This window comes from Ambystoma mexicanum, chromosome 4q, assembly GCF_040938575.1.
Source record: "Ambystoma mexicanum isolate Mex_15411 chromosome 4q, UKY_AmexF1_1, whole genome shotgun sequence".
Taxonomy (NCBI): domain Eukaryota; kingdom Metazoa; phylum Chordata; class Amphibia; order Caudata; family Ambystomatidae; genus Ambystoma; species Ambystoma mexicanum.
In genome coordinates, this window is record NC_090928.1 from 230,414,024 (window position 1) to 230,486,112 (window position 72,089).

A 72,089-nucleotide genomic window follows, 5' to 3' on the forward strand; every position below is an offset into this window, starting at 1 on the left:
CGGATCAATGTTCCCTCCAAGCGGTGCGCCTGCCCAGCTCCTTTCTGGTCACCGCTCAGAACAGTTTTAGCAGTGCACACAGACCATTCCAACCTTCTGAAGAATAAATAAGGTCCAAGCCATACGGTTACCTGCCATTTGCTTTCTCTCTTAATAAGGCAGAATTATACTAACTAGTCCTTATATTCTGGATTAGCCTTAAAATCCTAAACAAAGAATACCCCCCCAAGAAGTTAAAAATGAATATGAATAAGTGGGTCCATGATCTAACTAAGAAATGCCTGCACACATCAACCAAATAACCTTCCTTCCCAACCCATGACTCTTATACTTGACTCTACCACACTTATACTGTACAACTGTGTTCTTCTGCCCCAGACTACATTTTCTGTTACTCATGGTGCCTCAACAAAAGTGTCAACCGCACTATGTAACCCAACTCTCAGCTGAAATAGCAGATACTAACTGGGAGCAGGCAGGTTCACTGGATTTGTGCGCTCATCCCATGCTTCTCATTCTTTGTACATATGTCACGAAAGTGCTTTGAAGCGGTACCCCTGCAAGTGAATGTAAAATTCAGATATTCATTTGCCCTCAAAGGATTTTCAGTAGGGAAATGCCATCATCACCTGCTTTAGCAGTGCTAATATTACCCTATAAATGGAGAGCGACAGTGTAATATAATGTACTTGCCATGCAATGGACAATGGGTATGGACTATGCCTGGCATCACTCATACATAGTATAGGGCAACACATTTTCAAACAGCTAGAATGGTTTTTAAACAAACTGCCTGTTTTCCAGGTTTTCCAGGTTTATATGGGCATAGACCTTAACTAATCATATTGTAATACTCTGCTATACACAAACGTGTTCATTGAGCACTTGTATAATCCTACCCAACAATATTAGGATGGGGTATGTAGCAAACAATCTTGTATGCACAATGAGGCTGTTGTGCCGGTTGCCTAGCAATGCCTAGCTTTTTGCCCGGAAACCCCCACCAGCAGGCGGAAGCCGGCCCTCAATCCGAGAAGGCCCTCACTGAAAAGGCCTGTTTCTTCGCCTGTTTAGCGCATGGAAGCGCGGCGTGGCCACCCCCTTTGTCCGACCCAACTGGCCCAACCAGGTCCATCAAAATGAGGCTTCTGCTAACGACACTGTCCACATCCCGATACCCCGAACAATTGCATCACCACTTTGCAGCATGCTGTGTGAACTATGTTCCCTGCAACTCCATGCGTACCGTGAGAGTTTATTGTAAGTACACACTCCCACTCGCATTACTTCGCTCTCCGACCGTAATAATCCCACTTGTTACTGCAGTGCCTATTATCAATGCCCCTGTCCATGCAAGCCAATTGCATCTGTACTAAGTATATAGTCTGCTATTGATAATTACTCCCCTTTCTGCTGTATATATACATTTCAGTCACCACTGGGATTGTCAAACTTAGGTGCCCTTTGCTGTGCATGTATGCATTTTAGTCACTACTGGGATTGTCAAACCTAGGTGCCGCTTTGCTGTGCATGTATGCATTTTAGTCACTACTGGGATTGTCAAAACTAGGTGCCCCTTTGCTGTGCATGTATGCATTTTAGTCACTACTGGGATTGTCAAACCTAGGTGCCCCTTTGCTGTTGCATGTATGCATTTTAGTCACTACTGGGATTGTCAAACCTATGTGTCCCTTTGCTGTTGCATGTATGCATTTTAGTCACTACTGCATGTATGCATTTTAGTCACTACTGGGATTGTCAAACGTAGGTGCCCTTTGCTGTGCATGTATGCATTTTAGTCACTATTGCATGTATGCATTTTAATCACTACTGGAATTGTCAAACTTAGGTGCCCCTTTGCTGTTGCATCTATGCATTTTAGTCACTACTGGGACTGTCAAACCTAGGTTCCCCTTTGCTGTTGCATGTATGCATTTTAGTCACTACTGGGATTGTCAAACCTAGGTGCCCCTTTGCTGTTGCATCTATGCATTTTAGTCACTACTGGGACTGTCAAACCTAGGTTCCCCTTTGCTGTTGCATGTATGCATTTTAGTCACTACGGGGATTGTCAAACTTAGGTGCCCCCTTGTTATTATATCCCAACAAGCGCACTACCAAGACTTACCTTAGATACACACTCTGTTCCCTACTTTGGGCTATTCTAACCATCACACAACAATGACCCACACTAACTCTACACCCTGCAACTTGCAGGGGAGAAACACGTGACTTAGAGCTAGGCTGCCACAACTTTATGACCTCAAAACAAAAGAACTAGACCATCAGGCTTCACACCCATTCTAACTGCCACCTACCCTAACCCAATTGCCATAGCTGCTGAAAGGCGTCCAAAAACACAGATCGACTCTCTTCATACCCAGAAGAGATCCAAGCACCCCAAACTAAGACCTATCCAAGAAAAAATCACAACTCCCACCCTATCAGGGGCCCTTATCAATGCAAGGTCCCTCATAGCACATAACACAGAAATTGCTGACATACTCGCTATGGATAACCTAGATCTTATGGCTGTCTATGAGACTTGGCTCCACAATGCTGCAGGTCCCGCACTTATGATTGCCATACCTGACAACTACAATATATTCAGAGTCGATCGGCCCAACTCCAGAGGAGGTGGCCTGGCCATCATTGCTAAAACCAAGTTAGATGTAAGACTTACCCCACCTCCAGCAATGACATCTTCCGAACTACTCTCAGCTAAACTACCCATCTCTAATAATAGTACACTAACTATTCTTCTTGTGTACAGACCACCAGGCCCACTAGGTAACTTTGAGGAAGACCTTTCCAGCCTCCTCACCAACAACATCAAAGATTCCACCCAGCTCCTATTACTAGGTGACTTCAACCTGGGATTTAATGATGATGAGAACAAACAGGCCCATTCTATCCAATCAATTTTAGTCGATCATGGCCTTACCCAAAAAGTCTTAGCTCCTACACATATAAGAGGACGCACATTATTCTGGATAGCCAACCGAAACTGTGCCACTACCATCTCTAATATTACACCACAAACCTGGACCGACCACTACCTTATTTGTTTCTCATCCATCATAGAGCCTCTAAAATTAGATACTCGTGAAATAGTACCATCCCTGCCAACCAGAAGCAAAAAAGAAATTGGTGCTGAAAAACTACTCCCACTCCTCCTACCAGCTCTCACTGCTAGCACTATTAACTCTGACCCAAATACGCTAGTTGAGACATTCAACAACACTATGTCCAAAGTCTTGGACACAATAGCCCCCATCAAACTACGTAAAAGTAAACAAGAATTTCACCTCAACTCATGGTTCACCCCCCATCTCAAAGGACTACGAATCCAAAAACGTAAACTCCAAGCTATTTGGAGGCACACACCTTCAGCTGAGAATAAAACTCTACTTGCCAACCTTGCGAAGAAGTATAAGAAAGAAATAATCCAAACCAAAAAAGACACATTCAATGAGAGAATTAGTAAAGCTAACTCTAACTCCAAAGAACTCTTCTCCATCCTCTGGGAAATGGAAAACCTGATTGCTCCCACAGATAATGTCCCCAAGGAGAAACAATGGTGCATTAGCATCCAAAATGCCTTAGCAAATAAAACAATAACTCTACAATCCAAAATTGCAAAGAAGAAAGCATCCTTGAGTTCCACAGGAACACATACCACCCCTCTGACAGATACACCAAGAACAGATACACTAAGTAGCTGCAAACCATTCAGGTTTACCAACATATCCATACTGGAAACTGAAAAGGTTATATCATCTCTGAAACCATCGAACTGCCAAGGCGACAGCTGCCCGGCACAAGTTATTAAGGACGCAGCTAGAGACTTAGCACCCTTCATCTCTAAGTTAATCAACACCTTCTTTAGATCTAGTACTGTACCCACCAACCTCAAAGAATCCTGGGTACTGCCTCTCCTCAAAAAACAGACCTTTGACCCAGCTATCCCAACTTATTATAGTCCTATTACCACGGTCCCATTCCTCCTTAAAATTATTGACAGAGTAGCCTACCTCCAGATCCAAAACTATCTGGAGACAAACCAACTACTAGGATCATGCCAATCTGGATTCAGACCACAACACGGTACTGAAACGGCCTTAATTGACCTCAAGACACAAATCGACGAGTTGAAGGATAAAGGTAAAACCGCTATGCTCCTCCTCCTTGACTTATCGGCGGCCTTCGACCTGGTGGACCATGCAGTGTTATGCAAGCATCTAGCATCTGCCGCCTATTTCTCAAGTGAAGCTATAGCCTGGGTACAATCCTTCCTAGCCAACCATACGATCAGAGTGTTCTCCCCCTTAGCCTCAGCGGACCCAATACAAATCACCTGTGGTGTCCCACAAGGTTCATGTGTCTCCCCCACAATGTACAACATCTTCACTAAGCCACTCTTCGACAAACTTGACAGACTGGGGGTAACCTATATTAACTATGCGGATGACACGCAGATCCTCATACCACTATCTGGCAACTTTGTCAAAGACACAGCTCTAGTAAACAGGATTTACCTCCTCATTCAGGCATGGATGGCCTCTCACAGCCTCTGCCTGAATGACGACAAAACAGAGATACTGATCTTGGGTTCCGACTCTAACCTCAAAAAACTTAGCCCCAGTTATACTGCCTTAAATATAGATGGCAACATAATTAAGGTGGTAACCGAGGTAAAAACACTACTTTTCTACCTTGATTCCTCACTATCTCTCAAAAAACAAGTCAATTCTTTGGCTTCCTCCACAGCCTACACCTGCAAATTAATCAGGGCCTGTAGGCCCTACCTTTCCAAAACTAACTGTATCTCACTAGCCAACGCTTTAGTAATGTCTAAGTTGGACTACTGCAACGCCCTATATGCAGGTGCCAACAAAACTGTCATAAACAAAATGCAAATACTGCAGAATAATGCTCTTAGAGCAGCCTTGGACATACCCCGCAGAGTGCATATATCCAATATCAGGAAAGACCATCACTGGTTAAAAATTAGTGACAGAATTCTCCTCAAGACGCTATCTCTCACCCATAAAGGACTGAGCAATAGTGCGCCCCCATATATCTCAGCTAGACTAACCAGAAAATCCTCTAGTCAGCACACCAGAGCTTCTAACCATCTCTTATTAGAAATTCCCAGATTCAGACTAACAAAAGCGGGTGGAACAAATTTCCCCGTTAGAGCTGCCCGTGCCTGGAATGCACTCCCTACTGCATTGACCCTACTCTAGATTCAGATGTAACATGAAAAGCTGGCTCTGGACCAATGACGCCCATTAAACTGTTCCCCTGCATTAGGTCCAGGATCATTGCACGTAACTACCATGATATTCCTGAAACCTGTACTATAGACTACCTCTCCCCCTCCTGTGTGATGCGATGTACCCACATTTCGTATATTTGTACTATAAATACTGTAATAACATGTAATGCATCCACTGTATGTAACCAAGCTTACGTATTCTTGTTACCGCTGCGCCCGGCTACCCCAGGGTTTGGAGCACATTATCAAATAATAAACTAAGCTAAACTAAACTAAAATAATTGTGTACATGCAGATTCATGTCATTATTTAAAATTGGCCAACATATCACAGTGAGGCTTTACATATAAGTTTTGCTTGCAAAGTATTGTGGGTATGCAAATATCCCAGTGAGTGTTTAACACAATCGCTCACTTTTTTATAGAGCCCTGTGAAATAGGATGGGAGGCTAGAACAGGACCCAGAGAAGGGCACAGAAAAACACTCCTTAAGGAGGAAGAACAAATAGGCAAATTTAAAAACCAAGTACACCACAGCGAAGGAAATTTGTTTGTTTGCTAAAGATATGAAACTCTAGTAATAGTCTTAGAAACTGCACCTTCTGCTTCTTTCTATGCTCATCTGCTGAGGGCTTTTCAATATAATCACATATTTTGAGTTTATTCCCTTAAGCATCCCCATACTTCTTGTTTAACTGATCATGGGGAATTGCAGCAGAGGGATCTGCAGTTAAAGAAGAAGGCACTCAATCCTGGTATCTTAGCTTCAGAGCTTTATACAACCAGGAGGAATGACTCCCTTCCCCTTGTCTCTTTCCACTGGTTGCATAGTTCAACACCACACAGGGCAATAACTCCCTTACCCTGGTGAGCAAAGAGTCTTGTGTCCTTTTGAGTTGGCCAAGCAAATGCCTCCCTTCTCCTTGCATGGTATCTCAATTGGCCTTGGAGAATGACTCCCTTCCACAGGCTTCTTGGCAATGGCTTCAGGTTAGGGCCACCAGGGGGAATGACTCCCTTCCCCAGGTCTACATATCAGGTAGCTTCAAACACACAGTTCTGAAATTTTAGAAGGTCCATGAGCCCGGCTTCTCCTCATCTTTGATTGCGCTCATTAGGTATCCCTCTCTACCAAGTACATCAACAAGGAAAATAACTTGTGTTACTTTCTGATTTCAGGTCCTAGACCCAGGCTTCTCGGTCTCTTCAGTTTGGCCCACTTGCTTCACTCTCCTTCCAAGGATACCCATGGGGAAGATACCTGGCTTCTTGATTTGGGTTCCAGGCCCCGGTTTCTCTCACCCTTTGGTTCGCCCCATTTGGCTTACTCTTTCACCAAGTACTGCCACAAGGAAGATGCCTCGCTTCTTGCTTTGGGTCCCAGACCCTTCTCTAGTGGTCAGAGGTTTTCGTTAGGCCACTGGGCTGAGGAAGTGTTCCTAGGATCCAAGACCCTCTTGCCGCCTGCTTTGCGTCCCTGCCGGGCCTCCTGAACTTCCCCATGCCTGTCACTTGGATCTGGTAGCACTCCGGTTCTTCCTGGGATCGGCGGGCGTCTCGATGGCAGCACCAGCATTACTTCTCTCTTGGTCTGTCGGCTGCTTGGGTCTGCACTCGGCTTCTATGCTTTATGGTCTTAACACTGTCACCAGTATGCAGTGATTATGTGGAATCACAAAATAAATAATCTAATTACAACAAATCCAAAATAACTAATTCCACGAATTTGGGAAAAAACTAAAAATGGGGTTGGAAGTGGGAACAGTGGTTTTGGGGGGGGGAGTATTAGCAACAAAAAAAAGGGGAGCTTGAGGAAGGACCCCCAAAAATCAGCCAAAAAGGAATTTGTTATTTTGGAATTAGTTACTGGACTTCCACAGCTGCTTGCCTGCGTCCGCCGTTCCATCTCGTTCTTTTCTGGATGCGATTAGAAACTCCCGAGTTTGTCGCAGGCTGAACAAAAGTAGCCCTTCTTCTGTTTCACTTTTATGGCACAGGCTCCACCCTGATGCAAAATCAACAGCTGTAGCTGTAGTTGTCATGTCAGTCCTTATTCCTCCTACGGGGCAACCTCATCCCAGTACTTGGGTAAGGCAAACCCTCAGGGTTCTCAAAGATCTTTGCCCCAGTACATTTGGGTATGTCAATCTTACAGATGTTACAGAAGTACATGGGCCTACTCTCAATCTAAGACGTTGAGATGGAAGTGGGGATTAAGGAGTGAAGGAGTGAAGGGGTGTATAGAGCATGGGCGGAGGGTGGGTATGACGCATTCTCCCGAGATGTTCTCCTTTGTCTCCAGAGGGGAGTTCCCATGAGAACCTGCTGCTGAGTACCACCCCCAGGGGAACTATCAGGTAGTGGCCTCACCGGAGATGTGCCTTCTCCCTAGGGAAGGGGCTCCCCTTTGGGAGAAGGCACATCTCCGGATTCCTCACACTAATGGTCTTGCATCGTTGTAATAGTCATTACCCAGCTGGATGAGTATCTACTTTCTCTGGATCTATGTGATTATGCTGGAAACAAAAAATCCGAGGACGAAAAGGTTGAATTTTCTTTTTTTAAATGCATTTCACTGCATATATATGCAGGGGGAGATCCCCGCAACCTCCCCTGTCTGTTCCCTCCAACATTTATTATTACCCTTACCTGTCCAACCCCCCCCACCCCCCGCCCCACATCTATATGCACCAAAATGTGGCCCTCGAAAATTGCCATTTTCGTCCTGGGAATTTGTGCATCCTTTATTTTGGTATGAAACCCTTTCTCCTACTCCTCCGGTTTGTGTGGTGTTGGCGCATACCTGTGAGGTGACACATGAGCGGGTGTAATAGCTTCTTAGAAGAAAGACCACCTGAGTTAAGAAATTCTGCACTTATGGGAGTATTGTGAAAGCCATCCGCTGACAGCAGCTTCCACTTAATATCCACCCCTTCACCGCATACAATGTACATTGTACATGAATGATAATCACATCAAGCTTTTATAAAGTGCTTCATGCTGGATTACTTCTGCTCCTAAGCACTGTAAAAATAGATGTTTTTGTTTAACAATACGCTCGATCACCACAAGCATAAGGCATGCATATCAGAAATGACATAGAACGCAGAGTGAGTGATTGGTGTGACACCAGTATTTCAAACAAGAAATACAATAGGTGTAGGCACTTACACAGGGGTAACTTTTCAAATAATAAACTGGGTGCAGATCATGTGCACAGCTGATGTAAAATGAGCACTGACCAGGTTACTAAACAGGTGTTCTAAGTCAAATCGGAGTAAGTCATGCAGGTAGAAAACAGTGAATCTCTTCTGGCAGTGTACACACTGTGACAACGCCCCCTGCTCTGCCCTTCAGGTGTGTGCGAGAGCGACTCAGCAGGCAGGGCCCCACCCACTCTACATGATATGTGGCATGGGGGGGGATGCAGGGGAGGACCCCCTGCCCCCTCTCCCACACAAGACTGGGTGCAGGGGACCATCACAGGGTTTATGCTACCCCTTGTAAGAATCAGTCTCAGCAGAGTAAATCAACATCTGCGCTTCCGGTGACCCAAGACCTGCAGTATCCGGCCCATTGTGTTATTCCTGTAGAGCTTATCAAAGCTGAATCCAGCAATGGCATGTGGGTCGGCAGACCTCTGAGGAGGTGCACTCCTGCTGGCTCCAACCGCAGAGCATGTTTGTACGCAGACATGCGCAATTTTGCCACATTCAAGATAGCACCCTGGCCTGTAAGAGGCTTAGTCCCTGTCCTGAAGATAGCATGACAGCCAGAGTAGACACACCAGCCTGGGGGAAGCCTGGGCAAACCAACCGATCCCTGAATGGGGAAGCACTCAACCTCAGATTCCTACCACTAGCCTGGCTCAGGGGCCGGGAAGCCACCACAAGTTGTTGGTGTGGGAGGAACTGGTGATTCAGGAGGAATTGGGGTTGCAAGAGAAGTTGCGTTTTGCAGGAGGAGATGGTGGTGCAGGAGGAATCGGAGGGGCAGAAGTGTTTTATTTCCATTTATCCGTTTTTCTAAATCTCTTATACATAATACATTAGAATGACATAAAAGTAGTCACTTGATGTGAAAGTCGATAAATGATGCCACTTAATTCATAACAAACATCAAAATCATCAAAAGATGGATTCATCTGATCCTGGAGATACTTGCTCAGTTCTAACTGGACTGTAATCTCATTCCACAGACGCACTCTCCCAATGGTCACACACAGATAATAGGTCGCAGGAATCCCTAAGTGGTTAAGGTACTTTCTACATTTGGGTGCCTGAATATACAGCGAATCCTTTAATCGTTTGAAACCCCTTTCCAGGACCCGAACCTCATGAGTTTGTAGCAATTCAAGCATATACACATGTATGTTCTTCTACACTTTGGGTTCAGAAACCTTGTGATATATTTGGGGAGTTTGGGGGGACCCTTTAATGGACACACTTTTGCGTTTTGCACTGCTTGAGCATATTGTAAATAATCATTGCCACAAACTAGCTGTTTTATTATTGGTTTTGAAGTTAGTATCCAATACCTGGTTTACATTCACGAGAAATGTTTCTAATTATTTTATACAGCTCAAAACCTCTGAGCCAGTTAGTCAATTATTGATAGCCTCTTCGTTTCTCCAGGCTAATAAAGTATTTGGTCTTGAGTACCACATTTTGGGGAACAAAGCTACGGCACGTGTGGTTGCCTGGGGAGTCACAGAATATAACCCTAGCGCCATTCATATTCATTCCATTGAAGTACATTGAGGAAGCTCTGAGGTGGACATCCAGCGCACCCCCGTATTCTTCTTTTTTTAACCAGCCACGATTAGCAAATGGTTGATTTAACTTCAGTTTGAAAAACATATTATTTAGGGTTTTTATTAATGTTAAGTCCCAGTGCTGTTTGGAATACGTAGCTAGGGTGTTTATGGCTCTTCATAGGCCCATTGGTGTCTGATTGATGATGACCTAGCCACCAGCAAATCCAAGTAATTGAATACAGGCAGAACCTGGTTTAGGAGGAAAGGGACGGGTGCATGATATTACGGCAAAGTTGCTCACCATATATAAATTAAATAGAATTGCCACCAGAACAGAGACTTGCTTTAGGGATATCATCAGTGACGTCTCCACCTTTCGGATCGGCATACGGCTGAAAGGCACCAGGGCTCCACAGAGTAGCACAATGGCCTAGTCCTCGGGACCATGTGGTGGTAGTTCTTTTTGAGTTCTTCGGAAAAGGCATCTTGAAATTACTGATACTGTGCAACTGAGCAGGTAAAATATAGACTACTAGACCCACTAGAGATTGCAGCAATGCTCCTGCTTGTCTTCTAGAAGCTGTGATGAAGCCGCTGAGTCCCCATGAGGGCAATTGGTGACACAATATATCAAGCCCCGGAATAAGGATCCCAGAGCCCAGTTGGTATATGGGTTGTGTTGTCTCAGCCAAGGCAAACTCAAAATGAAGGGAAAATGCACAGTCTTGATTAATTCAGAATTCAGCATCTCTTGCTGATTGGTTATTTCAACCCTTAGTACCTCTAATTCTTCCATATTCCTGCGAGACAAGTGGTTGCCCGTTAACAGCCCCAACAGGGAGGACTGTAACCTTTTCTCGACATGGAATGCCTTTAGACAAGATCCAGGAATAATCCTTGATGTTCCCTGCCACTCCACAATGCATTAGGGCAGGGATATTTGCAAGTGTATTCTCCCCATGGCGTAAAGTCAGGCAGAGGATGGCCATCTGGATAATGTTCTGGCAGGAGTTTAGTGCTGATGAAGGAGAAGGACTATTATGTCTTGAAGCCTCCCGGCCCAGCGTCCCTCTTACAACAGTGTGCTGGAGTCTCCCGAACATTGAGGAGGAGCCAACGGACACTCCCTGACTAGGTGATTGCTGGCGGCACAGTACATTTAAAGACCCTGAGTGCGTCTTCTGGATGTTTTTCTGGTGTCGAGGGCCCGCGGGCTGTGCCTATTTGCATTAGTTTCGATTACTCTGTTAACCTGGGTGTGAGACGAGCAAGAGGGTGTGCATCACGACTCGTTGACTTGGGCCTTTTTTCGGTCCTGCAATCGAAATTCAAATTGTAAGAGCATTGCTATCAGATCAGCAAGGTTAGTCGGGCGAGACATACAATACACTGAATCTCTTAGCTCCTCATTATGCCCTCAAAGAAATAAAGTAATCAGGGCTTCATGCAGCAATGCTGCTTCTGCTGAAAGTTATTTACATTGAGTAACATAAGTTAAAACATCAGTTTCTCCTAGTTTGAGATCCAATAAAGATTCTTGAGGTGAATTCTGGGCACCCAAACATGGCAGCAGACTCCTTGTAAAAGCTGGATAATCATTGAGGACTTGGTTGCCAAAGGGGTAGCCCATGCAAGGGCACTCCCTGCTAAAGTGAATATCATGTATCACACTTGTGTAATGATCCGTGGTAAAATAGGACGCCTTCAAGGTGAACTGCACAGTAGTGTTTTGTAGTTCCTGTCACATTTCCCAGAAGTTAAGAGACCCGGAGGAGATTCAAGCGGTTGAGCGGTCCGAGTAGTCATCGTCTGTCTGAGCATGGCATTCTTAGTTTTAAGGTTTTGGGCCTAGTTAAGGGCTGTACAGCAACTACCAACTGCTGCATCTGCTGCATCCTTGATAGTGTAGGCGCCGCAAACTGTCATGCACCTGTCTTTTGAGGAAAGGGTGGAGCATGAAAGCCTCTCCATGAACGCGGGCACTCCTAATCCTGTATGTGTGGGACAGGAAGCCCCTAGAGTGTCCACCTAAGGGAAACCCTCTTGAGAATACAATCCTTAGAATGAGGCTTTTAGTTGTACAGAATGGCCGAGGTTGCTGAATTCCAGAACAGTAAGAGCAGATTCAGACGCCGGTACTGGTGGGTTAAGAATCCAGAGTAACATAAGGGGGAAACAAGAAGGAGCAAGCAGGAACAAGGAAAGGGGGAATGGAGAATGCAGAAAGAGGGAGCTAGCAAGAATGAGGAGAATTCACAAAACACAGGAGCGCCGCCACAGGAAGATTGATCCGAGCATTGGAGGGCGAGACGGTTTCTGCAGCCTCTCTTCGTATATGAACATCGTGGCAGAGTCTCCAGACGCTGTTCCGGATTGCGCCATGCATGGTGGGACATCATGGCAATCACTGTCATCTTCAGTGTGGCTGCATAGCAAAATGCAGCCACCATCTTGGTTGGGGACAAGAGAAAGAATCCCAATCATGCGAGGTAGACCAAGATGGCGATGACATAGGGACAACAGTCTTAAGGAGGATCTGACAACTGCAGAAAAGAGAAATTGTTGGTGTCTAAGATAAGGAAGGGAAGGGAAGGCAGGACAGTAAGAGCAAAAAGAATGGGGACCATGAGTATAAGGAAGAGTGGACTGCGAGATCCTCAGAAAAAAAGCAACTACTTATTGATTGCAAGCTACGAGTCATAGTTCCAAAACTCAGTCCAAGTGTAAGAAAGACTGAGAGAGAAGACTCGATTCCTTTGTTGCATGCTGGGAAGTGAAGACCAATACTGAGCCCAAGTCTGACAAAGACCCCGAGAGAGATTCTGAATAATGCATTGCATGCATGGAAACAGAGTTCACTTACCATCATATGTCTAACAAAAACACAGTGAGAGAACCCGGGTCATTTGTTGCATGCTGGGAAACCAAGTCCAACAAATCGCAAGCCTGACAAGGCCTCTGAGAGACCATCTACGTCATCTGTTGACTGCTGCCAAACAAAGAGCAATACCCATCCTCAGTAAAGGAAAGACTCCAACAGGGAATTTTAGTCACATGTTGTATGCTGAAAGATAAAGTCCAAGAAACGCAGATTGAGAATAGTTGAAGCATTGTGTTGCACTACAGAAGACGTGGCGAAAACATCAACGAAGCGAAGGGGAGACAGATGATGGGGAAAGTCATCATTTGGGACCCCAAACAACCACTCGGAGACATCCGACACTCTTGTATATTCTGTAACTCAGCAACTGAGTGGCATCATTTGTATGGCCAGGAAATTACCATAGAGGGTAAACACAATTGGGATCACATTGTCTTGCACTTTTCAGATCCACATCATTTTGCGTCGTCACACAATCCAACAATACAGGCGTTTTCATAATATTATGCTTTCCTGCACGGCTCATATCCTAGTAAATGTGGGAATAAAATGAAGCTGTCATTTTCTCAAATGGGGAAAACATAACAGGCTTTCTTTGCTCCTATGTTGCCTCCCCTTTTTACTTTCAAGCTGTGAAGTTCCGTGGACGAGCCAGTAGATATTCCTGAATAAAGTGACACTTTGCACCTCAATACATACTTTATGTCACAGCTGCCATCTGCTGCAGCTAAAAGACATCTGATTGCACCTATCTAGACAGGAACTTTAGTTGGGAGATATGCACTGGTTTCAAGAGCAAATATGGAAGGACCAGCTTCATTAATGGATTACAAAGATTTATATAGTGCACCTATAACTCAAGTTGTCTCTGGGCACTGGTCATCCAAATCCCTAAGGATGGAGGAGCCGAGGGGGGACTTTGATTTAAGATCCACTGGTATGTCGTTCCATATTTTGCCAGCTTGAAGGCAACAGTAGCTTCCAACATTTGTGGTCAACCATATCTGATGAAGTTGAAGCAACAGTTGGTTAACGCTTCATAAGGCGAGTGAAGATTGGTACTTGACGCGCTCAGAAATGAGATGTTTTGGAGCAAGATTATGCAAACATCTGCAGACCCAACAGGCTAGCTTGAAGGTAATTCCAACTAGGAGGTAAGGTAAGGTTCTATATGTTTGCCTACTCTTCTTTGCTACAATTGATTCAAAGAGCCACTTCTACTATACCTTTCATGGTAGTACCTTTTGTATGTCAATGGCAATCAAAAGAGGACTTTATCTTTGGGCGAATCCAAACATCATTTTTTTGTTATAGTTATTAGTTGTTGGTTGTCTGCATAGGGTTTATACTGGTATCTTGATTGCTAGAGATAGAGAGTATAGAGTATAGGTGCCTTACTTATGGAATCTTTTATGGTAGTAGGCTGCGGGTGACCTTGTACGAAGGCGTCGTGTAGGTTATCTTTAAAGCCATATTGGAAAACTAGGATGTGAGATTCTTCAGACTAATTCACCTCAGTAATTAGCCTTTGAACATAGAGTAGAGTCAAGAGTTCAACTCCTTTAGGGTATGCAGTAATTTTACTGAATGGAAAAGAACGAATTTTTAACTAAAAATGTTTAACCTAAAAAATATTGCATTGTTTTAAATATATATGGGAGTGGGGTAAGGGGTTAAAACGGTTTGGGAAGGGGTTGGTGTGAGATTATAAACAAAGGGAAACAGGGTGGGGTTGGGGAGGACTGCCCCAAATAATTAATTTTTTAAAAAATCTGTATTTTCTTCATTAAAAATGTTTAGTTTAAAAGGTTTTTGCTATTTTTTCATTAGGTAAAATCACATGTAAGCCTTCTTTAGGTTGCGTAGGATAGTGTAGTTGAAAATATTCCTGAATGAGGCCCTGAATGCTGCATAGCGCCGTGCAACGCGATCATCCGTGCTCAGCAATGGGTTAGCGCAAGCCATTGCACCCCCTCCAAGATGAGATATGATAATGATTTCATTAAAATTGCACTGAAAGTCACTGTACTTTGTGAATACCCATAGAACTGTTCTGGCAGATGCACACAGTAACTCACCTCTTGCGGCACGCTGGGCTTTACCAGGAGATATGCGAGTGGCCAGACCATCCACGCGATTTTAAAATAGTGTTGCATTTTCTTTGTGTTAAATTCTGCTAATTGGGCAGTCAGCTACTGTAAAACTACACACAATGCCGTGGCTCAGATGCACTGAAGATCCTTTGCAAACTGGGGGGCTTGCACCCTCCGCCCCGCCACGCAATCATTTGCAGATTGCAGGAGCCAGAACCCAGATGATGAGTGTCCTTGGAGTGTCACACAAAACACTTTAAGGACAAGGATTTGCAGCAGCCTGACCCCGGGATCTAGATCGAGGTGTACTCAGGGAAGATGCAAACTTCAAGGACATTATGCTGTCAATGATATGGGGAAAGAAGGAATTACATATAGGTTGAAGTGAAGTGTGATGATCTGGGAAAGGGAGAGGGTTTGGTCTAGATTTTTAAGTTTACACTCACACCTTCCTGCAATAAACACTTCTTAGTTCAATAGCATACAGCTACCAGCACAACACCAGTCTCTTCTGGTGGCTATTGGAAGGGTCTGATTGACAAGTTGGAGGGTTAAAGCGGGTTTGGATAAGCCCCAGAGGCCAGAGAATGAATTGAGGGATAAGAGGAACAGTCCAGATGTAGGAGCGGATGGAGAGAGGTGCATAAGAAGAGGCTTACAGGGCTAAGAAGCAACTACTTTGCCTCTGGCACTATTCAAAACACCAGATTAACACATCAAAGAAATAATCCCATTCATACCGCCATTACGAGTTCCAGCATAGTGCTTGACCTCCACATGCAAACGCTGATGCAGGGTTTCCATGCAGGCTTCTAGGGCCACATTAGAACTCCCTCACACAGTGATCTGTTTGGCATGGACACAGGGGAACGCACAAAGAGTATTATCCGCATCTGCGCCAATCAGAAGGCAGGTGCCTGGCTGGCTCTGGTGGCCAATGGATCAGTCTAGCTATGCGGTTTCAGAATGCCAGATTGTGATGACGTAAGAAAAGTGGCCAAGTATGTCCTATGGGGCATTGCCACAAAGGATAGGAAGAGGGCAAGAATGGAGTATTTCCAAGAGCCAATAAAAACGAAAGGGCGAAACTCTCAAAAGATGAAACCACAGTCCCTGTATAATTTAGCCTTCAAGGACACAAGAGAGGTAGTAGCAAAGCCCCAAGTAGACATATCAACAACTGCTTCAAACAGGGAAAACACCTGGGAACTATGGAAGAAGGGCAGCCATGTTGAAACGTGTTTGAGTGTTGAGCGTGAAGATACGTTGCGTGCATAGCTTTGTACGATTGCGTGTGCAAACTGGGGCCCAGCACGTGTTAGTAGTGCCCGCAACGAGGGCAGGAACTGACTTTCTTTGACTGGCTTGCAGTTTGATCTCCCCATTTGTTGAATTTATGTTAATTTTTGATTTAGGATTTTTGTGTTTATGTAACCCACACTAGCTTTCTTTTGTTTGAGTTAGTTGATATACACAGTATGTTGTGGATGTGATGTTTGTGTGATGTTTGTGTATATGGTGTGTTTTGGTTTGATGTATGTGATCAAGCTCTAGCTTTTAACAATCCAATTGTTGATGTTGCTTGCACTGATGATGTAATTTCTGTTTTCATGAGTAGTACATTACATTTCGTACAGATCTTTTGATTAAATGGTTAGAATTTTCCATTTATTTATTGTTCCAGATTTGATATTTCAGTTTCTACGTTTTTGCTCCCAAAATCTGGAAGACAGGGGCCCTCATTACGACCCTGGCGTTAACTAATGGCGCTACTAGCGCCATGGTTAACGCCGGTAATTTACCGGATCCGCCATGGTGACATGGGGAATTACCGCCCCATTCCAAGGTTGCCAGGGCAGTAATTCCCCATTTACCATTGGCCCTTCCCCATTCCCATTTTTGCCCCATAGGGCTCAATGGGAATGGGGAAGGCGGTAATTACGGTACCGCAAAATGCGGTACCGTAATCACCTTCAAGGTCCCTTTGCGGGTCCTTACCTTAACGGCTGGTACAGACCAGCCGTTAAGGTCGGGACCCGCAAAGGGACCTCGTAATCAGGTGTTAAGGGATTACCGGTACCAGTAATCCCTTAACGCCAGGGTCGTAATGAGGGCCAGGGACTCTTGCCTTTCTGTTGACCTGATCTCCCAACTTAGCCTGCTCAGCAGTCACTGACAGGAATGTTAAGTTGGCACCAGTATTTGACATGATATGATTGGTTATTTATGACGCTCTTAATAGCCAGGGTTTCCAAGGCGAGCACGTTGCTCCTGAGCTATCCTCCCCTCAGCAGAGCTAGGATGCCTGTGATTGGACAGCATTGCTGCAGCTCTTGGTGCTGCTGCTATCCTATATATGAAAGCCACTTGCTAGCAATTGCAGCCGAGGCGACACGGTTTGAAAAGCCTGGAGGTTGAATTCACGAGAAGGGGTTATGTGCACTGCTACCGTGAACACATGGCACCTCTCCCTGGTCCTACACATGATATATGGTGCTGCAGGAGCACTGACCTTTCAGAGTGATCTTGTATGGTGAACACCTGGAAATGTGGCCTGAGGTTTAGCTGTACATTTTCCTCGCCCCTCCATAAAGCTTGCTTCTTCTGATGTGTTGAGCTGGCCACCCCGGATCCTGAAGAGGTTCTGGAAGGCTCAAATTTTCCAAGCAAGAACTCCATTGTGTTCGAAAATAGCACACAGATGTATGAGGGATCTCGGAGAGGCACTCTGAACAGAGACGCCATTGGCAAACACAGTGCAAGGTTCTTTTCAGGGTTGTCCAACTTCAGGCTTCGAGGGCCGCAATCCTCCCCATAAATATTCATGAAGAAAAAGGCAAAATATTTTGAAATGTGTCAGAAATCAATAGATAGAGCTATTTAACTCATTAGTAAAGAGGTGTGCGCCATTTACGTGATACACCTGTGAAGGGAGACACCGTGAAGTGGAATTTGAATTAAAAAAAATGTTGTGGAAGAAACCACCGGGCCTATCTTGAAGCCATACGGTGGAGGGGTGGAGGGAGGGGGGGCACACTAATGCACACACCCATCCGTATCGGAAATTTTCACACACATAATCAAGGAGGGATACATAGGAAACCCGCAAAATGCAAACCGTATTTACTAAGCAGGCAAAGAAAAGATGAGGACCGCAATGTCGAAAGTTATTCGGAAACCCGCAAAATGCAAACCGTATTTACTAAGCAGGCAACAAAAGATGAGGACCCCAATGTCGAAAGTTATTCCTGTTCTAAAGCACACAGGCGAACGTCTTTCCATGCTAAGATGATTAGAATACCTGAGACCCAAGGAGCAGAAAGATGACCAGTACTTCATTATTTAATTGAATCCAGGTGGCGGTGTATAAGCGAACAGGAGGGTACTACAAACAAAAGATAGCCGATTTGGCAGTTTAAAATAACCGATGTACTTGAGGCTAAAGCTGGGATCACAGGAGAAATCTCCTTTTGCAGTTTGATCTCCACCCAACATAGTTGGGTGCCAGTCCCCAACAATTCACGACAGTTAAGAGCCATTGGGTCCTTTTGGATGCTGACCTCTCACTAAAACCAAAGATCAGCTCAGCCGTTAAAAGAAAAAAGGTTTCTTCATGCAAAAATCTCTGCGATTAATCTTTAAATCGCTGGGGAAGGATTCCAATCACCATCTAACCAGTCATATCCATTTTAGACAGTGCCAATAGGATACATCTTGGACCACCTAAGTATCTGTTACATAGATTGCAGAGGGTGCAAAATGCTCCAGCATGCCTTAGAACTAGGATTTAACGTTGCACACACTGGCGTTGCTAGGGGGGATAGAAGCTCAGGGGCTACAACCAAACGGCTAGCTAGCCCAGGGTCCCAACAGTTCCGACATTCCTGTAGCCCCAGATCTTTTCCAGACGTAGCAACACCCCTGGCACCAACCCTATATGAAATCCATTGGCGTCCTGTTAGTCATTGAATCGATTCAAATCTGTATGCACAATACACAGAATATGGTATTATATCAGCTCATTCTTTCTCAAGAAGGTATTTGAAGATTATGCCCCCATTCACCCTCTCACAGCAGCAAATTCTCCATCTTTCTCCATCCCTAGGAAAGGCCCCAAACGCAAAGGGGTTTGCAGCTTCTCAGTCTCAGCAAATACCCTCTGAAACTCCTTGTCAAACAATATGAAGAATCTATGGGGTCACCTTGAATTCAGGAAAGTCTTGAAAACCTTTTATTCACCTAATAATATGCATTCAACGGTCTCCGCTTGCTGTCTTTAATCGCGCGCACCCTAACACAGGAAGCCACTGCCATTCATAGAACATGAAACATAAAAAAAGGGAAATCTCTATAAATAAAGCGTCAAGATGGAGAAGCAAACACATCTGGTATCAAGGGCTATGCTAAGTGGACCTAACATCCTTAGTCCATCTGCAGGCCACTCACAATCTCATGGTTTTGAGATCAGCTCACTCATAAAGAAAGGAAAAACCCCAAAACTCTCAGATTAATATTTCACCTCCGAAATGGCTCAGGCGGGATTCAAATCACCATCTCACTAGTCCTATCAATCCTGCACTATGCAAATGGGGCATAGCTTGGAATACCTATTAAACAGATTCCAGAGGGTGCAAAATCATGCCGCACGCCTGATAACTAAGATTCGACGTTACAAATATATGACACCAACCCTATGTGAACATCCTTGGCTTCCGATTGGCCATTTATGTATAATACACATATGAAGGTATTCTATCAGCCCAACATTTCTTAAGAAGACAATTCAAATATGTACCCCATGTCAGGTTCATGGAGGGTACAAGAGGTGGCTGGGCATGGAGACAAGGCAAATTCCCCATAATCTTCTGGTGCTCCCATATTAGAGGATTATTCTGCTCTGTTTTTCCCACCTGTTGGGAACCCCCAACCTCCACAAGAGAATCAGAGGCTGGAATCAATAGGCGGCCTGCTGAAGCCAGAGGCCATCTTTCTCTTCACAGTTCTCAGATGGCTGAAAGGAGGATACAAATATATTAGAATCAATGTTGTCAGAAGAGGTCCCTTCCCCACACCCAGTCTTCCTTCTTACCCTCCGCTGTCTCCCAGGTGCTGGTGAGGTAGAATTAGTCATGCATTAGGAACTGTGGATACTTCCTGGCCAGACCTTGCAAGCCAAAAGAACCTTAACTGTGGTAACGTCAAGGTCAAAGCTCCTCTCCTTCTCCCCGCCCCCATCGCTTACCTCTAATCCTGGCACTATGCACTGGGTGAAGCCTGGGCAACGGCCGGGTATGGTGAGTCAGGTACACGGCCCCTGTGAAAATGGTAGAGGCCCATGATGGAGCGGGGGGTTGGGGGACACGGGGTAAGGGAGAGATTAGATGCAAGAGAGACCCACTGGCCACAGAGCAGGAGGGGAAGGGATGGAGAGGAATGGAGAGCGTTCCAACTGTCAGGTGCTCATCATTTCATTCTGGGCACTCACCGGAAAGGATCTGGATGTTCTTTAATGCAAGCGTAGTTGCAGGCGTGCCTATGCTGCTACACCCTGGAGGCACCTTTTCTGGCGCTCTCACTGCTACTGTGGAGCACCACTAACCTGACCAAATACGGATATAGGACAACTTGGGAGCATGTTGTCACTCCATGGAGCACCCAGCACAGCTCCAAGCACTCCTGCACTGCTTGTTCAAACCAATCATGATACATTCACAGGGCACCACTAAGTTCTGTTGCAAACTTCACAGTTGCTCCCCGAGCATTGGACTATCATTGGTAGTTGCCTCAAGGAGCCTTACCCCTTCTTATGCGAGTCTCAGGTTTCTCCTGCCCCTGTGTGCATGGGGGCAAGATAGTGTGATGTCAGAGTGTGTGACCTCCTGGGTGGAATGTGGTGAGAGGATTGTTCCGTGTTGTTAGGATTCAACACAGGACTATTATTCCTATGCGAGGCATATCGCAGGTAAACAGAAGGCCTGGAAACAATGACACATGGACACGAAGTACTGGAGGAAGACCTTCTCCTTTCTTTATTCACATACACAGTAATCAATCTAGCCCCCTCACCTTTCCCCAATGTCATTTCCCTTTCCCCCTGACCCAAAGTGGGTCCGTCCTTCATACAAGGATGAACATAGGTATACACTAGCTGTTATTGTTTAGACACTACAACTTCCCCCTTCTTATACAGTCAAGATGGGCGTTGCCTGAAAAGGCATCAACCGGTGACCATAAATCCTCAAATATCCTGGTGCTTCCCCACACCCGTAACCAGCACTAAATGTGGGAGCAACATACCCTGAACAACAGGCACTCAGCGGATCGGTGAATGTGGAGCAGCACTCTAAGTGTGTAAATCCGTTGGGGCCTGGAGCAAAGTGGTGCGGATGACTCAGTCGCTGGAGGAGCGGTGGCTGACCAGCAGGCATGATTGTATGAAGGCGGGCCCACCTGCTCCTGGCTGATGCCCCCCCGACCTGGCGCAGGGCCTGCCTTGCGGGTGTGAAGATCTGGGCTGCCGCTCCTGGCGGCCATCACTGGCTGACGAATCCTTGCTGAGCTGGGCCTCGCTGGGCCTCGCTGGGCCCCAGGACACTGCCCATTGCTGGGACAAGGCAGCCCGAGAGCGGCGGGGGAGAGCGGTGGCTCCCCGCCGCTTTGAAGATCGCAGTATCACTTGTAACAGGAGATAAGCCCTGGAGGAGGACGGGACCTGCAGGCACTTGGAGGAGACGGGGGTAAGTGGTGACCCCCTCCCCCACCTCATGCACTTGACATCTTGGGCCACTGCAGAGATGCCAGCTCTGTGGCGGCTTCACCATCATGTTGGGGGTGGTACCCCAGGCCATACATGGAGTGGTCAGATTCCCCAAACATTCCTCTTGTTCCCCCTGCACGGCCTGGAGACTGATCAGAGGAATTTCAAGTAACCGACTCAGAGCTAAGTGCACCCGGGTGTGACGTTGCCCTTGGGGAAGGCGAGACCAGTGCTGCTGCACCTATTAACATACTGAGGGTGCAGGAAGACCGGTGGATGGCAGTTCTTAGCTGTGGCACGATCATGCCCTTGACTGAGACGGAAACACAGATGGGCAATGGACGTGTCAGAGGCTAGACTTTGAAGGTGAATTCGGTTCCATGCAGAGTCTGTGACGGGGCGCTCGAGGTGATAGGGAGCGAGTCTGTGGGCACCTGATCCGGCGCGGCCCGTTCTCCCATTGCTCTGGTCCTACACTGTTGGGAAATACTTGAAAAGGGACGAGAGCTTGGAGTGGGAGGAGTTGCTGTCTCCATAATCTGCAACCTGCCGTGCCCGGTATGGGAAACCCTAAAAAACAGACGAGGATGGACCAATACGCTAAACCACACCAGTTGCCACCCCCCCCAATATGGACAACTTCGGAACCAATATAGATGCCCTTACATGTAAGGTCGACATATCTACAGTCCAGATAGATAAACTATGAGGGAGGTGGAGATGATGCAGCAGACTGTTAAGAGAGTCATGGCCAAGAATGATGACCTCGAGGGAAGATCCCGCAGAAATAAATTACGAATACTTGGGGTCCCGGAGTCCACTCCAATCGATAACATGGAGAAGTTTGTAGAGAAAATGCTTCCTGAAGTCCTAGGGTCCTCGCCAGTATCCAACATGTTCCTAGAAAGGGCACATGAACGGCTCAGGACCCTTCTTATATTGGTGCTGGGTGTGGGGCAGTTCATACTCAATGTGAGTCGCCGGACACATGGAGTCAATGTGGCTGCCAGCGGCTCTCCCTTTTTTTGTGCAGTAACTGCGTACGGGGGTGATTAGTTACGTTTTTTAGCTAGTTGGTGGGGATGGATTCTTGGCCATTATGTTGGAGTTTCTGGTGTTGCTGGGTGCTGGGTGGTGGGGTGTATGGGCACAGTATTGCTGTTATGTTTTGATTGGTACATAATGTCTAGCTCAGTGGGGCGTCCTGGCTCCGGCTTAACTTTCTCATTGGGTTCTGTATATGCGGGAAGTGTGTGGAGAGTGGGCCTGGCATATTCACAGTAAAAGGGAGGGTGAACTACTAACAGTAATGACTTGGAACATTCGTGGACTGACGAAAGGGAAGATGTTTTGAATGGTTGTAAATCAGGCAAAACATCATAAGGTTAATGTGTTATGTTTGCAAGAAACCCATCTGGCCAGGGGTGGCATGCTCCCCTGAGCGGCCAGGTGGGGGGGTCCACAGATACAACTCGTCATACTCATCGTAATCTAGAGGGGTAGCAACATACATAAACAAATCCCTGAATTTTCAGTTGTACAAGCAGATCACGGCTGGCAAGGGGCATTTCATCCTCTTGGCCCATCTGTGGGCTGTAGTGGGATGGGGGACATAGCAGAATATCATGATTTAGTAGACGCATGGCGTTATCTTAACCCGACCTCGAGGGAACACCTATTCTTCTCAGGGGCCCATAATACTGGTCCAGAATAGATGTCATGATTATGTCGGCCCTTGCTAACTTGGTACAGTCTGCCAAGATACTGCCCATACATTGGCCGACCATTCCCCAGTGGTGCTGGTGATGTCTCCTCCCAAACAATCATGCCACCGGCTCCGGTGGCGCTTTCGCGCCAGAACCCTAGAGGATGCAGTGTTTAGGGATGAAATTGCACAAGATATGCAAGAGTTTTTCCTAATGAATGAGGTGTCTGTCCCTGACCTCAAGGTGAAACGGGAAGCGTTCTAGGTTTTCATTGGAGGGTGTTGTATCTCTAAGGCAGGGGGAGTGCTAAAATCACTGCGCATAGCCCGATTAAGGCTGTAGCGGCAGATTAAGAAATTGGAGCTGCAACAAGTTGTTGGTAGGGACCTGGATGTGGCAGAGACTCTATGAAAGAAGAGAAAGGAAAGACTGAAATGGTTTGTAGAGAAGAAAAATATCTAGGCGACCCGATTGTGTCAGCCTCCTATGGCGAAGGGGATAGGCCCAACCGAACTCTGGCCTGGGCACTAAAGAAGGAGAGGAGACACACTGCTATCCTGGAAATCAAGGACCCAGAGGGATCCCGAGTTAGACACTCTAAGGAAAGAAATACTGTATTTCATGACTATTATGATAGGCTGTACTCCTCCCAGGTCAAGGCGACATTGGATGAGATTGGACAGTTTCTGGACCGCGTGGCCCTCGGCTAGCTCGATCCAGTGCAGGCAGACCTATTAAACATGCCTTCAATTGAAGAAGAGATTGTTCAAGTGATTATGTCCCTCCCGAACGGGAAATCTCTCGGGATGGGTGGCATGGCTGTTGAAATGTACATGGAGTATGCGCAGCTCTTGGCTCTTCGTCTGTGTCACATGTATGAACACTCCATTTCGGCAGGTGCTCTACCGGAATCTACAAAGACAGAACTGGTCACACTGCGCTTAAAACCTGACATAGACCACCACCAATGTGCCTCTTACAGGCCACTGTCCCTGATAAATACGGACAACAAAATCATGGCTAAACCTCTTGCCGAAAGGCTTCTCCCACATATGCCGGCCCTAATCCTCCCAGATCAGGTAGGGTTTATCCCTGGAAGGTCCACTCAAAACAATCTAAGACGTCTATTCATCCTGATGCACAATGTAGATGATGAAGTCCCCATAGCAGTAGCAGTGCTGGATGCCAAAAAAATGGCCATTCCTGTTTGAGGTCCTTCGGTACTCTGGGCTGGGGTTGATGTATCTTCAGTGGGTCCGACTGCTATATGCCGACCCCCGAGCCAGAGTGTTAACAAACCAGATGGTGTCAGACTACATCAAATCTACGAGTGGCACCTATCCGGGATGTCCCATGTCCCCGATACTATTCGTCCTGGCCATTGAATCTCTGGCCTGTAGTATAAGAGAGTACCTTGCCCACAGAGGGGTAAAAATGTATTCACATGTCTCGACTATTTCATTGTACGCGGATCATATGTTGTTGTACGTTAAAAACCCCAAACATAATCTGAGGCTGTTAGTACAAGAAATATCTTGTTTTGGGGGATACTCAGGATTAAGGATAAACTGGACAAAATCAGAGGTGTTGCCCCTAACGCCTGCGGTAAGTGCAGGAGATATCGGGGAGGGCTTCAGATGGTGCCCTAAGGGTATACGATACTTGTGGCTGAGGGTGTCAACCTCCCCTGCTCTAATATAGAAGGATAATTACATGGTTACATTAGACCAGACACAATGCAAAGTAGAGGCGTGCATCTGCCTCCCATTGTCACATCTCAGTTTTGGAAACGTGTTAAAAGCCTACTAGTGAGGTTGGTATGGGTGGGTAAGCGGGCTACGGTCTCCCTTGAGACTTCACCTGGGAGAGCTGGGATACCCCGATGTCTACTTTATAGCGCAACAAGTGCAATAAGCTGCCTGGTGGTGGCACCCTTCATCCGAACTCCCTCACATTAAACTGGAGAAGGCTATGGCATGGCCAGACAACATAAAAGGAGTGCTATGGGGAGGTGGCGAACGAGGAATATGGGGGAGGTGCAACTAGTGAATGTTACGTGCTGGGCCTGGGAGCAGGCGCTGTCCGGACAGGAGGGCCGGGGGAAGTTTGACACTGAATTTGTGATTTATGCCATCCACAGGATCGAGATCACACATTAGAAGGTATTTAGGATACATTTCGAGAAGTTGAGTGTCTTCACTCTTGGGGATATGGTACAGGATGGTAGATTTGTTTGCTGGGACACACTGAAGGGAAAGGGTGCTTGGAATGCAGTTACGATACTACTGTATTATAGGCTGAGAGAAACCCTTCGCAGAATGTGGCAGCGCTTTCCTGAGGCAACAGAACAATCCCCATTAATTCAATTTGTGGTTAATCCACCTGGATTTACCAAGATGGTATCTTCTCTGTACAAACTCGTGAAGACATTACGGGTTGGGGGGACGCAATTCATTAAGCGCTAAATGGGAGGTATCCTTGGGGAGAGAACTCTCCGCTGTGCAGTAGAGACAGATATGTATGAAGTCCTGGAAAGTTTCCCTGAAAAATAGATATCGATTAATGCATTTTAAGTTTTTATATCAGGTATATTATACTCCAGCACAGCTGAATAGGTACTACCCGGAGCGGCCAGTGAAATGTTTAAGATGTCAAGTGGAGCCAGCTAACTGCATGCATGTCATATGGGAGTTTGTTTATATGCAACCTTTCTGAGAACAAATCAGGGAGATAATGGGTAAGATGGTCAACGATACCCTCTCACGCCCCTGATGCCTCGCTGCTAGCATGGTTCGATGTATCCTCCAGATCGGACAGGAAATTGCTGGGAATTGCTTCTACGGTTGCAAGATCTCTGGTGGCTAGGGCTTGGAGGAAACCAAGGGACCTCACAGTGCATGAGTGGCTCTCCTGTCTAAATTCCTGTGAAAGACGTGAGACTGTGTACGCCGCCATGTTACCTTGCAGAAGTAAGCCATTTGACTGCTGAGCTCCCTTGCGATCATACATGTGCAGTGAAGCCACGCACCCTGACACGGAAGGGAATTAACTGATCTCTGTCCGATGAGGATGACTATTCACATATGACGGCTAGCATAGCTGGGGGAGGTGGGAAGGTGTAACCTCGAGTGGGATGATTACTCTGTTCAAGCAGTGGGCCGCCAGGATCAAAGTCGGGACACTAAGAGAAGGGTTACCATATCATATGATGAACATTACGACCTCGGTTACAAGTGCTCTTTTTTGGATGTACCATGCTTGTTTGGGGTTTGGGTGGGGCTGGGGAGGTGTTGGTTGGGGTGGTGTTTTACTGTATGCAGCTGGTCATAGTCCAGCCTCTTCCAAAGATATTATTTCTTCTACGACATCTTGGCTTTCAGATGCATCTCTATCTTCTAAATAGGAGATTTCAGATTCATCATCTTGTAATTCCATAAATTCAGGTAAGGTCGGCCTCAAAGGTGTTTCAAGGCTCTTCTTGAAATGTCAGGAGTTTCTCATAACTTTCTTTGTTTCGTTTTGCAGCTGTCACCAGTGAGCCCTTTACCTTTGTGATGATAAGAGGATCTGAGTGGAACAGGGTTGCTGCTTTGTGTGTGGTTGGTTGTCTCACCATAACACTGTCTCCTATTTTTCGAGAGGGCTCTTTTGCTCTTCTTCGCTTGTCTGTATATGTTTTCATTTTGAGTTTGGCTTATGTATCACGTTCCCTTATTATGAAGTTTTCAGGATGCCTGATTTCAAGTGGCGAGAGCAGTGGTAACCACATCCTGAAGACTCTTACCAACAAGACTTTTGTGGGACATTTCCCTGTGTTGCCGTCAGGTGTGTTGCGATAGTCTCTCAATAGTTGATAGGACAACAGAGATTTTCTGGAGGGTTGCCTTGAAATGCATGACTGTTCCATTGGCCTGGGTCCACAAAGGAATGACATGCCGATGTTTGAATCTTAGATATTCTACAAATGTTTTGTAGTCTTAACTCATAAATGGTGCTGTATTGTCAGCCTTGACTATCGGCTGTATGCCATATGCCGTGAACATCTTGTCATGGGCGGTGTGGAGGAAATATAATAAGGCATGCTCCTTTATGTACCCCCCGTTATAAAGTCACTGTGCACCATTACATTCTGTTGCCACTCGCCATGTTTAAACCACTATCTCGAGCCTGCATAAAGCAAGTTGGTACACTGCACTGCGCACATCACCTTTAGGAAAGCGCTTCTCTCACCAATAAGGAATGATTGCCTTCACTGTTCACTCTTTGGCATAGTTAAGCGTGCTCTCTGCTCTAGCGGATGTCATCATATTACAAGGATTCCTGACTGCCTCAAAACAGGTGTGAAGCTTTAGGAAGCATATGTTGCCCGGACTGGGTCTTTACAAGCACATAATAAGGACACAGAGCCGGAGCGGAGTTATAGACAACCTTCTTTATTAAACAAGTAACCGGAACTGGCGTATCTACGCTGATACTCCTCCCACCAGCCCTACATCATAGAGCACGCCCCCAACAGGGGGGTCGTGCTTTAAAGGGACAAGAGGCGGTACCACCACCCCTGGACAAAATATCGACACATCTGGGTCAGCACTCTTTTCGACCCATCGTAGTGGCTTCCTCGTCACTCGCTGGGGCCTGGCATCCCTCATGCCCGTACCTGGCTCACCGGATGGGTCACCTGTAGTGCCTCTGTGGCCTGGGTCACCATGATGTGGGACCCACAGCTCGTCCTGTGGCTCGCGTGGCACCGAATCTGGTTCTGGCGGAAGGGTCTCACAGTCTTCCCTCTGGACCAAGTGTTTGAATAGGGAACAATTTCTCGTGATCTCTTTGTCCTCGTTCTGGGCTGTCCCCATCGTCCCTTTGACAGCCGTGACACTCATGGGCTTCGGGACAAAACGAGAATCTGTTTTCTTGACCATGGGCTATTGGACAAGAACCTCATCCCCAACCTGGAAGTCCTTGGGCACCGCATTCCAGTTTATGTCCTACTCCTGCTTCGTCATCTCTTTTACCTCCATGTCCCTCTGTGCCACTTCAGCTTTCGCTACCCCTGGCGTCGAGGAATCCCTCACAATGCGGGTATGGAGGTCATATCATACCATCAGCTGTGCTGGGGTCTTGTTGGTGGCCTCGTGAGGTGTATTGCGGTAGCCCCTTAGGAGTCGCCACAAGGCCTAATGGGGATTGGTGGCCTCTATTTGAGCCCTTTGGAGGGTTTTCTTTATCGACGCAATGAAGCGTTCTGCCATGCCATTTGCATGTGGCCAGCGTGGTGTTATTTTGAGGTGTTTAGGAGTCGGCACAAGGCCTGATGGGGATTGGTGGCCTCTATGCGAGCCCTTAGGAGGGTTTTCTTTATCGAGGCCATGAAGCGTTCTGCCATGCCGTTCGCTTGTGGCCAGCGTGGTGTTATTTTGAGGTGTTTGAACCGTAGGTGCTTCGCCAATGCCCCAAACTCATGGCCGTTGAACGACGGGCCATTGTCTGACTTTATCACCCTCGGGATGCCCCACTCGCTGAGCACTTCGTCCAGGGTGGCCGCCACCTGGGGGAACGATGTGGTGGTGATTCTCTTCACAATGGGGAACTGTGAGTATTCGTCGATGAGGAGGAGGAAATACTCCCGGGTCTCCAGTGGGCCATACAAGTCAATTGCGACCCTCTCCCATGGCTGCTCCGGGAGTTGCATGCGTTGTAAGGGTGCCGGGGGCTCGGCCGGTGCTGTGCACTGACAGGCCAGGCAATTCTTGATCCACTCATCTACCAGCGAGTCCAGGAAGGGGAACCAGACGTGGCAGCTTAGCTGCCTTTTGGTGTTCTCAGCACCACAGAGTCCTTCATGAGCTGTTCGGACCACGTCAGACCTTAGCGCTGTGGGAATGACAATGCAGCAGCCCCTCATGAGTATGTTGTGGTCTTTTACGGCGAGCTCGGACTGCACCCTTGCCAATCTCTCCATCTATTCTTTGCACACCCCCGGGTGAGCCAAGGTTGCATGACGGTAGTCCTTCCATCTGTTTTTGTTTGTTAGGCTGATGGCCAGGGAGGTCGTTGGGTCGGCAGCCGATGCAGCTGCGACCATGTCCAGGGACAACGCAGGAGGGAGCGAGCTGGTAGCTACATAGTCAATGTATGCAACATCACCGACCCGGGTGATAGGGGGGGCCGGCCGGGTGCCGGGAGAGATAGTCACCCCTGGACCTATGCACAATGTCGTAATTGTACTCTTGCAGTCTGATGCCCCACCGCTCAATTCTCGGGGGCATCTTGGTGGCTGGGTTGCCAAACAGAGATAACAGTGCCTGATGATCTGTGATTAAGGTGAATTTCTTGCCGATGATAAAGTTGTGGAAATTCTCACAGGCCCAGACAGCGGCTATGCTCTCCTTCTCGGCCTGCGAGTAGGCGGACTCTGGTGTGTACAGAGCCCTGGTGGCGTAAGCCACGATGTGCCTGGGGTTAATGTCAGGTCCGCTCGTCTGTGCCAGGATAACTCCTAGCCCAACGGGACTGGTGTCCATGCATATCTCTGTTCGCCAGGACCGGTCGAAATAGGCGAGGTGGTATCAAACACATGTTGGCTTGCAGGGGACAACTCGAACACAGTCTCTTTTTGCAGTAATTTCCTGAGTGGCTAAGTAATTGAAGCATAATGGGGAATGTATCTCGCACAATACCCAACCATACCCAACCATTCCCAAGAAGGATCGAACATCGGCGATTTGCTGGGGTTCCTTCAGATTGGTGATGGTGTCGACCTTTTACGGGTCGGGGGTCATTCCATCAACGGAGAAAATGCGTCACCAATGTGAATGTGAATGAGCCCGATGCACGAGGCTGTGTGGTAACTGAGGAGCCATCGTCCTTTGGTGGGGCATCGAATGACGTGGATGGTTGTGTCTGTCTGCCGTCCTTTGAGGAGGAGACGGCACTTGAAATGGGCGATGGCCTGCAGAGGCTTGGCTGCTCCCCATTGGAAAATTCTAGAATGAGTCAACTATAGTGTTGGTTTGTAGGGGATCTTCAGGTATTCTTGAAGTTCCCGGTGGCTCCAGGGTCGACCAGGAAGTGAAAAAGGCAGTTGCCCATCTTGACGGTGATCCGAGGGGCCTCCCTGGCTTCCTCGCTATCTTGGATGTGGTTGACAAATTCATTGTGTGCTGGTGGGTCGTAGTACTGAGTGCCCGGGTTGGGCATGAACGTGTATTGGCTTTCTTCTTCTGGATACCCTTCAGGGGGCTTGTCGTACTCGTCCACCAGGTGAGATGGCTGGTCATGGTACCCATAGGTTTGAGGGTAGTCTGGATAGCGGTACTCGACAACGGCACGAACAAACCGCTGTTGATTGGGCTGGTAGAACCTCTGCTGAAAGTACTGGGGTTGCGGTGGCCGATACGGCATCCTGATGGGTCCCTGGGGTCTTGGGGTAGGAAATGGTCTCCCTTCCCTGCAGATGGAATGGAAATGGCCCTCTCTCCCGCAGTTGGCACATCTTTGTGACAGGGCCGGACAAGACCCTGAGTGGGGGAACGCCTTGCCACATTGATGGCACTGTCTCTGTCGTCTGAACCCGGGCTGATTAGATTGCCTGTATGGAGTGCCACCCCAACACACCAGCTGACCACTGCCACAGCGATAAGTTCAGTAGTGTCATGCTTTGGTGTTGGTGTGCTCGCCATCGAGGCAGCCTGGGCGTCCACCCTCTCGAAGATTTGCGCAAGTGCGCTGACTTCTGGGATCGTGAGGGGCTTCTTCAACAATTGGTGTTTTTTGAGTTAGGGTGACAGGCAACCCTCAATGACGCACAGGCATATGGCTTCGCCCAAGGAGAAAGCATGAAACTGGCAGTGGGCCCCTTTGACTCTCAGGCGGGTTATATATTCGTCTACTGTCGCTTGTGGTTTTTGTGTGCATTGGTTGAACAACCTCTCATACTCTCTATTGGGTTCAATGATGAGTAGTCTATCCTGGGAGGTAATCAGGGAGGCAAAATCAGGTTGGTCAGCTGTTGGGAGGGTTTTAACGATGGTCCCCCCTCCCCACTAGGTTGAGGAATACGGCCCATAAATGAGGTGACACTTACAAAGTGGTAGAAGTCCCCCATCCATTCGGAGAATGGAAGGGGCATGCGGAGCTGGATAGACTTCATGCTGCGTGCAGGAGATGGTGAAGCAGGTTTGCCCATGTTGGTGGTAGCACACTCTTTTATGGGTTATTTTCCCAGTCCTGACAGACAGACCCTCACTCCAGATTCTGGGTCTAATGATGGCTAGATGATTGAAGTCCCACTAGTGGTGTGGTAAGAAGGAGGGTCCCAAAGACAGCCTACTGGTGCTCCCTGCAGGCTTTAGGCCTCTGTAGACACGTGGAGCATGAAGAGGGAGAGTGGATGAGGAGCCATGTCAGGCGAGGCTGCTCTTTCGCAATGCAGTATCCCACTAACCTCGTGCCCTCGCTATGCGCAGGAACAGCTCCTTTGCCGTGGGCGGGTGAAGAAGGGTGCAGTCCCCGTGCTGGCAGCTCGATATTCAGAGCGTCGCCACTACTCGTGTGGTCAGGCATTGTGGCAGCGGTCAGCTGGTGTGTTGGGCGTGTGTGCCTCCTCATCTCCCCACTAGCCCGAATGCTTTGCGGGCCTGGGCACCCGTTGTAGGAGGGATGTCATGTGGCGGGATCGCCAGTCACTAACGCGGCGAGGGCCGTGCCGTGTGGAATGAGGAGAGCAGCTCGGTGGGATCCCTGGCTGCGTGCGGATGGACGCGCAGTGGGATCACCCGAGGGGAGGACTCTGGCTCATGGGAAAAACCTTTGTCGCCAGTTGTTGCCCAGACCTGGCCTTTACACACACATAATAAGGACGTTATAGACAACTTTCTTTATTCAACAAGTAACCGAAACTGGCGTATCTACGCAATACTCCTCCCTCCAGCCCAACATCATAGAGCACGCCCCCAACAGGGGGGCTTGTGCCTTAAAGGCACAGGAGGTGGTAACACCATATTCATCTTGAAGAAATGTATTACCCTATGCTGTCTTTACGCAGATTGCAGCTGGCATCAAAAGGCTGTATAATGAGGGTGTGTTATCGGTCAGCAATAAAGTTGCAAGGTGTGACCCTGCCAGGCTGAGACCGCCCCCCCTTCCATTGAAACTCATGTATTCCTGTGGGTGTAAGAGACCTGGGCAGAGGAGAGAGGGGATTCAAGTGCGCCAGCGTCTTGTGTTGCTTTTGGTTATTTGTCTGCTACTGCTTTACTAATAAAGTGTTCATCAATCCACCAGAATCGTGAATAGTCATTAATGTTCACTGCAATGTAGTGCCATGAGTCAGATTCACGCTGCTCTCCGTCCGGACTTGGGCCACCGGGCACACTTCCCAGGGCTCCCCTTGGGCCCAGAAAGGAAGATTTTGTCAGAGGGCGACCTGGCCGGAGAGCCTGGAGACCCGAGGGGGCTGGACAGAGCAAACAGGGATTCAAGAGCCGATCGAAAAATCATAGGTTGGTGAACACAGGTAACAGCGAATGTATTGTGAGGTCATGTATAATGCTGTCTGAAACTGGTCAAAATATCTGTATTTATATTTGAAGTATAGAATCTGTCTGGAATAATAGCAGGGAAAGTACCCTGCCTAACTGTTACTCACCATCTCGGCTGCCAGTTGGTTAAACCTTGTGAGATACGTGAACAGGGAAGACGCCCCTTGACGAAGATTCAGAAATTCTATGTCAGTGGGTTGCGATTTATAACGTGTATCAAACACTCTGTTCATAGCTGTAACAAGGGCATCTCAGTCGTGAAGAACATAGCTATTTGATTCAAGCAGAGGATTTGCCCAGGCGGCCGCGGTTCCCCCAAGATTGGAAAGGACAAAGCCATCTTTAGTGGTAGAGTTAGGAAAAGCCATTGGGCGGCAAAGAAAATGCAACTTGCATTGATTAATGAATGTCCTATATTGTTTGGGATCACCAAGGAACTGTGAGGCCATCAGGACTGGGGCTGCAGCAAAGCCCGAACCACAGGCTGCCGTAAACCCCGTAGTAGATGAGGAAGCACCAGACGTGTCAATCCCCAGGTTTTGAGGAGTTGGGAAACCCTGTAGACCATCAATCCTCTGATGCAATGCATCATGGGCTGACGCCATGTCTGCTCGGAGTTCAGCCACCAAACGGACCATGGCCGCCAAAGGGTCCTCTCCTTCCATGGCTTCTGTTTCTGTTACTCACCGGACGGTGAATGACCGAGGCAGGAGTCCACGTCTGTGCTATTCTGGGATTGATTGAAGAGCCTGGGTTGAAGCCTCCACTCGAGCCTCCTCTCTGTGAGGGATATAGATCTTTTCAATGATAGGACTCTCTGCCGTATGAACAGTAAGAGAGACTGATCACTTAAAGGAGCGGGGAGAACGCACTGCCACGGAACCAGATGCAAAGAAAGAACAAGAAGTGAGACTCAGTTGGAAATCAGAATTCTAACAATACTCAATACTCTATAGGACTCTACCTGGTAGTTTCTCTGACTGCTTGGTCACTATGGATACAGTAATACTTCCTCCTCCCTACAATACAGGGTACATTTTAGAAAACTATCAGGAGAGCAAGAAGTAAATAAGAGAAATGAAGCTTAGTCTTACCACTTGATGAACAGTGAGTGTTTTAAGGTGAGAAACAACGACAGCATAAAATAATAAACAGGAGGATTAGTGAGGGTACTATTCCCGATCGGCACGAGAGGCGCGCTAGGTACGGGTTGGTGCACACTCTGCGCAGCGTCCACATGTGCACTGGTAGAATCAAGGATATGCAGTCCCAGTAATATGGAAGAGGAAAGTAGATGTAAATTAACTTCCAGTTAGCAAGTTCAATGAGGCGGATTTAGTTCAGTCGGAGTGATTGTAGTTCTCAATATACACAGAAAAGTAGTGTTGTTGCTTCCCCAAATACACAGTAAAGCAGTTATTGCAGATTCCCCAAGCACACAGTAAAGAAGTGATTGCAGATTCCCCAAGCACACAGTAAAGCAGTGACAAAAACTCACTGTGTTTGGAATCAGGCTCAATGGGAGCTGCAGAGAATTGAATTAGGAAGAAAAGGAGCTGCACGCAACTGTTCAGGAAAGGGCGTCCCCGGCAAATAGGCGGAAGTAGTGCAGGAGACTGTGAGTCTGAAGATGAAGGAAAGAACTGTGCAGACAGGCAAAATTCCGTTATACTGACTGACCGCTTTCTTATTTAAAACGAAAGGCAAACAGAGTCCATGTCAACAGGCAGAGGTACGGTACACGGCTGGCAATTTCAAAGGCAAAACGAATGGCAGGCGGAATTCCGTGGAAACAGGCTGGAGTCTCGGTACACAGAAAGGCAGCAAATATGAAGACGTAACTTCAGGGATAAGGTTTGCAACTTCAAACAGAAGCGACATGCTTAAACGCCCGGCTGCATTTATTAAAGAGTAGTGGAAACGAATGCAGCCTGGAAGCGGGGCAGAACAATGTGATTGATGGAGTGTTAGTCCCGAACAGAGAGCCGCATGGGAAATGTAGTCCTTAGTACCTTGTTCTGCACTGCAGCTTCCACCGGGCATAGAATGGTGAAGTAAAGCGCCGTATGCGTGATGCAGGGCAACAAGGCTGCGTTTGTTGGTAGAACCCCGTGACACAGGATGAGAGCTGCGAGGAGTAACAATAACAAAACTGGTTATCTGAAGTAAGAAAAGTAAATCGGTTGGCCATCGCATTTTAAAAGCAGCGCTTCCATGCTCCCTACTGACTTAAGAAGACATGAGAACGCAGTCAGAGTCGTGTAGGACCGAAAAGGGACAAGGAGGAATGTGTTTGGTATGTGTGCTAAGAAAACATTTTGGATGAGAACCTCTTGATTGTCTTGTCGCAACCCAGACTCTGTTACTTGAAACCCTCAATGTGCAACACAAGTTGGGACCCTGCTTTGTATTTCACATTCTTCTCTATCCTAGTACGGGAGCTGTAACAGGCTGTATTTCCACTGATTATGTGTCTTGTCTTTGACCCTTACCTACTGTGAGGAATCTGAGGACGTCCTAATTTCTTTCCCCAATATATCCTCCCCCCAGGTGGCAGGGGAAAGGCTGTTACTTTTGGGTCCTGCCCTGGGGTTGGCTATGCGAGGGAGGACCACCTGGGAGGAGGAGACTTGGGGAGTGGGGATGAGGCTCCTTTGGGTGAGACATGGTATCCCCCATTTCCCTTTTATAAAGAGTCAAATGTCCCCCAGGCTTTTATGGGGTATTACCAATCCTTTCGCTATTTTGCCAGAAAACCATCTCTCAATACACACCAATATGGTACTGAGATGAGGAAGAAACAACATAGAAGCATACATCCTTCCAACTCAAACATACATAAACACCACTCTGGTACTGGAACGAGGAAGTGGGATGCAGAGTAGCAAGACCGTTATGCAACTGAAGCATATTGCCTGCACCTGAGGCCAAAGGGACGGCATAAATAGCCTGCTTAGGTGAGGCTAATGAGATCGCCTGTGGAACACTTGCAGAAGGGGAAGCCGGACGTGAAGGCAGGTAGATGCGTGTCTGAAGCGCTAAGGAGCTGCAGAGTCGTTGCAGAGGAAGCGGATTGTGGCAGACGTATTCGGAAGGTCTCCGGAGGCCGGGTTGGCATGTAGACCTCCCAGAGTCAGGAGGACTCCGGCTCTGGTAACCTGAGGTGGTGGAGTCCCTTGAAGAGCGGCATGCTGAGCTGGAAGCAACGACAAGCACAGAAAGCCTGTGTGCCCGGTGAGTCAAAGCAGGCTGAATGACTCTGGGATGCTGTGGTGTGAGCCACGTGATGTATTCAGGTCGGATCGCTTGTGAGTGAGCAAAGGACAGTGTAGGCAATCGGAATGCCAGTCCAACGTAAAAGTACAGATGAGTGATAACAACGATAACCCAAAGGCTGAAAGAAATGAATGTAATGGTTTATGAATACCAAATTGTAATGAAACGGACAAGACCAAGGAAGGGCCAGAAGAGCAGTGAACTTTGAAAGTGTAAATAAGCCTGTGAACAGGGTGCACATTCCCAGCAGGAGAGTAAACTGGGAATTTGAGGTTGCTTCATTAAATGTGACTGATTTGAAGTTTTGAATACCGAACCAAAAGAAAGTAACAATGATTGACTGCCACTTGGATTGAAAGCAGTGGATAGTGTTCCCTGATACAAAGGAACTGTGAGTTGTGTAAACTTAAGAAAACAAGCACTGGCAAGCGCCATAAACAATATAAGGAACTGTGAACTGTATAATCTGATTGAAACAAGCATATTGAAAAGAGGAACTCCATAAATTAAAAGCTAAAGCAGTGCCAAAGCTATGAGAAGATTCGATAATCCAACAAGTGAATGGTAGCATAACAAGCATTGAAAAAGTTGCAAGAGTATAAGTCCAATACCACTATTAAGCTGAAGCCATGGAGGTGTGACTGTGGAAAAGAAGCCAATAAGATGCATCAGTAGCATGCCCTTTAATCGTTGGATCGTGTGGTCCGACAACTGCACCTAGACCGAGTACATCCAACTCAAGAATGCCACTTCTTATAACTTTGTGATTGAATGTCAAGGAAAGCTTGTGTATTGCTGTGCGCAATGTAAAAATCCAAGAATTCAAAAGGGAAGCAAAGTTTACCAGTAATGGTAGTCTGAAGGACTAGTCATTTCCCCATAACACATGAGCAAAAGGCATGTGAAGTGAAGCTGAAGGCTATACTTCCCTTCAAAGGACAGGATCGAATACAAAGCAAAAATAATGACATGCCATGAAGGGAAAGTTGCAAAAATAAAAACGTTCCTAAGAAACTGATTCTTTGACATATGGACTCAAATGAGGTCTGACATTCCCGGATCCATATGAAATCACAGTTGTGTTTCGTAAGATCTCTTATAGATGCACTGGTGGTTGCAAATTCTTGTATATAGTGAGTACAATAACTCGCTGATCTAAGGAATGTACGTAGGACAGATAGGTTGCATGGCATTGGTGTGTCATTTAATGCAGCAACTTTGTCTGGATCCTATCTCATGCCTTGTTATGATATAATATGTCCAAAAAATGTCAGTGTCCTTTTTGCAAAACTCCTTGTTCCAAGTAAGATTAGCATTTTCTAGTGCCATGCAGACACACAGTTCAATGTCTCATTGTGGCGCTTGAGTCGCGACAAAGATTAATATGTCATCACTATAGTTGATGCAATTTGGAATGTGTCAAATCATTTTCTGTACCGCCTCTTGGAAAATGTCTGCTGCTGCGGAGACACCAAACCAAGGGAGCTTCTATGTATACAGTCCCAGATGAGTGGCAAAAGTTGTTATATATCCCCGACTCTGGTGCCAGTTCTAGCTGGTGGAGCATTTTCAACAGTGGATATGATATGATATGATATATGTCATTTATAACGCGCCTATACACAAATGTTTCAAGGCGCGACGAGGCAGGGGGGGGAACAGAGGGGAGACAGACAACGATCCTACTAGGCTAGGTGTCATTCAGATTGCGCAAGTGCAAGGGTAGAGGGGAAGGGAAAGGGCAAGGGGAAAGGGAGAGGGGAAAGTGCAGAACAGGGTTAGTAGAATAACAAGATAAATAATAAGGGCCAGCTGGTGGCAAGTGCAAGGTAAGTGCAGACAAGTGCTGGGATGGGGGGGCTGTAGGGATACAGAGACAGTCCCGCAGTGCAGGGGTTGCCAGGGAGGCAGTGCAGGGGAGAGTGGCTGGGCCAAGGACCGAGATCGGTGAGTGGCCCAGTTGCAGATTCAGTGCAGTTTCAGTAAATTTTAGCAGGAGAGGGGGAGAGAAAGCCGAGGCAAAGAGGAAGGTTTTGAGGTGCTTCCGGAGCCGGAGATGGTTCTCCTCAAGTTTCAGGGAGGCAGGAAGGCTGTTCCAGAGGGAGGCCCCTGCTGCGGAGAGAGATCTACCCCCAACTCGTTGCTTGGAGAAGCGGCTGACCCTGAGGGAGTTGGAGGCGGATGAGCGAAGAGCTCAAGAAGGAAGATATTTAGGAAGAGAGAGTTGAAGGTATTTTAGCCCAAGGCCCCAGAAGGCCTTGTGGACAATGCAGAGGGTTTTGAACTTAATCCTCGCAGCCACTAGGAGCCAGTGTAGCGATTTCAGTCCTGGAGAGATACGGTCCCTGGGCTTGAGGCCAGGGACAAGTCTCGCAGTCCTGTTCTGGATGAGTTGCAAAGGGCGGAGAGTAGAGGCAGGCAGATTTAGATAGAGGCTTTTAGTCCAGCTTCGAGAGGACCAGGGCTCTAGAGACAGTGAACCTCTGGGGGAAGGAGAGGAAAGGAAGGATACCTCTGAGGAGGTGTAGCTGGTAGTGTGACTTCTTAGAGACGTCAGATATGTGAGGAGAGAAAGAGAGCGTGGAGTCGAAGATGACCACAAGGTTTTTTGCCTTGCAGGTAGGAGCAGGAAGAGGGCCAAGAGAGGCCGGCCAGAGAGCTGCAGGGAAGGAGGGAGTGGGTGTGCCGATGAGTAGAATCTCAGTCTTACTGGCATTAAGGCAGAGGTCATTGGCGGCACACCATTCTTGGATAGCAGAAAGACAGTCAGAGATGAGAGAAGGAGAAGAGGAGGCCGAGGGTAGCCTGAAAATGAGCTGGGCATCATCCACATAGCACTGAAAGTTGGGGCAGAGAGCGGCGATGCGGTGGGCAAGAAGTGCCAGGTACTGGTTGAACAACTAGGGAGAGAGGTTAGATCCCTGGGGGACACCACAGGTAGAGAAAAAGATGTCAGAGAGGAAGGACCCCAGTTGGACCTGGGAGGGTTGATTGGAGAGGAAAGAGGTCAGCCACGCCAGAGCCTGACCAGTGATACCGAGGTTATCACGGAGATGGTTGAGCTGGATGGTATGGTTGACGGTATCAATGGCAGAGGAGAGATCAAGCAAAATGAGAACACATGGAGTGTTAGAGTCAAGGTTCGAGAACAGGTCCTCACGGATGTTCAGGAGAGCAGTTTCCGTGCTTCTGGCAGCTCTGAAGCCAGACTGATGGTCATGAAGACTACCAATAGATTCAGCATGGAGATTAAGCTGGGAGATGGCCAGTTTCTCCAGGAGCTTGCCCAGGAAGGGAGTGATAGAGATTGGGCGATGGTTAGCCGGGAGGGAGGGGTCGGAAGATGGTTTCTTAAGAAGGGGGTGCACAAGGGAGTGCTTGAGGGGGATGGGAAGACTCCAGAGGCAAAGGAGTGATTGCAGAAGTCAGCCAGGGCAGGAGCCAAGGAGTCAATGTGGTCCTTGATAGTTTTGGAGGAACTGGGGTGGACCTGTTTTGACGAGAGTTTCATAGATCAGACTTGTCTCAAAACCTCGTCAGCAGAAAAAAGGGGAAAGGCAGAGAAGGAGGGAGGAGGGGTGGCTGCAGAAGGGCCAGGTGAAGAGCAAGGAATAGAGGGGGGAGGTGATAGGAGGAAAGTGAGGACATATTGTCCTGAGTTTTTGAAATGAAGTGAGAGGCCAGTGCCGTGCAGAGGGCCTGTGAGGGGACAGGAGAGGTAGAGACTGCAGCAGGGTTGGCCAGCTCCTTGCAGATTTTAAAGAGTTCGGCCGAATTGTTAGATGCCGCAGAGATGCGGGCTTGGATAAGGGCTCTCTTCTTGGTGAGAACGGAGAGCGGGTATTGCCTTTGGAGCAGGCGGCAGGCCAGTTTGTCAGAGGATGAACATGAAGCACGCCATTTCCTCTCTGCCACCCTGCACTTGCGTTTAAGGGTGACGAGATTCGAGTCATAGCAGGAGTTACATTTGCCTTTGGGCTTCAGGCGGATTCTCATGACAGGGGCAAGGATATCAAGGGTATCAGATATAGCAGAGTGAAGAGTGGAGAGGGCTGTGTCAGGGTGGGAGTCAGCCGAAGTGGAGGATGGGCGAGAAGGTGGCAGCGAAAGCCTCAACTGACAAGCGCTTCATGGGTCGGATGACCGAGAAGGAGGGTGGCAGTGATGAGGGTGGCTTTGCCCGTGGGGTAGGGAAGGTGAGGTGGGAGGATAGGAGAAAGTGATCACTCCATGAGAGAGGAGTGGAGAGAGGGACAGAGAGGGGAAGGTCAGAAGAGATCAGAGCATCAAGAGTGTGCCCTGCAGAATGAGTCGGCCCAGACGGGAGAATAGAGAGTGAGAGAGAGTCGCAGAGGTCGCAAAAGAGTCCAGAGGGGGGACAGGAGGCGCCAGGTGGATGTTGAAGTCTCCAAGAAAGAGGAGTTGAGTGGTTGAGGACAGGAGTGAGGAGGAGAGGTCTGCCCACTCGGAGAGGAAGGAGGAAATTTGACCAGGTGGCCGATAGATAGTAGCCATGGTAAGGGAATGGCTAGGAGAGAGAGAGAGTCGGCAGACAAGGCATTCAAAAGAGGAGTAAGTGCGTAGGAGTGACAGTGGCAGGAATCCACTCAGGGAAGATAAGGGCCACACCCCCCCCGCACGGTTGGGCCTGGGCATGGAGAGAATATTGTAGCCGTCAGGTAGGAGTGTGTCGAAGCTGGTGACAGAGCTGGCCGTGAACCATGTCTCAGTGAGACCGAGGACGTCAAGGTCCAGTTCCTCAAGAAGGTAACAGATGTCAGAGGAATGTTTGACGGCAGAGCGAGAGTTAAGAGTGGCAATGTGGAGAAGGTTGCCAACCTTAAAGGACTTCCGGGGAGAGGTGCAGATTAGAGGTACGCCCTGCGGAGGTAAAGAAGGAGCACAAGAGGGGGCAAGTAGGGAGGGCGGAGGCAAGGTAGCCGAGGGCAGAGGAGGGGGGACAGCAGGAGAGGAAAGGAAGTTGATGAGGCGCAGGAAGCGTCTATCAAAGAGGTGAAGGTTGGCCTGAGGGCCTTGGACCAAGACAGTCCCATTAGCGTAGACATTAATGATGGCCTTAGAGGAGTGGAGGGAGGCCAAGAGGACATCCCAACGGGTGCCACCATTAATGGGAGAAGAGGAGAAAGGAGAGAGCACAAAGACCATACAAAGGGTCCATAGGTCCGGAGAAGGCATGAAAAAGAGGATTTCAGTGAGCGTTTCCTTTGAGGAGGCACTAGTGTAGGTGTCAGTGACAGGGAGGCCTGGGTTGGAGACCAGGATGACCTTTATAAACTTTTTCCTACCAGATTTAGTGAGGAGAGCAGGATAGTCAATGGAGAAGCAGTTAGAGAAGATAGGCGAGATGGAGTTCACCATGGAATAGGAGGGAGTGGGGGGGGGGGCAGATTAGAGCAAGCGGACAGGGAGTGAGCGGAAAGCCCTAGTTTACCACATTTCAGAACAACAGTACACATAGTAATGCGTATTAGGTACCCAGTGGAGAGGCCACCTAAGTTTGAGAATCCTGCGAGGGGAGAAAAAGGCCCTAGTTTACCACAATTGCAGAACACAGCACACACAGTCATGCGTATTAGGTACCCAGTGGAGAGGCCACCTAAGTTTGAGAATCCTGCGAGGGGAGAAAAAGGCCCTAGTTTACCACAACAATGAAGTGAACAGGTGTAGGTGAGGTGGGCCGGGGAGCAGGTGGAGCTAACAAGATGGAGCAGTGGAACGGCGCCTGACGTCTCGTGCGGACACCTGCAGACACAATGGGAGCCGTAGCCATAGGAGCCGCCCTTTACCTAAGGGGGCCCTTAGCCGAGGGGGCTGCCGGGCAGGGGGCTGCCCAGGGGGGTAAGATTTAAGGCAGGAGGAGGAGAGGAAGGGGACGGGGGATGGGCGGGCAGGGAGGTGGGAAGGGAGAGGAGGACCAGGAAGTGGCTGCAGGGGGAGGGGGGAGGGGGCAGCACAACGCACACGGAGCGCTAGTAAATGAACAGTTAATGAGAAAATAAAATATAATTTGAACACTCACTGGAGGCCCACTGGAACTGGCAGGGCAAGCCTCACTTCTGGCCTCACAGAGCTGCGGGCAACCGCTCGATCCCGCTCAGCTCAACAAAGAAGCAAGCGTGGAGAGCGGCCGTCGCATAGTCCTGGAGGGACCAGGAGAGGACCAATCAGAGGGGGGGTGGGCGGGCAGGGAGGCGGGAAGGGAGAGGAGGACCAGGAAGTGGCTGCAGGGGGAGGGGGAGTGGGCAGCACAACGCACACGGAGCGCTAGTAAATGAACAGTTCCTGAGAAAATAAAATTTAATTTGAACCTCACTGGAGACCCACTGGAACTGGCAGGGCAAGCCTCACTTCTGGCCTCACAGGGCTGCGGGCGACCGCTCAATCCCGCTCAGATCAACAAAGAAGCGAGCGTGGAGAGCGGCTGTCGCATAGTCCTGGAGGGACCAGGAGAGGACCAATCAGAGGGGGGTGGGCGGGCAGGGAGGCGGGAAGGGAGAGGAGGACCAGGAAGTGGCTGCAGGGGGAGGTGGGAGGGGGCCGCACAACGCGCACGGAGCGCTAGTAAATGAACAGTTCCTGAGAAAATTAAATCAAATTTAAACACTCACTGGAGGCCCACTGGAACTGGCAGGGCAAGCCTCACTTCTGGCCTCACAGGGCTGCGGGCGACCGCTTGATCCCGCTCAGCTCAACTTCAGACATGGTGTGTGCGTGATATATTGCTGCAGACAAATAGTATCAAGTAATGGTCTTGAACGAGAATTGATATCCTTCAATGGGTGTGGTAAACAGTTGAGAAGCATTATTCACATGCCCCTTGTATCTGTATGCGAGTTGGGTATCTTCTATTGAAGGTGTGTGTGGAAAATAAATCTGTTCACTTGTTAAGTATTATAGTGTCAGGATCCTTCTCAGCAGCCATATTGTGTGGCTGGATGGCGGCTATTCATTGATTTTCTTTAATGAAGTTGAGGAAGGGCCAGGAAGATCATGCAGAGCCGATCGACAGAAGTCTGGTCAATGAGGCACAGAGCAGAAGGTCGGGCATGGGATTTTCAAGTCTTAAGAGAGTGTGGAGCTCTGGGCTGCAGTGTAATCGGCAGCAACACAATCAGGGCCTCAGGCGAGGTAGAGAAAATAACGAAAGCTGGTAGGGTCCCAGATTAGGATGGCAGCAGGGCTGAATAGCAGCACGCCATGTTGCCGCTATGAGATAAGAAGGTAACAGTAAGAGGGTGTAGCACACGAGTTTTAGGGACCCCTTCATCACCAATGTTAACTTTGATGAATCCTGCAGAGCCTTCACTGATCCCCAGCCTAAGATCTCCTCCCATGTGGCCAGTGGACGCCACTCGCTACCTGATACGGGTGGTATTATGAGGGAAGATCACATGCGAGGAGATGCCTGTTGGGGAGATGTGGTGACCCCAGCAGGAGAGACGCAGTTTTCTTCCCTTCCAAATGTAGAAAGCCCTATAATTCCTAAATTCCTGATGGTTTGTTGTCATTTTACAAATCCCTCTTATTGTAAGAGCCAAAATAAACCTCCTGCAAAACAATTTTAGCAGAATACTATTCATACCTTATACACGCATAACACTCAATTAACATCTCCTGTCTCTGATATCTTTGATTTAAACAAATATTCAGAGCAATATAACTTTAAAATATCTTACATTTCTATAGACTCCAACTCCCATAAAGCTTCAAGTACTGAGATGAGGAAGAGGAAGAAGGAGTTAATGTGGATTGAAGGAAACACCAAGCTAAATGTGCAGACTAGTTGTCACAATGTTAATCAGCTGTGCGGGACATTTACACCTGGGGAACACCTTCAATGGAGGAATGGTGAAGAGAGATGCAAAGCGGGCGAAGAGGAAAGCAGAACCGAAGGCAGAAGCATACCCACAGAGCGGAACCGTGCGGGGAGAGACAGATGCTTCCAAGCAACCTTTTGTGAGCGTACTTTAGCAGAGAGGTGTGAGACCGGGAGAAGCGCAGTGGATGCCTTAAAAGGACCGCTGACAGATCGGCAGCAGCAGCGAGGCTGTTGGAGATGCGGTTTTGTTAAATAGCCACAGTTCCACCAGCAAACGAATACGGAACCGGCAGAGAAACTGAATGACCATCTGCAAAGCAGGGAAAGCCTTCCCAGAGTTAAAGCTTCGGCGCAGCTACATGCTACGGTTCAGAAAAGCCATCAAACACCAGCAAGTCTGCCCATTGGTATTGGGGACCACACGGCGTGCCGACAGTGATATGAAAAATTGAAAATTAGAAAGACAGAATTTACACAAATCCTCATATAAGAGAAGTCAATATGGGGAAAGTTGAAGTAAATATTATCGCCAGCAGATGAACATTAATGAAGAAGTGGAAAGGCAAAATGTGTACAAGTCTCCATATATGAGATGTCCATTTGTGGAAAATTGGAACACGCATTGCCACAAGCAAATAAATACCCGTGAAGAAGTTAACAGTGTGCGAAATCTGAGGGCGTTCTCACATTTAACCAGCTTAAGACCCCCTTCAGGGAACCAAGAGAAGGGTAAGACGGTTAAGATTCTGACCCTGGGAGTGAGGCTGCAAAGGGGTACTACTGGGATGGAGGGTCTTTGAAGAACGGAAGTACGAGGCCAGAAGAGGAGATCTGGCATCTCCCTTTTCCTAATCCCGATCTATCCTACCTCCCCTCTCCTGTCATAGGATATCATCACGCATGTCCTACCCTACCCGAAGATCTTCTGTCGAACACTCACACTCAGAGGAAAGCAAGAGAATGTAAAACACCTTTTTCTAACTATAACCCAGACTTATCCTCCCGTTCCTTTAATATCATAAACTACTGTGAGAACCAATCTTTTCCTTCCCTGTTCACCTCATTTACCGAGGGTACCAGATTGAAGAAACCAATGCCAATTTCCTATCCTAAGAACAACCCTAGACCAGAGACATGGTATCCCCCTTCCTTGATCGTGACCTACCCAACCTGCCGTCAGCCTTCATAGAATGTATTAAGAAACACAATCTTCTTTTTCCCCAAATATCACTCAAGTATTGTGACGAAGAAGAGGAAATCAATAGGAGTACAGATTTCCTATGAGAAACACCACTATGATACTGGGACAAAGAATGTGCAGGCAGAGGCACATCATCATCTTCATAGGTCATGTCCCACTAACAAGCCCACCTGCAGCCTATCAGGTCTTCAGGCGAGCATAAAAGGAACACTAGCAATCAGCAAAGAGAACGAGTTAGGAAGAGAGCTGAGGAGCCGTGGCTGCCCAGGACCAGCTGGAAGAAACAGGGACGCTGAGGGTCTGTGTGAGGAAGCATCCGGGAGAAGCTTGGCCACAGACCCCTGTTTCCAGCAAAGAAGAGAGCCAAGAGGCGTACTGATCCCTTGTTACATTGGTAAAATGAAATGCTTGTTCCCCTGGGCCAGGACAGGAACCCTGAAGTGTCTGAGGGACAGGTGGCCTCAGATAACATAGATGTTAACCCAAGAATGAAGAAAACACCACCGGTGTGTATTGAAGTAAGCGAGCAAGATACAATGTTGCAGCCCAAGCGCGTAAGACTGGAGACGGATCGGGTGAAATTGACAAATGGAATTACAAGGATACATAGTGACAGAGTTTTCGAATGTATGATTACATGTTCTCGAATGACTCTGTGTAAAGAAAGGAAGTGTCTGCAAAGAGAGGAACTGTGCGCGGACACAAAAAGTGAGTGAAATAGATATCCTAAAAAGGGGCAGCTGTGCGAGATATTAAGTGGGAGCAAATTTCCCAAAACTGATAGAAAAGTGTTGACTGCAGAATAAGCAAAGAGTGTTGGAAAAGAATCGGGGTGGCCACCAGGCGGGAGATTGAACCAGGCTGGCCGCAGAGACCCCAGAATAAGGAAAAGAGAACTCTATTAAGGATAAGGCACATGGTTGTGTGACCTGTAATGGGTGGACCGTTCAGTCTGGCAACTGCACAACGACCAGCAGAGCCCAATTGAAATCAAGGAACTGCATTATAGTGTGAACTAGAGGGCTTCTGGGTTCACAGAAAGGAGACCCAGAGAAGCCTAAAGAACTTACCAGGAAAAGGTACAGTGAACTTTTTGCCAAGTGAACGTTGTGCCAAGTTAACTTTTCTTTGCCAGGTGAAACCTGAGAGACTTGTACAACTTTATAATCCTGAGTGCCTTAAACTTGGGGAGGGGAGTTGCAGAGAGGCTCCATTGTCACATTAACTTTACTTTCAACACTTGTGAGAAACCAGAAGGTGTCTCACCCACTAGTCCCCGGGGATCTGTCATCCAGGTGGCCAGGACATGGCCATCGCTTTTGTATTAAGTTCCTCGGGTGGACCAGTGCGGGATGATCACCTGGGTGAGGGGTCTTCAAGGAGTGGGAGACTGGTTGGCGAGATGCGGTATCCCCTTCCCTTTAACACCTTTACCCCATTTTACCAGGTAGGATATGTGGGAACTGTACCCCCCACTCCCCTTTCCTATATGAACACATTCACACAAACAGCCTGCTCTGGGAGAAAACAGACTAACACACAAGCAGTATACCTGACGTGTCCCAATACAATGGTAAGGCGAAGACAGGCAATTACTAACTAACACTCACACCTGACTTCCATTAAGCTTCTCCACATGGATAAAAGGCGGAGCACGAAAGCATACTCTGAGCGAGGAAAACCACAGGAGGAAACAGCAAAATCCTGCAAACAATCGAAAGTCTCCGATTTTTTATATATTAAAGGAAAGGTTGGAAAATGAGATAGGATGGTCCAAGTTAGAACAAGGGAGATTAATTAAGAACATTGTGTTAAGTGGGTCTGAGTCCGGCGGAGGGGCATCCGGGGTGAACAGTAAATTACCTGAGAAATTGTTCAAGTGAAATCCGGAGAAGAAAGGAACTTTGGTGTTTGTTGCATCAGGCTCTCTGGAATAAGAGACTTTCAATGGCAAAGAGACTTTGGCACAGAAGGCCCTGATACTGAGGTTTTAAACTGCATCCTCGTGGCAGAGAAGCCAGTGTATGCTAAGCTTGAGTGTGCCGCTTTGTCCCATGCTGAAAACGTGGGGAAGGGGAGCAAACGGCTCAAATATCCTGTCATATCATTTCTTGAACACTTTTCTTTTGCATAACATTGTTTCCCACACGATAGTAAAGCTCTTTTTATTTTGACAAGACTCTACTAGGACTGCATTATTATTATTTGATGGTCGTAGCTTGCTCCCATCTTTAGATTTAGGATTAGATAGGCATTTTACCAAACCATTTGAAAGTTCAATAAACACCCTTGAACTGTGATCACTTGGTGTCTGTCTTACTGTTTGATACCATGCCTACCTTACAAACTACTCAGTTGGCCAAATCCCATTCACCCTATTATTCGGTCGAAGTGAGGACAAGCATAGGTATTGACACAGACAGTATTATGTTTTGGACTGACCGATTTAGAGTTCCCTTAGTTTCTTTTCTGTTAGGGAACATTCCCATTTGAGTTAGGGCATTACACCATCCTGACCAATGAGAATAAATGTTTTCAAACAGTGTTTCACTTGTCTTTGCCCTCTCTTCATACCATGCCTGTCTCACATATGGTGTCAGGAGTGGGATGCAGCTCAACCAAAAGATGTCGATCTCTAGACACTTACATTAGAATAGCAACTAACTTAGGACTGGCCTGGGAATTTGGGAGCGACATTTTGGCCAGAGTTATAGATTTCTGTGGGGACGTAAAAATCCTAGTAATAAGTAATGGAAATAATTATTTAGAATTTTGCAAGGCCATAGGATTGTTCAAGGGGTGCTGGAAAGGGCTGTGATCCCTATAATCCAGGAGGAAAGAGTTGATGAGGTAACTCAAAGGTTTTGGGAAACCATGGGGGTCCCTGATGACTCTGTTGGTTCAAGATCTCAGAGAGGTGGAAGGGGACCACAGGATGGAAACGCGGAGGAGCAAAGCATTTTCCTGAATGGTTGAAATCTCAAAAGTGGGTTTCATAAAAAAATATTAAGCCTGTCCATACGAAGAATCAACCTTTAGGACTACATTTTAGGGTGCTGGGCCCTCATGCTATTCTTATATGATTGCTGAATACCTGGGAGGTATCAAATAATAACCTCTTTAGAGTTACAATCCGATTTTCCACCAGGACTAGGTGTGTGTAGGAATCACTGTCTGAGACAGAAGTGGTAACCCCCCTTACCTCTTGCTTTCTGCAACTCTTGGTGTCAAAGAGGTAGGGTCTATCTCTCGAGGTGGCCAGATTGACACCTGACCAAGTTCACTAGGTTCTTGGTCAGGCCCCCTCCAAGGTAGAACCAAATTCCAGAGGGGAAACCCTCAAGGGTAGTAAGCTCCTCTGGAACGATGCAGGGAACCAGCACACACTGCGTGTCAAGAATCCAAGCTGAGATGAGCAGTACAAAAATACTTGGGCCGGCAACTCTGAGAAACAGTCCAAAGCAGGAATCAGCGGAACGATGGAACAAAGATGCAGAGGAAGTTTCTGAAGCAAGCTGGGCATGAAAGCAAGGAGGCACTAGGGAGCCGAGTGAAACACTGAACAGGGAGAGAGAAGGAACTCGAAGCCCCAGCAGGAACGTAAGCACAACAAAGGCGGGCAACGGCCAGAAGGAGAGTACCAGTGGGATCGGAGACAGATCAAGAAGGTAGCAAGAAGTAGAGCTAATGCAACTTACAGAACGGTTGCGACACGAGGGCTCTGACGAACTGCATGCATTAGTCTTCCAGGTCTGAGCCAGCGCATGCCCAGATTGGCCAGCTCAGATCCAACATCCAGACTGTTACACACGCCCACCCAACAGAGCGTGATGGTACCACAGGGCATAGCGAAAGCGTTGCGCTCGGCAAGACATGACAGCGTGTATGTTATAAATCCAGATGAGGAAGAATTAAGACTCTCACTTGTCCTCTCTTGGGAAGATGAATTGAAACTTATGCTTCTGAATTTTTCAGATGACCCAAAAGAAATTGAGTGTGGCCATTTGGTAGGCAGATTCAGATGTGAGGTCTTGGGAAATTCTGCTAGACTAGGGTTTGTGAGAGAAGTCCCACAGGAGAAGATCGGGAAAAACATGTCCGAGGATCCTTGTAAGTTAACATTTAAACTTAAAGAACGCTTATCTATCCATCTTCCCCTAATCACCACAATCATGAAACAAGAACGTATCCCTTTTGAGGAACAACAAAAAGGGAGAGGGTACCCTTTAAAAATGAACTCCGTTCTTGATCCTTACAAACAATGTTATTCTTGTAAAGGGTATGGGCATTTGAAAAGACATTGTCGAAGGAATGGGATAGTCCTTTTTGCTAATTTCGTATAGATCATCAAAGGCAGGGGAAAGAAAGAATTGAAGTACTAGGAGAACAAACTCATACATCCAGGATTGTAGAAATCTGCTCAAAGGGAGACCCATGCGAGAAGGAAACTAAGAAACCAGGAGAAATATTTTTATGTACAGGGGATACAAATTCTTATCAAATCCCTGCTATTTCGGATGGAAACATTCTGTGGGCCTAATTAGATAGTGGGTGTAAGAAATGTGCCCTACGAGCCGAGTTGCTTCCCCAGAAATTGAGGGAGAAGAATAGAGAGGAGGTAGGTTGTATACGTGGTTATGCGGAAACCTACCCACTGGTTGAAATACCTATCGCCATTCTGGGTAAAGAATTTCAACTGGCAGTGGCTGTGACCAGCTCACCCTACCCGCTTGAAAAAGGAGTATAGATCTACTGCAGAACCTTCCCCTCTAAAACAAGGAAGGAATTCATATACCAGATTGGAACACCCCTTAAACCCCAGTCCAATCAATGAACAGGAGGGCCCGATTTTTACATCTGTAAAGGCATTAAGACAGGAAAATCCACCAGACCCAAAAGTACCATGTACAGACATTGTGTACACCCACTCCAAGAAAATAAAAAATCATAGAGAAACCAAAGAGGGACACATTCTCTCTATTTTAAAACATCCATGCTGAATTTGTAGAAAGGCTTGTCACCTCACCAGGTTTGATCGCTAAATCAAAAGGAAGGTGTCCTTTTACCCAGGAAAGAATCATATGAAAATCAATACCCTAACACTTCTGTGGGTAGCCCTATTCATCGGGGAAGGGTATGTGAAAAATCTGAGAGTGTTCTCACATTTAACCCACTTAAGACCCCCGCCCCCTCAGGCAACCAAGAGAAGGGTAAGACTGTCAGATTATGACCCCGAGAGTGAGGCTGCAAAGGTGTACTACTGGGATGGAGGGTCTTTGAAGAATGGAAGTGGGATGCCCAAAGATGAGATCTGGATTTATAGCGCACCCATAAACTGTAATGCTCACCTGATTCCCGTAGAGGCGCCGGTCTTGACTGGGCGTATACCGTATCTTCAAAGGTGATGTGTAACACACGGCTGGCTCTTTGGGCTGGACCTCTGTGCACTGTATGTCTGGCTCGAAGGGTAAGATGTCTGCAGATAGAAAATGTGGGATTAATGAACTGGGTTATTGAATGTCTCTCTCTTCTTCCCTTTCTCTTCTCCTGTAGAACCCCAAAGGTTAACGCTCTCACCTTAGGTAAGTGAACGCCGTGCTCTCCATCTGCCTCGGGGCAGGGTGCTGTAACCAGTTTCTTCACTGGATAAGGGGAGCAGGCCTCTTGACTTCAGAGGACTGCTGTCCGTCGTTTACTGCGCGAACGGTAAGTTTCGAGTAATTCTAATGTCTTTAAAGTCTTTAGTAATGATTTCTCTTGTTTTGCAGGGTTCCAGCGATGGCGGATGGCGGGCTGAAGTGAGTTGAAGATGGAGCCCGTGTGATGAATAGAAGCGCCTGGAAGCACATAAGTAAGCACTTGTTGCCTGCTTCACGATGCGCTCTAACTGTCTTTTTATTTTGCAGGTACAAGTTCGGGGCGGCTGCAGGGTGCCGGAATACCCACTGGGTTAGATGTGGAAAGGAGTAATGGCACGTGAGTATTAAAGTTCCCCAATGTCTTTAAACGCACCTTGTTTTGTCTTTCAGATGCGGGATGCAGCGCCGAAGGCCTCCGGAGCGTGCAAAGAGTTGGTAAGCTTTTGTCTTTCAGATGCCGGAATGCAGTGTGAAGACCTCCGGAGCGCACGAAGAGTAGGTAAGCCTTTGTCTTTCAGATGCCGGAATGCAGCGCGAGGCGTTGGTGACAGCCGATGGACCAGGTAAGTGAAGAGCTGTCACTGAAGACCGTAATGCTAACCTGTTCTTTCTTGTCTTTATAGGTGCTGCTGAAGACTGGATTCAGAATGGTAAGCCTTTTTCCTTAGGCCCAGGATCAGATGCAGAAGACATGATGAGCGTTCTGCTGCTGAGGATGCAGAATAACTCAAAGCAAGATTCATCCATCGGGTGTGGTTTAAATAGCCTCCTATAGTGCTTAGGTGTCTCCTTCCACAGCCACACCTAGGTAAGAAAAGAGTTCCTGCTTTCCAGAAGAGTTCCAGTGTTCTGAATCTAGGGAGTGGCTCCTGCCCCACCCAACAGGAAAAGTAGTTCCAAACAGAAGAGGATCAGAGACTCAACTGGCAGGCAAGTAAGCAGCATGGTCTGCTGCAGGTAAGTCCACCCAAGCATTATGAGCCCGGCGCTTCCAGCGCTGGGACTGGGCATATTTATGAGCCTGGTGCCAATGGCGCCAGGACTGGGTCCAAAAGGTCCCAATTGGGACTGGTTGGCACTCGGAACCTGGGTTATGGATCTGCTTCCAAGGGAGTTGGGAAAACACTGACCTTTTGGAAGCAGAGATCATGACAGTACCCCCCCTCAAGGCCCCTCCCAAACCGGGCTTCTTCGGGGGTTTTGGCTTGTCAGGAAATGTTCGGTGAAATCTTTTGATTAGGCGAGGAGCGTGGACATATTCAGCAGGTTCCCAGGATCTCTCTTGGGGGCCGTAGCCTTTCCAGTCAATTAGGTAGAATAGTTTAGATTTGGAGATCTTGGAGTCCAGAATGCTTTTGACTTCAAACTCGAGTTCTCCATCAACTAGAATAGGTTTTGGAGATTTGGTTAGTCGGGTTTGAGGTTGCACGGGTTTTAATAGAGAGACGTGGAAGACCGGATGTATCTTCATGTGCGGGGGCAAGTCCAACTTGACCGCTACTGGATTTACTATGGTAGTGATGGAATAGGGACCAAGGTATCTTGGGTTGAATGTGCGTGGCCCTTTTAGAGGTAGATATTTGGTGGATAACCAGACTTCATCCCCTACTTGATATTGAGGGGCTTCCTTCCGATGTTGATCTGCTCCTTTCTTGTATTGTTCTTTAGCCCTTTGAAGGTGAGAAACAGCTTCCTTAAAGGCTTGGGTGATTGTAGAATGCAAGTAGTCTACTGCTGGTGTTTCAAGATCTTGGAGGGGATCCAACTCCGAGGTTCGAGGGTGACTGCCGTACAAAAGAAAAAACGGGTTTTCCCAGTTCCCGAATGGACAGAGTTATTGTAGGCATATTCGGCTATCCAAAGGATGTCTTTCCAAGTTTTTTCAGTTTGTTGCAGCATGCAGCGTAAATACTGTTCCAGAGTTTGATTGGTCCTCTCGGTTTGTCCGTCGGTCTGAGGGTGGTGACTGGTCGATAGTCTCACATCAATTTGAGCCGACCGACAGCAACTTCGCCAAAAATGAGAAATAAATTGACTACCTCGATCCAAAATTAGAACCGAAGGAAAACCGTGCAGTCGGACGATGTTTTCGAGAAATTCTCGGGCCAGAGTTGCTGCTGTTGGCAAGCCTTTGAGCAGAATGAAATGCGCCATCTTGGAGAATAAGTCCACGATTACTAGAATCATATTGTATCCGGAGCATGGAGGTAGATCGGTGATGAAGTCCATAGAAAGCGTATGCCAAGGGCGAGGTGGGATGTCAATAGGGCGTAAGGGGCCTGCTGGTCTTTCCTTTTGACTCTTGTTTTGGGCGCATACTCCACAGGACATTATAAAGTCTCTGATATCTTTTTTCCAAGACGGCCACCAGAAGTAGCGCTTGATCTTTTCTGAGGTCTTGGCCACACCGGGATGTCCTTCCATTAAAGAATCGTGATAACAAGAGATTACTTTTTTCTGTAAATCTGTGCTGGGTAGGTATAATCGGTCTTGGAAATCCAATAAGTTGTCCTTTACTGCAAAGTCCTTTCCCTGCAGATGCCAATTCTGTATGTCTGCTGGAGTTACAAGTTGCCTGGCTTTATCCTTAACTTCCTCTATGGATTCTGTGGCGATTACACCCAGAATTCTTTGTTCGGGAATGATTGGTACAGGTTTAAGGTTGATCAAGTGTTCTTCCACTCCCATCCGAGAAAGGGCATCAGCTTTACCGTTTTTTGTACCAGGTCGATAGGTAATTATGAAGTCAAACTCGGCAAAGAATAATGCCCAACGAAGTTGTCTAGAGGATTGGGCTTTTGCGGTTTTCAAATATTGCAGGTTTCGGTGATCCGTAATCACAGTAACGGTGTGTCGGGCCCCCAGCAGATAATGCCGCCAAACCTTAAAGGCAGACTTGATAGCCAGAAGTTCCTTGTCAGTAATCGTGTAATTGATTTCAGGAGGCGAGAATTTGCGGGACCAAAATGCCAAGGGATGCAACTGATTGGTTACCGGGTCCTTTTGTGATAGAACTGCCCCCATGGCAAGGCTTGAAGCATCAGTTTCCACGATGTAGGGGAGTTCGGGGCGAGGGTGTTTTAAGATTGGTGCAGAGATAAATTTAGTCTTCAAATCCTGGAAAGCTTGTTCCGCCTCGGTAGACCATTCAAAACGTTTGTTTTTCTTTAACAAGGCAGTGATGGGCTGGACTATTCGAGAGAATTCGGGGATAAACCTGCGGTAAAAGTTAGCGAAGCCTAACATGCTTTGCACACCTTTTATGGAGGATGGTGATGGCCATTTGAGAACTGCATCGACCTTCTTTGAATCCATACGCACTCCGCCAGGTGATAATATGAATCCCAAGAATTCAACTTCAGTCATATTGAAAACACATTTTTCCAACTTAGCGAAAAGTTTGTGTTGACGCAATCTTTCGAGGACCAATTTCACGTGTTTCCGATGTTCAGATTCCGATGAAGAATAAACGAGGATGTCGTCAATGTAAACAACAACACACACATCTATGAGCTCTCTGAGGACATCATTCATAAAATATTGAAAGGCGGCTGGGGCATTACAAAGTCCGAAGGGCATGACCTGATATTCAAATAGCCCATACTTGGTGCAGAAGGCCGTCTTCCATTCATCGCCCTCTTTTACTCGTACCAAGTGGTAAGCTCCTCTAAGATCCAGCTTTGTATATATGCATGCTTTTCTGACTTGGTCCAGGAGTTCAGGGATCAAAGGTAACGGATATCTATTCTTAACAGTGATCTGGTTCAGGGAGCGATAATCTATACAAGTTCTAAGGTCTCCTTCCTTTTTTGGAACGAAGAACAAAGCTGAAGAAGCAGGGGACTTGGAAGGACGAATAAACCCATTTGCCAGGTATTGATCCAGGTATTGTCGAAGGTGAAGGTTCTCAGGCTCGGTGAGGGCATAAATTCTACTACAAGGAGGAGTAGATCCAGGTATCAGGTCGATCTGGCAGTCATAAGACCTATGAGGAGGTAGAGAGTTAGCCTGATCCTTCCGGAAAACATCTTGGTATTCTAGGTATTCGGGAGGTAACTGGGGAGTCTCTGAAGAAATTGCTGCCAGTGCAACACCAGGTGGAGGGTGACAAGTAGAGACACATTCTGGAAACTGGACCGTTCTTGCTCGCCAATCGATCAGAGGATTGTGTTTCTCTAACCAAGGTATTCCTAGAATAATCTGAAACTGAGGGGCCTTGATCACATCGAACACAATCTTCTCATGGTGTCCATCTTCACTTACTAGCGTCACTTCTTGAGTGGTATGCGTTACTGGCCCTGAGGCTATCTCCGTACCATCCACCGTAGTAATGACGTCCTTTACAGCCTTGGGACAAAGAGTTAGATTCATCCTCAAAACCATTTCATGATCCACATAATTGCCGATGGCACCGCTGTCGACGTAAGCTTCAATTGCATGTAATCGATCCGGATTATCAGGGCTAATGAGGACCATAGGTATCACGAAATGCAAGGTCACGGAACTGGTTTTAACGCTCGGCAAGAGGACCTCTATTCTTGTCGGGCGAGGTTGTTTCCCTGTTCAGAGTTTGTGACCCTGGTAACTGCAACTCCTACTGCCTTCTTGGCTGGTTTCACCGGACAGTCTCGAAGAAAGTGCCCCGAGTTTCCGCAATAGAGGCATAATTGCAGCTGTTTTCTCCTTTCCCGCTCCTTTTGTGTTAGTGGTCCTTTCAGGCCCCCTATTTGCATGGGTTCCCCGGAGTCTACTCCTTTGGAAGGAGTTGGCGGTTTGGAAAATACTCGAGCATCAAACTTGGAACGATCGGCCTTCCTGTTCTGCAGTCTGTGATCTATTTGAACGACTAAGTCTATATAGTCCGAACAATCTTGTGGGGGATTCACTACTTGGGCTAACACATCTTTGAGCTCTCAGCGTAGACCTCTATAAAACAGCGTAATCCTTTTGTCCTCAGGCCAGTGAGTTTCCACTATCAGTCTGTTGAAAGACGCAATATAAGCCAAAAGGTCTTGATTACCTTGTCGCAACGAAAGAAGCTCATTGTCCAAGGCCTGCCCCTGTGAATGTCTTGCGAACAGTTTTTCGATACTGAGCTGAAAAGCTTGAAAATCATGGAGGACCGGATCATCTTGATTTACTAGAGGGATCGACCAGTCTGCCGCATTGCCACTAAGGTACGAAAGCACGAAAGCTACTTTAGCTTGATCAGTTGGAAAGGCTGCTGGCCGGCATAAGAAATGCAACCGGCACTGATTGATAAATACTGCAAACCTCTTTGGGTCACCAGAAAATCGTTCGGGCGGAGCCAGAGGTACATTCCCAGGTAGGTTGATCTGCACTGGATTCATAGAGGATGTAGAAGGAAGATTTCCCCCAGATGCGGGTAACGGGGTCTGTCCGGCTTGTGACTGTAGCAATTGTCTAGCGAGATCATCTGTTCGCTCCTTGGAAATAATCAGTTTCCTTCTTAGAGCGTTCGTTTCCTGACGGGCTGCATGCACTTCTGCCCTTAGTTCCCCAAGTAACTGGGCTAGCTGGTCGGTATCCGAGGTTTCCATAGCGCCTGGACGAGAGTTTTGTGGTAGGCTTTGCGTTCTGTAACGCTCACCTGATTCCCGTAGAGGCGCCGGTCTTGACTGGGCGTATACCGTATCTTCAAAGGTGATGTGTAACACACGGCTGGCTCTTTGGGCTGGACCTCTGTGCACTGTATGTCTGGCTCGAAGGGTAAGATGTCTGCAGATAGAAAATGTGGGATTAATGAACTGGGTTATTGAATGTCTCTCTCTTCTTCCCTTTCTCTTCTCCTGTAGAACCCCAAAGGTTAACGCTCTCACCTTAGGTAAGTGAACGCAGTGCTCTCCATCTGCCTCGAGGCAGGGTGCTGTAACCAGTTTCTTCACTGGATAAGGGGAGCAGGCCTCTTGACTTCAGAGGACTGCTGTCCGTCGTTTACTGCATGAACGGTAAGTTTCGAGTAATTCTAATGTCTTTAAAGTCTTTAGTAATGATTTCTCTTGTTTTGCAGGGTTCCGGCGATCGCGGATGGCGGGCTGAAGTGAGTTGAAGATGGAGCCCGTGTGATGAATAGAAGCGCCTGGAAGCACGTAAGTAAGCGCTTGTTGCCTGCTTCACGATGCGCTCTAACTGTCTTTTTATTTTGCCAGTACAAGTTCGGGGCGGCTGCAGGGTGCCGGAATACCCACTGGGTTAGATGTGGAAAGGAGTAATGGCACGTGAGTATTAAAGTTCCCCAATGTCTTTAAACGCACCTTGTTTTGTCTTTCAGATGCGGGATGCAGCGCCGAAGGCCTCCGGAGCGTGCGAAGAGTTGGTAAGCTTTTGTCTTTCAGATGCCGGAATGCAGTGTGAAGACCTCCGGAGCGCACGAAGAGTAGGTAATCCTTTGTCTTTCAGATGCCGGAATGCAGCGCGAGGCGTTGGTGACAGCCGATGGACCAGGTAAGTGAAGAGCTGTCACTGAAGACCGTAATGCTAACCTGTTCTTTCTTGTCTTTATAGGTGTTGCTGAAGACTGGATTCAGAATGGTAAGCCTTTTTCCTTAGGCCCAGGATCAGATGCAGAAGACACGATGAGCGTTCTGCTGCTGAGGATGCAGAATAACGCAAAGCAAGATTCATCCATCGGGTGTGGTTTAAATAGCCTCCTGTAGTGCTTAGGTGTCTCCTTCCACAGCCACGCCTAGGTAAGAAAAGAGTTCCTGCTTTCCAGAAGAGTTCCAGTGTTCTGAATCTAGGGAGTGGCTCCTGCCCCACCCAACAGGAAACGTAGTTCCAAACAGAAGAGGATCAGAGACTCAACTGGCAGGCAAGTAAGCAGCATGGTCTGCTGCAGGTAAGTCCACCCAAGCATTATGAGCCCGGCGCTTCCAGCGCTGGGACTGGGCATATTTATGAGCCTGGTGCCACTGGCGCCAGGACTGGGTCCAAAAGGTCCCAATTGGGACTGGTTGGCACTCGGAACCTGGGTTATGGATCTGCTTCCAAGGGAGTTGGGAAAACCCTGACCTTTTGGAAGCAGAGATCATGACATAAACAAGTGTTTCAGTGCGCAATCTATCCTATCTCCCCTCTACTGTCATAGGATATCATCACACATGTCCTACCCTACCCCAAGATCTTCCGCCGAACACTCACACTCTGAAAAAAGCAAGACAATATAAAACCCCTTTTTCTAACTATAACCCGGACTTATCCCCCGTCCCTCTAATATCATGAACTACTGTGAGAACCAATCTTTTCCTTCTCTGTTGACCTCATTTACTGATGGTACCAGAGTGAAAGAACAATATCAATTTCCTATCCTAAGAACACCCCTAGACCAGAGAAATACTATCCCCCCTTCCTTGATAGTGACCTACCCAACCCCCCTCAGACTTCATAGAATGTATTAAGACACACAGGGGGTCATTACGAGGTTGGAGGTATGTAACGGCCCTTATTGGAATGGCGCAAATAGCGTGTCCGTGGAGTCAATAGCCCGCTAATAGAGGGCTATTACGACTTCGCGGGCACAAGCTTTGCGCCATGCCGGTAAGGGCAATAACGCCATGCTGTTAAAGGCACAAATAATGACCTTAGCGGCAGCAGCGCAGATAGCACTACCGGCATGAAACCAATGCGGCCTTCATAGGTCATGTCACACTAACAAGGCCAGGCAGGGCAGGCAACTGAAATCAACCATGCCCACCTGCAGCCTATCAAGTCTTCAGGAGAGCATAAAAGAAACATTAGCAATCAGCAAAGAAAGCAAGTTGGGAAAGAGCTGAGAAGCCATCGCTGTCCAGGACCAACTGGAAGAAACAGGGACGCCCAGACGGCGAGGGTCTGGGTGAGGAAGCATCCAGCAGAAGTTTGGCCACATACCCCTGTTTCCAGCAAAGAAGAGAAGTCCAAAGAAGGAAGCCGAGAAGCATGCTGATCCCTTGTTACATTGGTAAAACGTATTTTGGTAAAATTGGTCCACAGCTGACCGACGAGAGGAGCGGGCAGGAGCCCCTTCTCCCCCCTCCCCAGGACGGATCCATCACGCTGGGAGGTCACGCTGTGCCCGGGAAACACAGCATCCTGCCTGGATGCATTTTATTCTAAAAAAGTGCACTGTGCACAAATGCAGTGCCTGCCCTGCTCCGAGGGCTTCTAGGTCCAGAGGCATCGTGAGGCGCATCCCGCGGCCATTCTACCACACGCGGTCAATGGCTGCCACCTCATTCGCCTGCCTGCATACACCGTGAAGGTGTGCGACCTACGGATGCCGTGATTGGCTGCCTGGCCCCTTATTGTGCACCCGCCCCCACCGCCAGGCAAAAGCCGCCGCGCGGAAGCTCGCGCCGAAGGGCGAGCTAAAGGGCCTGTCTGCGCCCTTCTCTCCCCACTCCACAGCTGACCGACGAGAGGAGCAGGCAGGAGCCCCTTCTCCCCCCTCCCCAGGACGGATCCATCTCGCTGGGAGGTCACGCCGTGCCCGGCAAACAGCATCCTGCCTGGATGCATTTTATTCTAAAAAAGTGCACTGTGCACAATATGCAGTGCCTGCCCTGCTCCGAGGGCTTCTAAGTCCAGAGGCATCGTGAGGCGCATCCCGCGGCCATTCTACCACACGCAGTCAATGGCTGCCACCTCATTCGCCTGCCTGCATACACCGTGAAGGTGTGCGACCTACAGATGCCGTGATTGGCTGCCTCGCCCCTTATTGTGCACCCGCCCCCACCGCCAGGCGGAAGCCACCGTGCGAAAGCTTGCGCCGAAGGGCGAGCTAAAGAGCCTGTCTGCGCCTGTCCACGGCCGTACGTGCCGTCAGCCTAACTCTCTGCCTCATTCGGACATGATTCCATGGGAGTACTCTGACCCCCTTTCCACTTAATTAAAAGACATAGGCATTGTCCTAAACCCCCAACCTATTCCCACCTTCGAACTTTGGCTCATTCCGCTTATTTAGATACAGTTTGCGTCGTATACCTGTGGACTACTGGGCTGCATCAATATAACTTAACATGGTAGTCACTGCTGGGATTGTTGCTTTTAGATGCCCCCCTGCTCTTTTGCATTTTAGCCACTGCTGGGATTGTTGCATTTAGATGCCCTACTGTCTATGCATTGTAGTCACTGCTGGGATTGTTGCATTTAGATGCCCTACTGTCAATGCATGTTAGTCACTACTGGGATTGTTGCATTTAGATGCCCTACTGTCTATGCATGTTAGTCACTGCTGAGATTGTTGCATTTAGATGCCCTACTGTCTATGCATCGTAGTCAGTGCTGGGATTGTTGCTTTTAGATGCCCCCCTGCTCTTTTGCATTTTAGCCACTGCTGGGATTGTTGCATTTGGATGCCCTACAGTCTATGCATTTTAGCCACTGCTGGGATTGCTGCATTTAGATGCCCCCCTGCTCTTTTGCATTTTAGCCACTGCTGGGATTGTTGCATTTAGATGCCCTACTGTCTATGCATTTTAGTCACTGCGGGGATTGTTGTATCTAGTCATCTCAGTCACTGTTGGGATTGCCCCAACCAAGTGCCACTGCTACCCTCTCCCCAACATGTGCATTACCAAGACTTGCGGCACTTACATACTCTGTTCCATACTCTGGACCACTCTTACTATTATCATAGCAATGGATCATACCAACACCACACCCTGTAACCTTCAAGATAGAAATATGCGACTTAGAGCGAGACTACCACGACTGTACGGCCTTAAAAACAAAAGAACTAGAGCACCTGGTCACACACTAACTCGAACTGCTTCCGACTCTAACACCGCTACGCTAGCTGCAGCCAGACGCCCTAAATCACACATTGACATCTCGTACAACCAAAAGGGACCCAATCTTCCCAATCCCAGACTGACCCACAAAACTACAACAAGCCCTACCCTATCAGGAGCTCTCATCAATGCGAGGTCCCTCATAGCACACAATACAGAAATTGCCGACATACTAGCCACTGACAACCTAGATCTCCTAGCTGTCACTGAGACCTGGCTTCATGATGCCGCTGGCCCCCCACTGATGATTGCCATACCAGATGGCTACAATATACTAAGAGTCGATGGGCCGAACTCTAGGGGAGGTGGCCTAGCCATCATTGCCAAAACGAATTTAGCTATAAGGCTCACCCCATGCCCAGCTATTACATCCTGTGAACTTCTCTCTGCTAAAATACCTACTTCCAACAACAGCACATTTACTGTCCTTCTGGTGTATAGACCACCAGGCCCATTAGGCAATTTTGAGGAAGACCTATCGAGCCTCCTTACGAATATTAAAGATTCCACTCAACTCCTGCTACTAGGGAACTTTAACTTGGGATTCAACGATGACACTGACAAACAGGCCCACCCCATCCAATCTATTCTAGTCGACCATGGCCTTACCCAAAAAGTCCTAGCCCCCACACATATAAAAGGACGGACACTAGATTGGATAGCCAACCGAAACTGTGCCACTACAATCTCCAACATCCTACCACAAACGTGGACTAACCACCACCTCATCTGCTTCGCTTCCACCATAGAGCCTCATAAACTAGATAAGTTTGAAACAGTACCACCTTTGTCCACTAGAAGTAAAAAAGATATCACAGCTGAAAATCTACTTCCACTCCTCCTACCAGCCTTTACCGCTAGCGCTATCAATTCTGACCCTCACAAGTTAGTTGAGACCTTCAATAATACCATGTCTAAAGCCCTGGATACTATTGCCCCGATCAAATTGCGCAAAAGTAAACGAGAATCCCATCTCAATTCATGGTTCACCCCCCACCTTAAAGAATTACGGATCCAAAAACGTAAACTCCAAGCCATTTGGAGGCACACACCATCAACTGAGAATAAAAACTCTCTCGACAGCCTGGCCAAAAAATACAAGAAGGAAATAATCCAAGCTAAAAAGAATACATTTAGTGAGAGAATTAGCAAAGCCAACTCTAACTCCAAAGAACTCTTCTCCATCCTCCGGGAAATGGAAAACCCAATCACACCAACTCCTTCCTTGCGTGTGAAGCAGTTTGCTAAACAGAGAGCACGTGGTCGGTCGCTTTCTTCAGTGGGCTCCCTTCTTTGGAACAGCCTCCCCCTCCCTCTTCATCTTGAGCAGGACCTCCTTAATTTCTGGAAAAGCCTCAAGACTTTTCTCTTTACCTCTTCCTTCCCTCCCTCTCTCCCCTGCTAATTGCACAGTAGCTTGACTGGTGTGCAGGGCCCTTATGCATCCTCAGGGCCCTACCCCCCACATCTATCATCCCAACTGTTTTCTATTCCTCTGCACTTGCCTCAGCTCAACCTCCACCACTGGAGGTTGCACTTACCTTCTTCATAGCACTTCACCTGCTACTCTCCATGAGCATCAAAGCACCTACCCCATACCTCTCTCCGCTCTGCACTTGCATGTTCTGAACACTCACAAGGCATTGTAGGTTTGTCTGCCCCTCCCCAATGTCTCTTCTGAGTTTTGTGTAATGAATTATTTAACATTGTTGTAATTACACTGTCTATCATCCCCTGCCCTCTCTGTGTTGCCCTGTGGGTGTTTTGAAACAGTGTGTGCTTCCTGTATAATCACCTAACAAGTGAACAATAAATAAATAAATAAAATAAAGAGTGGCCGCAGAGACCCCATAGTAAGCATCGGGGTGGCCACCAGGTGCGAGATTGATCCAGGCTGGCTGCAGAGACCCCAGAATAAGCAGTGTTGTAAAGGCATCAGGGTGGCCACCAGGCGGAAGATTGATCCAGGGTGGCCGCAGAGACCCCATAATAAGGAAAAGAGAACTCTATTAAGGATAAGACACCTGGTTGCGTGACCTGTAATGGGTGGACCGTGCGGTCTGAAAACTGCGCCCTAACCAGGACAGCCCAATTGAAAGCAAGGAGCTGCATGATACTGTGAACTAGAGAGCTTCGAGTTCATGGAAAAAAGACCCGGAGAAGCCTTAAGAACTTACCAGGAAAAGATACAGTGTACATTTTGCCAAGTGAACTTTGTGCCAAGTGAACCTTTCTTTGCCATGTGAAACCTGAGAGACTTGTGGAACTTTATAATCCTGAGTGCCTTAAACTTGGGGAAGGGAGCTGCAGAAAGGCTGCATTGTCACATTAACTTTACTTTGAACACTACTAATTTGGCCAAATCCCATTCACCCTATTATTCTTTAAAAGTGAGGACAAGCATAGGTTTTGACACAGAGAGTATTTTGTTTTGGACTTCCCTGAGTTTTCTTTCCGTTAGGGAACATTCCCATCTTAGAGTTAGGCGTTAGACCATCCAGACCCTTTTAAATAAAAGGTTTTCAAACTGTGTTTCACTTGTCTGTGTCGTCTCTTGACACCATACCTGTCTCACAACAGACAGAAGTATCCATGTATGAGATGTCAATATGGAGGAAGTTGGAACAAGAAGTATCTAAAGTCAATGAAGTATAAACAGTGAAGGAGTACAACTGTGTTACATTGTAGGTGTTACTCACCAGCTCACTGGCGGGTCCGATGGGATTCGCACTTCACAGGCTCGCTGGAATGAACAGTGAAGAACGGTAGTCCCTTTGTACTCGAACTGTGAGCCCGAGGTTTCCCTAAACCTGAGCCTCGTCAACTTGAGGGAGCTCTTTTCTATGATACGCCCCTCTGCTGGTTACGAAAAAACAGACAGAGGGGTAAATCAAATAAAAGAGCGGGGAACATGTGCACTGCCAGAAACCCAAGCTGTAAGGAAAGAAAAAACAAGGTCAAAAAGGGCGGACAATGGAAAGGTGCTTTTTATCTCCTGTTCTTCCCCTTTTGTAATACCTGAACTAGCACCGGCTGGGGTTGGAGGAGTACGGTTCCTATGAAAAAAAACAATAACCAGAATTACCCCCTTATACTAGGAAGAGAGATTAGAGGTGACAAAAGAGAGAGGGGAGACAAGCTTACCACTTTAGGAAAAGGGATAAAGTCACTGGATGCTGTAGGAGTCCGGTAACAATGGCGGGAGAAAATAATAAACGGGAAGGTTAGTAGGGTAGACACCCCGAGCAGCACGAGGGTCGCACTAGAGCCGGGTTGGTGCACTGGTTCTGCACTTATTCATACGGTAGAAAGCGGATGTTAATATCCCTTTTTGTGGCGTCCGGAGGAAAGCAGAGTCGGGAATGGGTATGGAACGTTGGTCAGCGTCAGCTGACAGTAGGCGAGTCTGGAGGAAAGCAGAGTTGTATATGAGTATGGAACGTTGGTCAGTGTGAGCTGACAGTAGGCAGTGTGGAGTGGAGAACTGTATGTGAATGCGTAACCAAGTAAGGAGTACTTGAACCCCAGATGTAATGGAGGAATCAGGAAGTCTGCAAGCAAAACATAACGGTACAATAATGCCTACCAGGTACCTGGGTGAGTCGTATAAATACATTAGGCAGGCTGAGGTTGGCAGCGGCAAAGGCAATTGAAGCAAAACATGAGGCAGAGGAATCCGTGAGGCAGGCTGGAGTCGGCAATGGCACGGACCAAGGAGGCAAGACGTAAAGCAAAGGAAGTTCGGATAGCATTCCAAAGGTCAGCAACTGCAGGTCAGAATGGTACCGAAACGTGAGGCAAGTGGGAAGTCCAATAACAATGCACAAGGTCGTACCGGGAAGCACGGATATAAGGCAAAGGTGAGGTAAACGCTACAAACAGAAGCAGCGAGTGAAGGAGAAACGATGCATTTACACACACTTCCTGGGGCTGAGTTTGTGAGGCAGAGTAGCGGCTGTGGACACGTGACGCGCTGCGTGACATGCTGTCCGTGTGGGCACAATGGAAACAACTTTCCTCACAGAGACGGACGCTGTAGTTCGTTGTCATGGCAAACGTTACCGCTGCAAAACCCGAGAAGCCATGCGACGGAGTGGAAACAAAGAATGTACACAGACATAGGGGTTCCGGGTTACCCGAAGTGCAACAGTAGGCAGTCCTGGTGAAAGAAGCAAATCAGGCAGTGAGCCTTTGGGAGAATGATACCTGGCAGTGCTTAATTGTGCCGGTGTTGGGCGGTGGCAAACACCAGAACTCTTTTTTCGGGACAGAACATGTCTGAGGGCCTGGGGCACGTGTAATTACTTTGTTTGTTAAAGTTTCCAAGATCATAAATCATTCCAACTCTCTGCTCTGTGGCTCTGCTTGCATTTGCAACTTGCAGGCCATGGCTGGGTCTGGGAGTACAGCAACAACAGCCAATGGAAACCAACATTCTGTTGTTACTATGCAGTATTTGATACATTAGTAACACAGAATGTAGTTTTCATTGGCTGTTCTCCAGCCAGTGAAATGACATGACGTGCGTGGGGGTGGGTCACGTGGGTCTGTTGTTGCAGAGGCAGGCAGGCCACCTTCACTTCATGAGGCACACTTGATTTGTTCAGGTGTGGCACGTGACTCGTGAGAAAGGAAAGCCTGCCCTGCCTCTGCACATGTGGTCCCGTGCAAGGCCTACTAGTTGCAGGCGCAGCTTTAGCTTAAGTTCCTTAGGCCTGGGCTGGCTGGCCTGCTAACAACTCGGTAAGTCAGAGTATGAAAGTGAAACCTTAGTTTCTGTCCAGATTCATGGATTTGTTTTATTGCAATGCATGTCCGCCGCCGTGAAAATGTTGTGAACTTGTGATGATGACACGGCAGCGGGCGGTGCGAATAATGTAGGTGGGTCGGATGACTGACTGTAATAAATAAATCAGATTTCCTGGCCCCCTGGGAGGCCATGGTCCCTCCCAGCCCCCTTCAACTTTGACTGCAGCTGGTGCCGGTGTGGGCCTGTGGCTGTGGCGACTGGCGTGCAGCAGCAGGCAGCTGCTCAAAGCTCGCCTGCTCAGCTGGCAGTGTGTGGTGTTCCAATGGCCGTCGGCTCAGGATTTGACCCGAGCTGGCAGCCCACGAGACAATGCAAGCGGGAGCGGCCGGCCGCAATTATCCAGCACTGCAGGCCTGGCAGCAGCACTACAGCCTTGGTCAGACGACCTAGCCTAGGGCTATTGCGGAATTTGCGGCCACGGCCACTGCCTGGCCCCACTGCCTGCCGCCCACCGCCGTGAATATGTTGTGAACTTGTGGTGACATCCACGGCGGCGGGCGGCGCGAATAACGTAGGTGGGTCGGATGACCGACCGTAATAAATTAATGAGAGCTCCTGGCCCCCCGGGTGGCCCCGGCCCCCCGTGTGGTGTCACGTGCCCTGACGTGAAAGGTCACGTGACACAGGAAGGGGAGGAGAAAATAAAGGTATCACCGGAACTGGCGGATTCGCGCCCAGTCCGGGTTTATGCAACCTAACACAGAGTCGCGTGTTACTGCTGCGCGGCGCCCTGCATGCTACGAGAGCAAGACGGCTTCCGCTGAAGGCCGCGTTCATTCCCCTGCTGCCGCCAGCTCTACCGGCGGCAGCCGACATCACACTGGCGACGAGGCGGTTCTGGACTGCGCGCCTCCCGGCATCGGAGGGAGCCGCTGCATCCACGGACCCACGTAATCGTTGCGGATGCCGGTAAGCACTGTCCCGGCGCCACCCACGCTCAATGCACGATCCTGCTGGCCGCACCTGAAAAAAAAAAAACTGCGCTCGTCTCGCGCTCTTGGAAAAAAAAATCATATATACAGGAAAAAAAAATAAACCTGTTACGCCAGCGCCCCAAGGGAACCACAGCACGATTGATCACATGCGGCCTGCGCATATCACACGCGGCCCGCCCAGAACTGCAGCGCTCCACGTGGGGTCACGTGCCATCACACCAAGCACCCCAGCGGCCACGACAAGCTCACCAGCAACACTCGGCACCCAATAGAGCAGCATGTCGAGCCCAAGCACCAGCCCGACAAGAATCACCAACTCATCATCATCAAGGAGAAGCATCACTGATGAGCGCAGCGATCCCACGCTAACAACATTCATGCCACCATTCGACCCTTTCACCAGCGGAGCTGCCATCAGGTGGGAAATATGGCTGCAACAATTTGAGATGCACCTAGAGGCCAGAGACATCGCCACACCCAAAAAGATGCGCACCTTCCTTTTGCTCAACGTAGGGTCAGCGGCTCTGCGCCTTTTCAACGCCCTGCCAAACCGTGGGAGCGACATCGACTACGCAGCGGCGAGAGCTGCGCTCACCAACATGTTTAAGCCTGTCCTCAATCCAGACTATGAGCGGTTCCACTTCTGTATGGCGAGACAACGCGAGAGAGAGACGGTGGACAAATTCCACGCTCGCCTTCGCGAAATGGCCGTAGGCTGTGAATTCCCGGACGAAGAATTCGCCATTCGCCTCCAAATCATCAATGGGATCTCCTCTGAAAAACTAAGAAGGGCAATTCTATCAGAGAGGAACATGCGACTATCGCGCATTCTCGAGACAGCGCGTCTCCGTGAACAGACAGAAGACCAAGTAGCGGTAATAGAAGCTGCCATCCAGAGACTACCGCTAGACAGCCCCAGACCCGCAGAAGACGTAGCAGCTATCTCCAAGCAACAAAGCACGCGCCCGAAACAGAACCAGAGGCCCCACCCGTCACAAGGACGAGATCAAGCCTGCAAATGGTGCGGAGGCCCATGGCATAAAGGCGAATCTTGCCCCGCCTGGGGGTCCACATGCAGAAAATGCAATCGACTTAACCACTATGCAGCCGTCTGCCTGAATCCGCCGAACAGGAATGACAAAGACCCAGGCTCACGCCCAGCACAAGAACAACGAAGAAAATTCGCACCCAGAGAACCTTCCCGCCAACAAGCGAGGAGAGGTAAAGCTAGAGCAGTCGATGAGTCCCAAAGATCCCCGAGCTCGAGCGACTGCGACGACAGCGACAGCAGCTCATCCCCCGAAAGGCGGAACAAAGGCAGGAAGAAGAAAGGGAAAAGACAAGTACACCGAGTACACTTAATATCATTAGTCAAATCAGGCCGGTCACGCCAGAAGAAGAGACCATCGTGCACAGTCCTCTCCAACGGAGACCCACTCAAAGTAATAATTGACACCGGCGCGACAGTAAACGTCATGCCTGTGACCGCATTCAACAGACTTCACCCAAAACCAGAACTCCACAAGAAGAAAGTCAGGCTATATGCCTATGGATCCAAGAAACCCCTCCCAGTGCAGGGATCGTTCAAATCAGACAACAACACAAATTGCCGTGCACGGATCTACGTCGTAGATGCCGGCTGCGAAACTTTATTGAGCTGCAGAACAGCAGAGAAACTGAAGCTGATACACTTTGCATTCAGCGTTCAACACGACGAACTTAGCAACATCCTAGGTCGACACAAGAAACTGTTTCAAGGCATCGGATGCCTAAAAGGGAGGTCTATCAAACTCCACATAGACCCTACCGTTGAACCCAAGGCGGTGCGCCACCGACAGATCCCATTTCACCTGAGAAATGCAGTAGAGAAAGAGCTATCTAAGCTCGAAGACGCAGGAATCATCGAGAGAACATCAGGCCCGACCCCGTGGGTCTCGCCAATAGTGGTAGCCCAGAAACCGAAACAGCCAAACGCAGTAAGAATATGCATTGACATGAGGCTCCCCAACGTAGCCATCGGCCGAGAACGCCACGTAACTCCCACCATTGACGAGCTCATCGTGGATCTCACAGGAGCGAAAGTATTCAGCAAACTCGATCTCCGGTCAGGATACCACCAGCTAAGACTATCCAAAGAATCACGTTATATCACCACGTTTTCGACCCACCTCGGCCTAATGAGGTACAAGCGACTAAATTTTGGGATAACATCCGCCGCAGAGGTTTTCCAGCATGAGATCCGCAAAGTCATCACAGGGCTGGCAGGTACCACCAACATCAGTGATGACATCCTTGTATACGCCTCAGACCAGGACGAGCACCACCGACGGCTGGCAGCAGTCCTGAAAAGACTTGAGGAGGCGGGTTTGACACTCAATGCAGAGAAATGTGAGTTCAACAAAGACGAACTATGTTTCTTCGGCTACATCTTCAGTGCAGCAGGAGTATCCCCTGACCCATCCAAGGTACATGACATAAAAGATTTCAAGCCACCCCAGTCTGCCTCGGAGGTGCAAAGTTTCATGGGGATGGCAACATATTGCGCGCGTTTCATCCCCGATCTCGCCAGCATCGCGAGCCCTCTCAGGGAACTGACCAAGAAGGACCAAAGATGGGAGTGGACCGAAGTACACCAACAGGCGTTCCAACAGATCAAAGACGCCCTGTCCGCCACCACGACCATGGCATTCTTCAACGTGGAACGGCAGACTGAACTCCTTGTTGATGCCAGCCCCGTGGGCCTAGGAGCTGTGCTGACCCAAATAGACAGCGAGGGTAGAGTGTTCCCCATCGCGTTTGCCAGCAGGGCCCTCACGAAGCCCGAACAAAACTATGCCCACATAGAAAAGGAAGCCCTGGCCATACTGTGGGGGTGCCGCCATTTCAAGGTGTACCTGTTAGGAAAACAGGCAAAAGTCTTCTCCGACCACAAGCCCCTGATCCCGATATTCCGAGGTTCCGCCCCACACCCTCCTGCCCGCATAGAGAAGTGGATGCTGCAACTGCAGCCGTACAACATTGAGGTAGAATATCGGCCAGGCTCGGATAACCCGGCAGACTATCTGTCCCGCCATCCACGACCCGCTACCGACAGCGAACAACATCACGCAAGAGAAACGGACGGGCATGTCTGTCACATGGTAGCATGCGCCAGGCCGCGAGCCCTGACACTGCAGGAAGTAGTACAAGAGACAAAAGAGGACACAATTCTGCAACACACTGCCTCAGCCATTCAATCAGGAAGCTGGAAAAACTATCTCATGTCGACGTCCCACCGCACCGTATCAGCTCAAACCAAACTCAGAGCCCTGTTTGGGATCAGGCACGAACTCTCGATAGCACCGGAAGGAGTGCTTCTGAAAGGTCACCGCATCATACTGCCAGAATCCCTCGAAGAAAGGGCACTCAAACTAGCCCACAGTGGACATCAAGGGATTGTCAAGTCCTCGGCGTACCTCAAGTCCAGAATGTGGATGCCAAACATGCACCAAAGAATCACCGAGCTGGTAGAGTCGTGCGCAGCCTGCCAAGCGTCCAGGAGACCAGAGAACCCAGAACCGATCAACAGTGTCCCACGGAGCTGCAAGCGATGGGACGCGGTCAGCATGGACCACTGCACCATTGCAGGTGAGGGATACCTGCTCGTAGTGATAGACGAATTTAGCAGATACCCCGAAGTAGAGCATGTGTCCTCCACCAACGCTGAAACCACCATCCTCACGCTGGAGAAAATATTCGCCACGCATGGGATCCCGAGGAAAGTGAAAAGTGACAATGGACCATCATTCACCAGCCAGGAGCTGCGGGAATTTTTCAAAGAAGTAAACGTAAAACATCAGCGCATTACCCCACGATGGCCTCAGGCAAATGGTGACGCGGAACGCTTCATGGGGTCGCTGAACAAAGTTATCAGAATTGCCAAGGAGCAAAGGCACCCGTGGCTAAAGGCAGTGTATCGGTTTCTAAGAACGCACCGGCAAACCCCACACTCCGCCACTGGAATCAGCCCAGCAGCCCTCATGTTTGGAGTACCAATACAGGCGGAACTCCCGGTACATCCACACTGGGTTGCACCAGAGCTAGACATCCCAGAAATGGACGCAAGAAGGAAGAGGCACAACGAGCAGGAAAGCATCGGCAGATGCGCGTGCCATCGAGAACTAAACCCAGGAGACACGGTCCTCGTCAAGAACCGGGCACAGCCAAAGAAGATGTCCCTAAACTTCGAGGTTCGTCTGTGGACAGTCCAGACCACCAACCACAGCATGGTCACTGCCACCCGAGGAGGGGACACCGTGACCCAGAACATATCCCACTTTAGGAAAGTACCCCCGGAAATGTGGGAAGAACACCCCCTATCCCTGAGAGAAAGGACCGCTGACACGCCCCAAAGACGCATGCCATCGAGCAGTGAAACTGCGCCGGAAGAGTCAGACGGACCGCACCCACCAGAGACAGAGATGGGGGAAAAGACCACCATAGAAAGCTCGCCCAAAGGAAGGAACACCTGCTACAGCCTGAGAGAGAAGCCCAAGCCGTCATCTCGCCTCCAAGGGTATGTCGTGGACGGAATATACCGTCAAAGAACTGGTGCAAGAGACAACAATCCAGGTTAAAATGTGTTCCATTGTTATCTGTGATTTTGCCTCCAAATTGGGGAGGAATGTGGTGTCACGTGCCCTGACGTGAAAGGTCACGTGACACAGGAAGGGGAGGAGAAAATAAAGGTATCACCGGAACTGGCGGATTCGCGCCCAGTCCGGGTTTATGCAACCTAACACAGAGTCGCGTGTTACTGCTGCGCGGCGCCCTGCATGCTACGAGAGCAAGACGGCTTCCGCTGAAGGCCGCGTTCATTCCCCTGCTGCCGCCCGCTCTACCGGCGGCAGCCGACAACACACCCCGCACCCTCCCAACTTTGACTGCAGCCGGTGTTGGTGTGGGCCTGTGGCGACTGGCGTGCAGCAGCAGGCAGCTGCTCGCAGCTCGCCTGCTCCACTCGCGGTGTGCCCACGGCTGCCGGCTCAGGATTAGACCTGAGCTGGCAGGCCACGAGGCAATCCGAGCGGGAGCGGCTGCCAGTTAGCGGGCGGTGCGGCCGGCCGTCCACAACTAGTAACGAGGAGCAGAGAGCAGCACTAGCACTACAGCCTTGGTCAGTGTGCCTGCCAGGCCAGCCCAGCGCAATGCCTCCACTGCGCCCTGGCCATCATCGAGTCTCAGATGGCAGTGTGGCACAGAGCAGTGTTCAGGTTTATCTGTGCGTCAGTGTATGCCATGCCTCTCCTGTGTCAAAACTTGCTTCCCCAAGATAATGGCACGCACCCTTCATTGATTACTTAGCACGCTGATCTTCTTTCCCTCAGCTGTACCTTGGCTTTGCCTAAAAATAGATTTGTGGCTTCCATATTCCCAAATTAGTAGACGATTCTCATGCTCTGCTGCAGAGTTGAATTGGTGTTGAAGAAGACTCCGTAGCCGTAGGCCTTGGGGTAGCTCAGTACCTTTAATAGACCAACAACCAGCTGTCCTCTTTGCTGCGCCAAAATAACTGAAATTGACCAACAGCATAGCGTTCTACA